General features: G+C 40.4%; 2 protein-coding genes across 4 annotated transcripts; one reads left to right on the forward strand and one right to left on the reverse strand.

Annotated features, from left to right (window-relative positions):
- Positions 1-5189: 5189 nt before the first annotated feature.
- Positions 5190-7493, reverse strand: HTR5A (5-hydroxytryptamine receptor 5A). Its single transcript, XM_031616089.2, has 2 exons — positions 6637-7493; positions 5190-6073 (listed from the first exon to the last, which is right to left on the reverse strand). Exons 1-2 carry the CDS (start codon positions 7372-7374, stop codon positions 5741-5743), a joined length of 1071 nt encoding a protein of 356 aa, XP_031471949.1. The 5' UTR covers positions 7375-7493; the 3' UTR covers positions 5190-5740.
- A 17579-nt stretch (positions 7494-25072) lies between these two features.
- Positions 25073-57646, forward strand: PAXIP1 (PAX interacting protein 1). Of its 3 annotated transcripts, XM_090143142.1 has the most exons (21): positions 25073-25506; positions 28640-28774; positions 30992-31035; positions 35504-35567; positions 36393-36506; positions 39525-40169; positions 42882-43599; positions 44278-44372; positions 45294-45389; positions 45896-46033; positions 46985-47106; positions 47672-47856; positions 47988-48031; positions 49807-49874; positions 50254-50356; positions 52596-52764; positions 54321-54421; positions 55533-55667; positions 55751-55826; positions 56332-56391; positions 56837-57642. In XM_090143142.1, exons 1-21 carry the CDS (start codon positions 25420-25422, stop codon positions 56851-56853), a joined length of 3216 nt encoding a protein of 1071 aa, XP_089999268.1. In that variant the 5' UTR covers positions 25073-25419; the 3' UTR covers positions 56854-57642. The 3 variants fall into 3 exon arrangements, with proteins under 3 accessions (XP_089999268.1, XP_089999267.1, XP_089999270.1); XM_090143141.1 differs by having other exon boundaries at positions 56332-57646; XM_090143144.1 differs by lacking the exons at positions 50254-50356; positions 52596-52764; positions 54321-54421; ... (2 more) ...; positions 56332-56391; positions 56837-57642 and adding an exon at positions 50170-50233.
- Positions 57647-62657: the final 5011 nt, after the last annotated feature.

The raw sequence follows: 62657 nt of genomic DNA on the forward strand, positions 1-62657 counted from the left end.
GCTGGCATAGAGCATGGGGAATCTATAGGGCAGGATAGAAGATTCTGTGATGGCATCATGGGGTGATTATATTAATTTTCATGAAAGTCTATGTGCTGCAAGCTCTTCTGGGGTGGAAATAGCTCTGTTTGTTCCAGACAGTCCATGTGTGAAAGGCTTGCTGATGTCCAGAGCTTCTCTTCTTCCTTTCCCTCTCATCTTTCTGACCAGCAGGTTACTTTGATGATAGAGATTTCCACCTCCCACAGCCAGCTCAGGGACTGGGCAGGATGTATGCTCGAGTGATGCAGTAAACATTCCACGTCCAACAAAGGGGCTGGGGAATTGTTATCCTGCAGTCAGGGGTGCAGCAGCTGGAGATGCATTTCCAGAGCAAACCTCTTGGAGCTGCTCCCAGCCTCACATGGGCATTGCAGAGCTGCATCTCCCAATGCTGGAGGTGCTGGTCAGGCTGAGGAACTACAGTGGTGACTGGGGGATGTGGTTAGGGGAAGCCTTGGATTTGCCCAGCATGGGAAGTTGCACTGAGGCTGCACAGCTGATTCTGGCTGCATGCAAGAGAAGCAGTGAGATCCAATGAACTGAAATTGCAGCCTCCCCTGCAGCGGCCAGCTTAAAATCCATTCCTGGATGCAAACCATGCACAGGCAGTAAATACACCCATATGTTCTGAATAGATCAACCTGTTCAGCTCCTTCCGTACTGCCCCTGACCTACTTTCACCCTCATTTTCCAGTACAAGTGAGGTCATATTTACACCTTTTCCAATCTATGAGCAATTAGCAAATATTGGGCGGTTTGAACCACACATTGATTTCTTCTTCACTTTTTCATGGAAGTATTGAGTGTCACCAAGCCAGGTTCATTACCAAGGGATGAATACTTAATATCACCATTTGCAATGAACCACGTGTTGCAGACCAAGAAAGACATCAACGTGATTTATTTTAATTATATTTATTTCCTGTAATTTTTTATTCATTGAGTCCTTTATCAGCTATTCCACATTTTTGCCAAGGATCAATTTCCAGCTGTAAATCAGTAACAGTATTAGCCTTATGAATACTTGGCTTTCTCCATCTGCCCTTTTAAAGCACCGGCACAACTTCAGCTCTCATCCAGTCCTCTGCACTCAGGTGTTAGTGAGAATAACAACGATTTAAATAGATCTTTGGCCACCTCCTTTAAAGTCAAGGCCTATTCTGGCAGGTTGGTGATGTTCAACATACTGCAGTGGGGACATAGATTTTGCCAGAGGTGTTTTACCCCACTGCTCCACATGGAGCATTTGTGGCACCACGTTATGATCCCTGTGGGTCTGCTACCTGTTCTGTACAGTAAAGGGGAAGACAGTAAAGGGGAAGATGGTGACGTGCCCCCTCATGCACAAAGCAGCCTAAATCACTACTTTACAACAATCACTTTGATACTCTGTCAGCTGCACCTCACCGCAGTGACTGCTGGAACTAATAGCCATTAATTACCTTTGTCAGCTGACATCTCCTTAATTGTCTGCAACTTTACTACCATGAACCCACCAGTTTGAGCTGTCAGCACCAGTTTAAAGGCTGCAGCTCTCAGAAGTAATCTTTAGGAAAAATCAGGTGAGTTAATGGAAAGTGAAGTCACCTGGCTGCATGGGATCAGTGCGCATCCTGATGTCACCTGAGTGCCTGCCTTCACTGAGGAGCGCAGCAGGAAGGTGCTCAGCCAGCTGCCATTTAATTCAATGGAGTTCTTTTATGACCTTTCCCTAAAATACCCAGAAATGGGGCAGCATGCTGCCTGGAGAGCTGCTGCTCCCTGGACCTTGACCAGAGACACGTTGAGCAGGCAGCACACAGCACTGCATGGCTGCTGCATCCAGCAGCTCCATGCAGATGTTTGTCGAGCTGTCAGGGCACCAAGAGGGAAATGAATTAATCAGAGGTGTAGAAGGTTAGTTAAATCTTTTCTGGAAGTATTATACAGCCATTAAAATTGCATAGGGAAGTCAATAATAATGGGTAATAAAGTTCTTCTGAGAAATTAAACAGGAGCCCAATTTTTTAATGCAGCTTGGCATTCAAAGCAGAGTGTTCCACATCCTGGTACATGATAAACATTTGCTAATTAATCCCCACAAACCCTCAGCGAGGTAGATCTCTTCACACCACTGACTCTGTTTAATAAATGGGAACAAGAAGGTACAAGACACATCCTTTGAAGCTGGGGTTATGTATGTCTTTAAACATGGTCTGGGTCCCCGGGAGCCTGCTCGGCACATGTATCTGAATAGCTTTTTGTGAAAAACCTCAGAGCTGGGATCAGAAGTCAAGGCTTCTTTATGCTCCTTCACATGCTCTGATCACAGCCGCATGTTTTGATGTGAATCTTCAGCACAGTTTCTGAAATACTGATATTTTTTTTGTGTTATCACATTACATTGCAGAAATGGTATTTAGAAGAAAAGCCAATGGTCTTAAGCCTCAAGCTGTAGGAATTGGCCCATAATGGAGCCACTAATTACGTGCAGAACTAGAGGAACAAGACTCAGGACCAGCTGGAAGCTGCTATTTGCAGAAGATCAGTAAGGATTGTATGGGATGTGCGTTGTCACATAGATGTGGATGCATTTTGCACCAGGACATTGGACTACCCACAACTATGTCCATAACTATGTGCAGTTTATTCCATGGCCTGTGCAAGAATCCCACTGCAAGAATGACAAAGATTCTGAACTACTCATCCAATAGCAAATTAAAATGGGGACAGACACAGCCATGAGGTTGTGTAAACATGATGGTTTTCGTTAAAACAGTGGGATAACATCCAACTTCCCAAACAGTCCGTGCTTCTCTGCTGAAATTGTTGCCGTGGACTAAAAATTAAAAAGGTGACATAAGCAGGAAGATACCAGAGACATAGACATCTAAGCATTTAGCATCATATATTCGGAGTAATGTTTACCTGACAGTAATAAGCTCAAAGATATTTCTTGTGTTTCAGACCTAAGGAAGATCTGACATGCTTCATTTGGGGTACTGCATCCAGATGTTGGAGTCCTCAGCACAGGAGAGACATGGACCTGTTGGAGCACATCCAGAGGAGGGCTGCAAAAATGAGCCTGGGGATGGAAAACCTCTCCTACAAGGACAGGCTGAGAGAGCTGGGCTGTGCAGCCTGGAGAAAGGAAAGCTCCGAGGAGACCTGAGAGGAGCCTGTCAATATCTAGGGGGGGGCCGTAAGAAAGAAGGGGACAGACTCTTTAGCAGAGTCTATGGTGAGGGGAAGTGGCTTCAAACTAGAGAGGGGACATTTAGTTTGGATGTAAGAAAGCAGTTTTTTATGATAACGGCAGTGAAGCACTGGCACAGGCTGCCCAGAGAGGTGGTGGATGCCCCATCTCTGGAGACACCCAAGGTCAGACGGGGCTCTGAGCATCTGATGGAGCTGTAGGTGTCCCTGTTCACTGCAGGCAGTTGGATTAGATGGCCTTAAGGGTCACTTCCAACTCAAATGGTTCTATGATTTTGTGATAGTTTTAGAAGTGTATGGATTGTATTTTGGAGGAGTGTTGTTCAGACAAAGCAAATATTCATCTTCTGCTTACAGGCTTTGCTGAAAAAGACTGTGTCGTTCCCACTACCTCAGTTGAATATGGTTGGATAAGGAAGTACTTTTCCAGCTCATTTCTGGATGAACAGCCCTTCACACAACAAAAGCACTTAAGTTTCCCAGAAGTGCAACTCTGCATTGGTGATGAGCTGTCCAGAGAAAGCAGTGTAACTTTTATACCTTCACAAGAATAGCAGCTCGAGAGTTTATCACAATTTTTGATACACCAGAGAGATCATTGCCTTACCTCACGTAATAAAGAATTGAAATAGTCTTTTACTAGCTGTGGGGAGGTTGGTCCCTGCCTAGTGCAGAGCAAGGACTGTTTCAGGGAATTAGAAGATTGTTCCCATTCTGCCCATTTTCTTGAATTAATTAACATTAAAGCTATGGTTTTACAAGACAAGACATTGGGTAAACTCCAATTCACTTGAATTCATTGAGAAGTTGTCCACTGCCTTCAGGGAGGGTAAGGTTTTACCTAACATTTTGAACAGACTTTTATAAAGTAGTGTTGAAAAAGATCTCAAGGGCCACCTTATCTCTCTTCTTGCTTGGAGGCAGATCAGCTGCATCTGTGTCACTCCTGATGGATGTTTGGCCCTGAAAGGGCTGCAAGGCTTGGTAGCACCTTGAGCTCTGCTTCCATTTGTACTTGTCTCAAGATATGAAAAGAAAAATGGCTTTTTTTTTAACAATTCTAACAGGATTTTTGACTGGTTTAAAGGACCAGTGACAATTTTAACTTCTGATGTCTCGTGATCCACTAAAGATAAGAACTAATCCTATCCATCACGAGAGAACTTTCCCATGATTTATAGACATTCTTCCCTTTTATCTTTTCTTCTTGAAAGATCTGACACCAAATCATGTCATTCCAATTCCAATCTGATTTCAGTGGCTGCCCCTAAAGAAGTGATGGTTAAAAATAATGCTGTTCTTTATCTGGAGGCCTGTCAGTCTTTCAGCAGCACAGTACAAAAAGTGCATAATTCTAATTCTAGTAATGAAATGTCAACAACAATGTGGGCAACAAGGGAAGGCAGGGAGGCCACAGAGCAACCAGGCAGAATAACCATAGAGGGGTAAAAGAATTACTCAAATCTGGGCCTCACAGCAGAGCACATTTATGGGTTGGTTCTGCTTTCAGAATGAAACTGTGCCCATCATTAACTGCCTTGTGTCTGCAGTCCAGTGCCCATGGAAATTAAATGGGGTCTTTGCTTTGACTCAAGTGAACCTGAATCACACTCATAAATACAAATACACAGCTCCACGTTGATGGGAAATCTGAAATACACACCTTGTATCCCCTGCAATGACAGGAAACCTTCCCCACATCTGCTCAAAATACATCTGTGATTTAGAATGGCAAACACGGACACAGTTTAACATTCACAGCCCAGGAAGGCCTGGGGTTTTGGAAAGTAAAAGTCTGAAGCAGATGCTTATCAGTTAGACAATGAGACAGGTGGATTTCCCATGCATTATTTCTCATTCCAGTATATACCATGCACTAAGCTTTCACAATAAATATATTTTTTATAAACCTGCTACATGGAACAGAATAGCAAATAGCACAATCTGTCGTCGATGTGAAAAAGGGCATTGTAGTTGGGACTCTGCTTTTAACCCTTTAACAAGGACATTACCTCTCAAATACAAACACTTGACAGTCTCTACCAGGGAAAGCTATAACAGTCTGTTCAACCAAGCCAGGAACATCGAGTTTCATCCATAGTCACCAACTGCCCTGACACTGAAGGCTCCCAGCTTTGCACATGGGACAAAGCTGATTAATGCTCCAGGAGACCAGCAGTGGGCCACACCAGAGTTTCAAATAGGAACCTTTACCAGAAGCCATCACTGCCACCTCAATGTCCCAAGAGCATCGCTGTGAAGGGAGGAGGAAAGCAGTGGGGCACTGGAGGCAGAACTCTTTGCTGCTGGCCAGAGAAACCTGCTTTCATGCTGCTTCATGAAAAAATAGCAACTGCATAGGGATGGGGACCATTGCTGGGACGTACCCATGGGGACACATCCTTAGCATCACCGCAGTTGTGGTTCTCAGCTCCCTCAGGAGTTTGTTAGGTTCCACTGAGAGCTGAGAATAGCCTCCTGGGGCAGAGAAAGCTTCTCTTGCTCAGTGCTGTCTAAAGAATAGGTTCCGAAAGGCATTGTTGTAGTTTTTGTTGAAAGCAGTGTAAATGAGGGGATTAAAAAAGGAATTGGAATAACCTAGCCATAGAAAAATACTCTTCCAAATGGGCGGGATGTCGCAGGAGCAGAGTGGGCTGATGAGCTCCGTGATGAAGAAGGGAATCCAGCAGAGCACGAAGACTCCAATGAGGATGCCCACCATGAGGGCAGCTCTCCTCTCCTTCTGCTCTCTCCACGTGTCTCCGTCTGTCTGGAACGTAACTGTGGCGTGCCGGACAGTGAAGACCATCTGTGGCTGCTGGGCAGCTTCCTTTATCTGCCAAAGACAAACACAAGTCACACTGTATGCGTCTCGGCCGGCTGATCCTGCACAGTGGGTATGCAGCCAAGGCACGGGGAAATGCAAGCCATCTACGTCATGCTTAGGTTGGAGCGAGGCTGGGGCTGTGACCCTTTTGTGGGTGACCTGAGCCAATAGGGACATATGTGTGCATAGAATTGCTCACATATCACAAGATTATTTCCCCGCTTATGATCGGATCAGCGAAAGAGGCACACAACCACATGCCATGCACACAAGTCTTGCTTTCTCCAAACACATCAAGAGTTCTTAATAAGGAAAGTGGGACAGTTAAAATACTTCTCCTTCTTTCCCCTCAAGAAACCTTTATAGTGCACAATCACCATTCTCAGGACCAACTGACACAATCCAGGAAGGATTTGCAAACGTGGGTAAATCCAGGCCCTCCTCAAATCCCATTTGCTCAACAGCTGATCCTCCCAGCTGTGTTGGGATCCCATTCCTTCACACCCTGGGTGCAGCTCAGCCCTGTTGCTCCTAAGAACTCCCTAGAGCAAAATGCAAGCCAGGTGACCTACCTCCAGGGCTTCTGGTGAGACGGGGGTGATGGAGTTGTTCTTCCGAGATCCGATGCGAAACTTGGCCGCCCTGTAGATCTTCCAGTAGACAAACAGCACCACACACAGAGGCAGGTAGAAGGCCCCGAAGGTGGAGAAGATGGTGTAGGAAGGCTCCTGGCTTACCTGGCACTCCTCACTGACCTCTGAGTAAGTCTCTCCCCAGCCAAAGAGCAGCGGGGCCAGGGAGATGAAGGCAGAGAGCACCCAGATGAGCGCGATCATGATGTTGGAGATTCGGCGCCGGGTGCGCAGCGTGTACTCCAGGTGCCGGGTGATGGACCAGTAGCGGTCGAGGGCGATGGCAGTGACATTCCAGATGCTGGCAGTGCAGCACAGAACGTCGAAGGAGATCCACACTTGACACAGTGAGCGACCCAGCCGCCACCGCCGCCCCGATAATTCGTGCACCAAGCTCAGGGGCATGACGAGGGCCGCCACCATCACGTCGGAGATGGCCATGGATGCCACCAGGTTGTGGGGCACCCGATGAAACGTGCGCACGCGGAAGATGGTGGCCAGGACCAAGCCGTTCCACAGGAAAGTGGCCACCACCAGCATGGCCAGGAGGGTGAGGACAAGCACGCTGAATACGGAGAGCTGTGCCCTGCCGCCCTCCAGCCCGCTGGATGACCCGCTCCAGTTACTGGCATCCGGCGTCGCACCGCCGAGGCAGCTGATGTTGAGCTGGCGGTCCATGCCACCGCGCTGGGCACCGGGACTCCTCGGTGCTCGGTGCTACCGCGAGCGCGCAGAGCGCCCGGCCGCCCCTCGCCGCTCCGCGCTGCCCTTCGCCGGGGTCTTCATCCCCGGGAGGAACAGCCGTGCGTCAGCAGCCGCAGGCTGACGGCAACCCCCCGGCCCCGCGCCCGCCCCGGCGGCGGAGCGGCGGCGGAGCGGCGGCTCCGCGGGCGCGGCGGCTCCGCGGCTCCCCCCGGCGGAGCGGATCGGGGCGGCGAGGAGCAGCGCGGAGCGGATCGAGGCGGCGCTGCCGACGGGCGCGGAGCGGCGGCGGAGGAGCCGGCAGCGGGCAGGTGAGTGCCCCGGGCCGGGTGCTTAGTCATGGCACGGCGCCGGTCTCGCCTCGCCACCGGAGCCGGGAGGCGCGGGCAGCCGAGCCGGGATGCGCGATGCGGGATGCGGTTTTGTCCCCGCCGGGGCCGCTGGGGGTGGGGGTTCCCCGCGGTGGGGCGTAGGGTGGATAGCAAAGGGAGAAAGTTAGCGTGCGTGTTGCATTGTACCCGGGTCCTTCTGAAAATCTGCTGGGGAATGTCATGGCAATGTTACGGCTTTCATAGAATCTGTATGAAACAAACCAGCTGGTCGTTCTGCTTGTCTGTGTCGAGGGATTATTTCTTTGAGAACTTCTGCTCTGGCGTTTCCTAACTTGTTAGCAATCGGCGAGCCCTTTCTTAGCGGTAATCTCTCTCTTTGCTATTGCTATTGACTAGTGCATGGGCATTTCACCTGCCTGAGATGAGAAACGGGATTCTGGGCCTCGGAGCAGAAAGCAGAATAGGGATGCACCGAACAGGTTTCCTGCTCACCAGCTCCATGCAGGCTCCAGCCTGGGCAGCTCTCGGCAGGGTTGTGCCTGCGCGGGCACACTGCTGCTCCGGACTGCCCCACTGAGGGCTTCGAAGGGCTTCCAGGTAGGAGCTGCTGTCACCGGGCACGGGCACATGGCTGGGACAAGAGCAGGTGCCAACACACAGCACCTGCTGCCTGCATTGGCAGGACAGCTCTGTGGGAAGAGGAAATTTCACCAGTAATAGGAAATGGGAGCAGTGGCACTTGCTGATGAACTGCACTTTCTGAGAGTCGGGAGAGAAAACCCAAATGAAGGTGATGCTGTGAGGTGTACCCTGTGCATGCTGTGCAGTCTGTTTAAAGGCAGCCTCACAGACAGCCCCTAAATGGGGTTGAGAATGCAGCGTGGGGAAAGCCCCGAGTCCAGTGAGAGATCTGAAAGCGGTCACCTTGTTTTGGTGGAAGGGGGATCTGCCCATACAGACTCATGCTGTGCTGTGACATTTGTCCTCGGAGTCAGGAAATAGGAGCTGGTCTGCTTTAGTTGATAAAAGGGATGCAGCCTTAGGGATTGTAACATGATTTCTGAAGTATACTGCCATCTTCTTGGGGGAGAGATTGTTATTTTGTCTTTTGTACACATGAATACTGCCAATTTGGAATGGCTAGTTTCTGTACTTACGATTCAGAGGACAGATGAGGTTTGTGCGCTTTCATAAAAGCCTCCTGATTTAAAATTCCGGGTTTGCAAGGTGCCAGATGTCCTTGACTATCATTCAACTGATCAGAACACTTAGCAACTGCTGGCACTGAGAGGTTTTTGTAGTGTGGGTCCTTCCCGGAGGATCAGATGAAGCCCATAATTCACAGAATTAACCACAAATTATAGAAAATATGTTGTTATTCTTTGCTTCAGGAACAAATACAAAAATTACATTTAAAGGGAAATGGAAATTAAAATGTATTAAATCTGAAGAAGTAAAGCTACATTATGTCCTAATGAAAAAATTATTCCTGTTTTCATGATCTTACTGAACTTTTAAAAATATGTATTAGCAGATTCTGGAGTTGAATGGGTTGGTTGAGTATAATTGAAAATAGAAATTGGAGACAAATACACACATATATATATATGTATGTATAAAATGTATATAGAAATGCAGAATTCTTCACTTGGGTTGGAAGAACCCTATGCAACCCTTTGCAGCAGGACTGGGTAGCTTCCTTGGTGAGAAGTAGCAGCCTGCATCCTGGGCAAAGATGCTATGGAGAAGAGTGTAGCCCACAGGTCAGGGGATGTAATTATTCCTGCTGTCCAACACTTCTTGGAATATCGTGTCCAGTTTGGGTTTCCTCTGTAAACAATGCTGACAATCTGGAAGTAGTCCAATGGAAGGTCATCACAATGGTGACTGGACTGGTTTCTGATGTATAAGGAGGGGGACAGTTGAGTTTTTCCACTCTAAAAAGAGAAGGTAAAGGGAAGAATCTTAGTGCTGTCTCCAGCAGCCTTGCGTGAGGGTGTAGAGAAGGGGGAGGCAAACTTTTCTTGGAGGTACGTAGAGATGGGACGGGATGCACTGGATGTGAGTTGAAATATTAGATATTCCAGTAAGAAATTAGGAAATAAATGTTCACCTGGACAGCAGACAAGATTTGAAATGAGTCCAGAGAGGCAGTGAAATCTCCATTCTTGGTTAAATTCAAAATCCATCTGGGCAAGACTGGGAGGACATCTGCACTTTGAAGAAGGCCATTCTTTAATGGCAGTTGGACTGAGTGCTCCCCAGTGGTCCTTCCCACCCTAGGGCATTCCATAGCTCTGATTCTGTAATCCTTAGGTAACGTGGCTTAATGTCCCAGGTGCTGGAAAGTGACTGAATGTTGTTATTATTAAAGAGCAATTGCTGTTTGCTTTACACACATTAATTTCCTCAGAATAGTTGTTATTTATAATGTGAGTGAGGGTTTGGGATCTGTAGCAATTTGGTAGTGTTTGTGGAATAATCTCATCTATGAAACTTGAGAAAAAGATCTAGGCTGCAAAATCAGGATCGTCTCACAGCTTCATGGATGATGCTGGGGAATTAAAATTGACACTGGTTAATTAGAATTAGTGGTTTCCCTCCAGTAGAGACCATTAAATGCTGTTTGTAACCAGGTGCTATATCATAGAACCACAGAATGGCTTGGGATGGGAGGGACCTGAAAGATCATCTAGTTCCAATCTCCCTGCTTTTGGCAGAGTTGCCAACCACTATGCCCAGGAACCCATCAAACCTGGCCTTGAATGCCTCCAGGGATGGGGCATCCAGAACTTGTCTGGGCAACCTGTGCCAGTTCACTCACAGTGCCAGTGAGTGAAGAATTTGTTTCTAACACCTAACCTAAACCTCCCCTCTTCCAGTTTAAGTCCATTCCCCTTGACCTTATGCTATCTACTTGTGCAAAATTTGGTCCCCCTCGGGCTTGTAAGCTCCTTTCAAGTACTGGAAGATTTGTGCTGCAAAGCCTATTTCTATGTGAATGTCCAACTAGTTCCTTCTTGTGTGGATGGGGTGAGTAGACTTTTATTGTCAACCTGGACACGGATCTCTTGAACCTTTGCACTCAAAACAGGCAGAAAAGTGAAAGGAAATGACCCTGCAGGTGTTTTTTTCCTGAGCAAACCTGATGAATAAAGGAGAACTTCAGGCTATGGGGGAGGTGGTGCTGCTGGGTTGAGCTTTAAAGGAATATGTGTACTCAATTCATGTTTACACCAGCACTGAAAGCTCTGCTCAGTTCCCAGCCGGCTGCTCAGTAAGTGTGCAACCTGTCAGCACAATTTGTAAAACTCAGGTAGTCACCAATTCAATTTCATTTAATGTTCCACATTTCCAGCTTGCTCATTTTACATTCCAACATGCTTTCTGAACACCCTTACACACCACCCACTCCTTTCCTGTAAAGGCAAAACTTTCAAAACGTAAAATACCCCAAATGTGAGGCTGTTCTCACACCCTCACAGCCTATCCACACTTCTGATTATCACTCTAGTCTTTCCAAAACTAAGATCTTCAGGCATGTGTTGTGATAGACTTGTGATGCCCCACTTCTGGCTTGGTTTGGATTTCAGTGCCCTGTAGTGATAGGAAGGCAGTTTTGGGAGTGAGAGGAGGCTGTATTACTATTTTAATTGCCAAGAGTTGTTCTGGATGGCTCTCTGTTTCTGCTGAAGCTGTTTAGGAATGGCATATTTAGGGGGACACAGATTTACCCAAGCATTTGCAGCAGCCAAGTGCCACAGCAACTGAAACATGAAGTCGCTCTTTTTCTTCCAGTAAGCTGAAGTTACATTCTGCAGAGTGGAGCAGTTCCAGGCTGAGAAGCTGGTAGGACGCTGCGGGGTTGTAGAAGTACCCTGAGGTACTTTTCTCAGTGCAGGAAGAAAGAGGACGTGAGTGCTCCAATTCCCAGTGTCCCAGGGCCTGACCCCTTTGCTCAGCTGGGCTCTCCTGCTGCAGATGCTCAGGAAGAACACTGAAAAGTCTGATGCAGAAAGGAAAACAGCCTCTCATGGCAGGTTTAATTCATTTAAGGTCATGCAAGCCTTCCTTTAGGAATTATCACCATTTATATGAGTTCAGTGACATATCTAAAGTTTAATTTTTGTAGTAAGAACAAAGAAGAACAAGAAAAAAGTGTTAAAAGAACAGTCTCTATATGTACCTGTATTACCTTCAGCTAAGTCATCTCATGCAGTCTGCCTGCATGTGTCTTGAGTTTATCCACTATCTATTACATGGACAGCCCGAAGGGAGGATAGATTCAGTATCCAAGATAGCATGTTTTTCTCAGTGAATGTTCTGTCAGGAGTGTTTACTAACCTTCTAATGTGTGTTAACTCCTGTTGGAATTCATAGAGTCAGAGAATCATAGAATGGCCTGGGCCAGAAGGGATCTCAAGGATCACCAAGCTCCAACCCACCTTGCTGCAGGCAGGGCCACCGACCTCCCCATTTAATGCTAGACAGGCTGCCCAGGGCCCCATCCAACCTGGCCTTGAACACCTCCAGGGATGGGGCATCCACAGCTCTCTGTGCAGCCTGTTCCAGCACCTCACCACTCTCTCTGTAAAGAACTTCCCTCTATTTTAATAGACATAATTAATATAATTAATCCTTGGCTTTTGCTTAGGCAAAGAAAATAATCTGTATTCATAGTCAAAGATGGAGCAGAACTTCAGAAATTCTTACAGGTAGCTCCGGCATCATTCACTGCCACTGTTAGGGTTGTACTCTGTGTAAATAAATGAAATATAAATATTTTATCCCTCCTTTCGTACCTTCAGGGACAACATTAATCATCTGTGTAATTTCAGGGGAATCCGTGGAGTTGCTAGGTGTCAGATTGGCTTTAAGTCAAAGGTAGTTTGCAGTGAGCAGTTGTGACAGCGATGCAATAACTTGGGGCCTGCCTCAGGGGCTGCTGCCCTCAGAAGGCATCCACAGATCTCATGTGTTTCTCTGTTGCTAGCAAATACTTAACACGCATATATACCTGCATCTGCAATATTCTGTACCTGTGGTCAGTCCCTGGGAGCTGTGCCTCTCTCCTGTCTCTGATGCAGTTATTCTCTGCAGGTTGCAGATCGCTGTCGAAAATTATCTGTATTTCTGATTATTTTTTTTTAAGTTTAAAAATGTTAAAGTATATTATGCTTCTAGGAGCACATAGTATCCTGTGGGTCTATCAATCTTCTAGAATAGCAGGTCTATAGAAAAATAATAAGAAACTGTGTGTGAAGTCTAGGTAACTCCAACTTATTACATGAGCTCCAGCAATCAAAGCTGCCAATGCAAACTCTCAGGGCTCTGCCAGGCTGACAGATGGCACGATGACAGGGAATGGATGGGTCTCTAGAACTCAATTATCATTGCAGTTCAGGCTTTTTTCCTTATGCCAAGTTGTGGAAGAGATTTGTTTATCCTGAGCGTTATGCATTTTGGCAGATAATTTGCATAGGTGTGAAGCTATAGAAAGGCTGTGATAGTGTTAGCCTGAACATGGCTTTTCCTGTTGTGTGCTGTTTTCCAGGCTACTTTTCTGCTTCCTTGAGAAAGGTGGGTTTCTGAACATTTATATAAGTAAATCCATCCGTAGGCTGGAAATGTTCTTTCAGAACTCCAGAGACAAAATACCTTAAGATTCATTTAAAACAATAAGAACAGAAATCACTCAAATGGTTTTCCAGAACAGCACTTTTTCAACTGTTTTCTTCTAATGCCTCCTTTCTTCCCTATTGTGTTTCAGTTGGCTCCTTGGCAGCATGCAGCCAAGCTCAGATCTTCCTTGATTTGATACCTTATCTCCAAACCATCATTATCCTTAGCATTCACAACTGATTTTGTTACCTTAACAACTTGGCTGCAAAAATGAAACCACAAAAGTCAGCCATCAAATAATATATTCAGTGGGTGATTCTCTTCTCTTTTTCCACCTTATAGCCTAATTTATTTATTTGCCATTGGTTTTTACCTTCTCCCCTTTTCCTCTGAGCAGCCACATCCCTCTCACTGACATGGCATGGAAAGCATTGGTTGTTCAGATTTTCTCAGGATATTGCTGATGGGTGTCTCGGATTCATATTCGGATGCCTCTTCCTTCCAGCTGTGGAATGCTTTCCTCCTCCTGATTTTTCATCACACCTATCACAGGCAAATGACAGCAAACCTTTCCAGCTATTTGAGCAGACCAGAGTTTTTAGAGGACCTCGAACATTATTTTGGTTTCTTCTACTTCAGCAGGCACCTGATGAAGCAGTGTTTTATTGTTACAGCTGTAAAATTCTCTGAACCCACAGGATGGAAGCAATTGTATAAACGTGTCTCTATTTTTTTTCTTTCTTTGCAAGGATTTTTAATAGCAGCATCGTTACTTTTGACAGCCAGTATTCATTGCTTTGACAGCAAAATGCTGTCAGATCCTTCTTAATTGTCTGGCAATGTGTTTTATTACAAAATAGCTGATATTTTTGTTGTGGATGTTTGCTGGCCTGAGTCAGGGCTGCTATCCTGTGCTGCAGAGGTGCTGAGCCCACAGTCTGTGAGCTGCAGCACTTACTCCTCAGCAGGTTTCAACAGTGGGTCTGATCTCAGCTACTAAAGGAGCCAAAAATCTGACTTCCCTACAGAATTTCAAAGCAAATTTAGTCCGAATCTTTCATTCTGATGCCATTAAGTTATTTCAGAGTCTTGTACAATCACACTTCATAGGATGCCTTCATTAAAGGTGTCACCATCTGCACAAAAGATGGTTCACAAATTACTTAAAAAGATGAGCCTTATTTTGGAAACAAATAAGTCTTGCTGTGTTTTGTAAAAGGACTCCTCATCTGCCCTGATACCTCTTCAGAGCCAGTGTCCTTCCTCCTCCACATACTTCTCTGTCTTTGCTTTACTGTACTCTAATGACTCTTCTTTATTTTGCTCCATATTGAGCACGAGAATAGTTAACATGGTCAGCTTTTAAACATCACTACTAGCAACTGACTTGACATGTAGGTTATAAATGACATTTTGTAATCACAACCACTAATTGAACAGAAAAAAAAAAAAAAAAGGGGGGGGGAAAAAAATAAAAACAGTTAAGGTGTTGATGTTTTAGAGCCCTCCACCCAACACTCACATATGACAGCTCCTATCACTCAGCCTTGGCTCCCAGCACTGCCTCAGCCTTGCAGAGCTGCCCACACACACGTGTGCTCCCCATCCCTCCTGCCTGAGCTGACCTCCAGCCACTATAACTCTGTCCTTCTGCCACTGTCTCTTCTGCAACACAGCCAATCTCGGTGGCAGTCTGTAGTGGAGTCATGGCTTGGTACACAGTGGGGAAGAGTCACAAAGACAAATGGTGTCTGCCACAGGTCATGTTCTCCATCTCCATAAGGCTTTCTTGCAGCTTTCCTGTTTTTATGACAGCTGTGATTGTAAGGATCCATAAATCCCAGTGTCCTTGCCCTAGAGAATCTCTGCTGCCCAGTGAGAGGCATGCCCCATTAAACACTGCATTACAGCATCAAATTAATACCAAGTGGTACGAAAGAAGAACCACAAGGAATTAATTAAGATGCTTCTTGCAGACAATGATTGATAAATACCAACTGGACAGGTGAGCGTTAGTGCAAGGGTTTGGCCTGTGTGAATAGAGTTAGCTATGAAGGTGTCTAGCCATCATTCTACAAATTTATGGCAGCTGTTTTCTGTGAGCATCAGCGAAATAGTTGAAGAAATAGATTTCCTTAACCAACCCATACATCCGGCAGTACTTCCTCCATTGATTTTAGGGAGAATTATTATTTTAAAATGAGTTAATAAAACTCAAATGTGTAAATCCCTATCCATCTAAATCCTCTGTACCACTTAGAAAATCTCAAGATCCCTATCCTTCACCCTTTCAGAATCAGGAGAGACATGGGTGAGTTTGTGCTGCACAAAAAGCAAAACCATGAGGCATGTTCCATAAGTTGGCCTATTTAGGAGAAATCACCCTTTGTAAATTGAGATGCAGCAAGTAATGACACATGCTTCTGCTCTTGTCAGCTTAATGTAAAGTGAGTTAGATTTGCTCTCCTGTATTGCTGTCTTCCCTTCTTTGCACTGAAGCAGAACAGAAGAATCCACACAAAACCAGTGGGGGGAATGTAACCCTCTGATATTTACTAACTGGGTTATTTGTGAGCATGACTCCCAAAGCAAGAGAGAGCTCTTCTGAGGAAGGTGTACCTTGTGATGGAGCTCAATGTTTGCATTGATTAGGTCCCAGTTTGGTGATTTTATCATTTGGTCATTGTGAGCATGGTGTGAATCAAAATTATAAGCACATGCATGCAAAGCATAACATATGTGGAGCACTGTTGTAGTTTAACCAGACAGCCGTTCGCTGCTTCCTTTCCAGTGGGATGGAGGAGAAAATTGGAAAAATGATAGAACTCAGAGGTTAGGATACAGACAGTTTAATAGGACAGAAAAAGAAGGGAAAATAATAATAATAATAATAATAGTAAGAATAATAATAAAAGAAGACAGACAACAAGCAATGTACAACACAGTTTCTCATGAGTCGCTGCCTGATGCCCAGCCAGCCTCCAAGCAGCAGCAGCCCCCAGGCCAGCTCTCTCCAGTGTTATTTCTCAGCATGATGCCTCATGGCATGGGACATGCCTTTGGCCACTCTGGGCCAGCTGTCCTGGTTCTGTCCCCTCCAGATGCACTCCCAGCTCCCTTCTGGAAGGGCAGCACAAGAATCAGGAAAGTGTCTGAATTGGTGTAAGTACTGCTCAGCAAGAACTAAAATATGGGTGTGCAATCGAAATTGGTCTCATCCTAAATCCAAAACACAGCACCACACCACACCAGCTGCTAGGAATAAAATTAACTCTGTCCTAGCCAAAGGACAACTCTGTCCTTCCAGGACAAGTGTTAGCCATTGTGACATGCCCCTCTTTATATGGACTTATTTCGGAACTCATGCTATTGAAGATGGTGTTTAATTTCATATGAGCCCTTCAGTCCCACAAAATAAGCAGGATTTAAGGATATACTGAGAGCTAAGAAGGTGATTTCTGAATTTGACTCTGAGACAAAGCTTGGGAAAACTGTCACAAAGTACAGGAGGCAAAAAGATTACACTACAGAGAAATGGAACTATGGAAAAATCCCTTCCCTTTTAGGTAAAAAGAACATAAATCTATCCAAATTCCTCAGTAGGACTGTAAGCAATGCTAAGGAAAAGACTACTACACATTTAGAATAAGTTAAATCAACTGGCAGCTATTCTTCCACAGAGAAAAATAATGTAATTGTAATTGTGAGCAGCAAAATGGTTCAGCCTAATAGTTAAACATCAGTAAGCACCAGTAGTGTGTCTAATAAAATGCAGATCTCATTATCTGTTTGTTATGTGCATCATGAGATAAGTGTTTGCGTTGAAAAGTATAAAAATTTGATTTAATTCACTGACATTTTGGATACAACAGGGTCAGGTTGGTTTTGTAACAAAGAACAGCTTGGGGCGGATGGAAAGGAGTGTAATTGAAGATAAGGCTCTAGCAAGATGAGTGGAAAATGTAATAGAGTTCAAGGATACATTAAACAAATGTTTCCTGGCCTTCGCATTGTAATCACCTACATGTGCTGTAAGGCAAACAGCAAATGTAATTGATACCCCGAGGAAGATCATTTCAGCTTTCGTGCCTTCTGCCTCATGTCACAGTTTCTGCCATTTGCAAGACTGAGAATTCAGACTTGGCAAGTTTTGGGTCCCTGAGGCTGCTCTAATTTATACAGGGAACTCAGCAAGCTCTAAATAAACCCCACAAAGTTTGCAGTGGCTTCTTTAAACATTAAACCTGTGTCTGCTGCAGTGTCATAGACTAAAACCGATCAACACTGATGAGAATATGTCAGGAAGGTCAGAGAAGAGAAAGATGGTCCTTTAGGAATATTTTTTGAGACGTAACAAGTTCAGGCTCTGGTATGGCAAAATCAAAAAGGGCAGATTCTTCTCACATTAGTGTCCTGGGGAGGTTCCCTGTGATCATGTTATCTTGCACGTAGCATGGCAGTTTCTGGGCAGTTTTAACCATATCTGCCTGGGCTGTAAAGGAATTGGGAATATTCCAGAGGTGACAAACATCATTAGGTATGGAAGGAGCCATGCTGTGAACTTAATCCTTGCCAATTCACAGAGGAATTGGGCCTTGAGACATGAATCAATTGGAGGCCTTCTTGGTGCAGAGAACTATTTGCTTGCACTCAGGGAGCTCCAGCATATCATAGAGCATATATTTCAAATAGCCAAAACATTTTGGGATTCAAAGAGCCTTTATTTCCCTGAAAGCCTCCTGGAAGTGAAAAGGAGAGTTAGAGCCAGGGCTGGCCTGGAGTCCAAGCAATATGGCTGGCTGCATTTGCATTTAGCTCAGAGGGGAGAAGTCTTGACAGTGAGACCCATTTCCTCAGATTCTAATTCCCGGCTATTACTGAGTAGCTGAGATTATTAAAATGGACTTATTCTATATATCCAGTCAATATGTCTAATTTTTTTTTTTTTTTTTTTTTTTTTTTTTGCATTGAAGAATGGCAGATAATTAGGGACCTAAGCAGTGCAAGTATTACTTCCTAATGTTCTCCACTTGGCATACTAAAAAGACAGAGAGTCCTAGATATCAATCTCTAATTAATTAAGCTGGCAATGAGGTCATGTTAAAATTATTGATCAGCTAAGAACAGCAGTGTATTCTTAATCTCAGTGCCTTTGTATCAAGATTCTCTTGATACTCTTGGAAAGTTCCACTTTAACTACTCAGGATCCTCAGTTCACACAAAGACTATTTTGGATAAAATTTAAGCATAACATTTAATTAAATTTAATTAATAAGAAGAGCTGATAAGAAGATCTACTGGTCTCTTCTTCCAACCTCAGGGCGATGTGAATGCATAGTTTTGTTTCAACTCTAAATGCTACCAGAAGGCCATCAGAACATTTTTTTCGGAAATGTTGGTGTTGAAAATACGTAAGTAATGAAAATCAAGTTCCCTCCATGGAAAATATTGTACAATCATAGAATCATTAAGGTTGCAAAAGGCCTCTAAGATCATCTAGACCAACCATCAACCCATCCCTGCCATGCCCACTGACTGTGTCTCTCAGTGCCACATCTCCACATGCTGTTTCTTGAACACCTTTCAGAGAGGTGGTGATGCCCCATCCTTGGAAACATTCAAGGTCAGGAATTACTTTCCATTAGTTTTAGCATGGATCCCAGGCGTATGGTGTGAATTTCTCAGGCTTGTGTGACTAGTGCCCTCTGCCTCCCACTCCATGACCCCCGAATAGTGCCCACACCGTGCCAATGCTGAGGCAGTAACTGAATCAGGGAAATGACCATTTCTATGAGGCTGTTCTCAGCAACATCAGTGTGGATCATCCCTGGGCACTGTAACTTTTGTGTGAGCACGATGCAGAAAAAGTGCAGAGGCATAAATAAGTGACTGGGACCAGGGGACATTTTGAAGCAGTTTAATTCAACTTAAGTGATATTGCAGGCTTCAAGCATGCCCCGTGTTGTGTGATGCTGTGTTACAGTGGGAGGAGAGACAAAAATTCCCACAGCTTGTTTTGATCTGAGAGCAGGAGTGACTTTAGACAAGTGTAACTGGTGCAATTACACTGCATACCACCCTGCTAGCAGTGCAGTGCTTTGATAAAGGCATACTCAGCTGCAGCTTAGGGCTATTTTTTTTTTAATCTTTGCAACGTGACATGATACATCTCATTCAACTTTCCCCATGGACTAATATGCCAGATAATTTCCTTGCCAGGCAACAGAAAGGCATGTATATCCTTTAATATTGTCTCACCTCTGATTTAAAAAATGCTCTTACGTGACATGTGTTAACAAGAGCACTCTCCTCCCCTACCCATTCATGCACTGCAATAGCAAAGGTAAACCTTATCACTTGGCATTTGCAAAACATTCTGTAACTATTCCATTAAAAAAAGAAAACTGTCAAGCAAGTGAGAACACATTCTCAGTGCAGCTCTGGAACTTGAGGAGGATCAAAAATGAAATGATCAGATCCAGATAAGCCTTTTAGAATTAGGTGTTGTAGTACAGTTAAAAAAGTTTTTAATTATAAATCCTGTTTGCCTTTACAAGTCATTCCAGTGAAGTAAAGAGGAAACACGCATTTTTCAAGCTTAAGTGGAGTCCTCTGTGTGTTTTGCATATTTTGGTTTAGATATAAAAAACCTGATTCTTATTCACGTTAAGAAATGTGTATGGTGGTAAGGCAGGAAGTCTGCTCTATGTGACGTTTCAAGACCTTTCCAGATACATTGAAACTAACAGCTTTCTGTAAAAAAAATGGGTATTTTGTGGAGATAAATTTTCTTGGAAAAGTAATATCTAAAGAGCCAGCTGGTACCGAGTGAGTATATCTTATTGACGTAGGGCTGGGAAGAGCTTCTGCTCACTGGAGTAAAACAAATATACAATTTAATTTAAGCTCTGAATTTAATTAACTGCAGGAAAAAAATTCAAAACGTAGCTTTTTTTTCACAAGTAATTATGCTTAAATATGATACTGTAGGTGCATATAAATTTTTCATATAATCATTTGTGCACACAAATAATGCACTTATGTAAGCAAAGTCTAATTGCCAGCACAAACCTTGTCATATTGGTAGGCTTTCCCTATGTGCAAACAACAAAGGAAACGTCATTCTACAGCTTTTGTGAAAATATAATCATAAACTTTTCTGCACAGACCTTGCACTGTTAAGGCATTAGGCACCACGCTTGGTGTTTTTAGATCGTTGGTGTTCAGATCATTGCAGACTCTTTGCAATGTGTAAAAAGTCTACCAGTCTGTCCTCAGATATCAGCTTGTATTACTGCATTGTTGGTCCCTGAGAGTGGTTACTCCCATGGAATTACAGTGCTGTGAGACATCAGAAGTCAATCATACTTTAACAAAGAGTCCAATCTTGATGTTTCTTGGGTAGATCAAGGTTTTGCTGTGAGCTAAGTGCCTCTGAAAAGGTTAAATTCCCCTGGATTGGTCTTATCCCTCTGTGCTGTGGTCAGACCTATGTTCATTCAACATTCAGCATGTTCATGCAGTATTCAGCAACAGTTGCTTGGCTTGACACACAAACACACCACCACATGGCTCAGCATCCCATGTTGTGTGATGGGCAGATGTCCAGCAGTGTGACAGGGAGATCCTGCTAACCCTTCTGAATGAGGATGAAATGAATGGGTAGAATGAACACTGTTAGAGAAAAATACATCATTATGGATCCAAGAGAAATGTGAGAGCAGCTCCTGAATGTCCCCAGATCCAACCAGTAGTGAGACTGAAGATTTATTCTCATCAGCTACTTCTATCCCCATGCACCTCTCTACTCTCCCGCTCCTGTTCCTCTCTAAACCTATATCTTGCTACAACTAAGCAGACTAGCCTGTTGATTTGACTTAACTCTCTGTGCTGTCCAGTAAGCAGGACCTAAAGGTTAATTTTGTTAAATACAGGGGATGTTTTCCATGTTAATATCATATGTTGGCTTCTAAACTCGATCACAGATATGAAGCAGAAACATGAGTTATTCATTTTTGTTAGTAGTCAAATTATTAGAAATTAAATAACTTGCTGACAGGTAATTCATTAAATATATAAAGAAGTAAAAAAATGTGTTCATTAATTTTATTTTCCATGGACACATTATAGCCTTCCAGTACTTAAAGGGGGCCTGAAAGAAAGCTGGAAAAGACTCTTTACCAGGGAATACAGTGATAGGACAAAGGGTAATGGCTTTAAGCTAAAAGAGGGGAGATACAGGTTGGATGTTACCCCTTTACTTAGAGGGTGGGGAGGCGCTGGCACAGGCTGCCCAGAAGAGCTGTGGATGCCCCATCCCTGGAGGTGCTCAAGGTCAGGTTGGATGGGGCTCTGGACAGCCTCATCTGGTTAGAGATGTCCCTGACCATGGTGGGGTTGGAACTGCATGATCTTCAAGGTCCCTTCCAACCCAAGCCATTCTATAGTTCTCGGATTTTTAGTTGGGAATTAAAGAGAATAATTTGTACATTTCTACAGTAGTTTTTTCTCTTGTGTGTGATTGTCTTGAAGCCAGCAAAACTGTGCATAAATATATATATATATATATACTTAGGTAGTATCACTGCTTAGATTATATCACTACTTAGATTCGTATCACTGATGATAATACAACACCATACATAACCACACATCTAATACTGAGATTTGCCAAGCTACTTCTCAGCAGCCCCTACAGCTTTTAGGTATCTAAAATAGAACATACAGAGGATGCAGGCATCCAGTGTCCATACCTATGTGTGCCTCAGAGAAAAAGTTCTTTTTAACTCATTCAGGAAGAGAAGGAAAGCCTTGAATGTATGTCTCTCACATCCCAGATAAGGGCTTCACCTTTATCTTTCTTTTCTGGGATCAAATTCATAAAGCAGATTTTTTTTTTAAGCTATTTTAATCAATTCTTAATCTCTATTCCTACAGGTGGAAATATTTTTTGTTGTTGTTGTTATAATTAGTCAAAGTAACAATTCTGTTTAAGCCTGACGCCATCTTAATGGATATCATTTTGCAAAAGAAAAAAAACCCACAAGATTTTGCAGTGAATTTCAGTGTTCTGATGCAGTACTCTGACTTTGCTAATATCATAGAATCATACAATATCCCAAATTCAAAGGGTCCCACAAGGATCATCATCTCCAAGTCGTGGCTCCACACAGGACAAACCAAAACTCAAACTCTATGACTAAGAGTGTAATCTAAACCCTTCTTGAACTTTGACAGCTTGGGAACCTGACCACTGCTCTAGGGAGCCTGTTCCACCCTGACAACCCTCTGGTGAAATCTGATATTTTCTAGAGGATTTTCATATTAGTAGGATTTTAAATGCCACATTTACCTGGTAGTCTTCCCATTTGATTAGTTGAACAAACAGAAGATCTAAAGTGACACAACCTGATTCTTCAATAGCACAGTTTGACCTGAAGTTTTAGGAAAGGACTTTATTCTTATAAATCACATTCATAACGCTGTTTGTTTGCCTTATGCTTCTTTACCAGTATTGTGCAGTGCCTGATTGGAAATGCTTGCAATCTGATTGTATGAAGAGCTAAAAATAATGTGGATATGGTGAATCCAAAGGATAGGAACACCAGGGGAACTCATTATAGTAACAAAGAAAATAGGTTGCGGAGAGAAATCAAGAGGAGGAATCGCTTTGGTTTTCTTTGTGCAGAATGGGTAGGTGCAATGGCATATAAAATTAGATATAAAGAAAGTACTCATGTGAAAAGGGGCAATTTAGCAATCACACTGAGAAAGAAAATGAAGCCAAGTAATGAATGACATCATGAAGAGAAAATAATTCAGAGAAAAATATGAAACAAAAACCTAAAACCAGCTATATTTAAGCAAGAAAAGAGGTGAGAATTAGATGATTAGGGAGGCACTGAAATCCAAATGGAAAGAAAATTCAAGAAGCAATGGTTTTAATGATAGCTGATAGATCAAAAAGAACAAGGAAAAATATTTCTCTCTAGGTGAAAGGATTATTTTCGTCAAAGTGATTCCAATTTAGTGGGAAGAAGTAAAAATGGATCAAAAATGGAGTTAGAAAGAGTGAAAATTACATGAGAAAGAAAGTAAGGTCTGGATTTGAGGGGCCTGGATGGCATCTTTATTTAAAGGCAGAAAGCAGGAAGGTGTTCTTCAAAGGCAGTCCAGGAAATACTTGGGGCATAAGAAAATGAGAATAACAGGAGTCAGTTACTAGGAAGATAAAAAGTGAGATGAGAATATGAATTGTTGCATGGAGGAGACAGACTGAGATGCAAGACCGGATAGTTATTTCTACATTTTTTCTGTACTACAAAAGAAGTGTATTGTATAGAAGTGTAATGACTTTGCACCTTAGTTTGCACTGAAATATTAAATTGTAGTCAGGGAGCTAATACAATAAAACCTACAAGCAAAGGGTAAGATCTCCTTCTTGAACAGGAAAAGAACTGGTTAGAGCAGACTTTAATAGGTTGGGTGTTTCTTCCTTGGCTGGAGTAGAAAGGGACAGATGTCATGGTGAAGAATCTGGGGCACAAGTTTTATGAGGAGGGGCTGGGGGAACTGGGATTGTTGAGTATGGAGAAGAAGAAGCTGACAGCAGACCTTATCACTTTCTACAACTCTGAAAGGAGGTTGTGGCCGGGTGAGGTTGGCCTCATCTCACAGGTAGCAGCAATTGGATGAGAGATAATGGCCTGTAAGTTGTGTTAAGGTTTGGGTTGGATATTAGGAAGAATTTCTTCTCAGAAGGAGGGGTGATGCAGTGGCACAGGCTGCCCAGGGAGGTGGTGTGGTCACCATCCCTGGAGGTGTTCAGAACCATGGAGATGTGGCACTGAGGGACGCGGTCAGTGGGCATGGTGGGATGGGTTGATGGTTGGACTAGATGATCTTAGTGGTCTCTTCCAACCTTAATGATTCTATGATTCTATGTGAAGATTCAGGAGACCAGAAGAAAGGCAAATGAAGTACCTTCCTTGAAAAAGGAGAAGTCAGGAACTCATTTCACTTCAGCCACTAGAAAAGTGATGGATAAATAATAAATTACTTGTAAACAGATGATTAGTTTCTACTCCGTATGTTTCAAGGATAAATCAGGTTAAACAAATCTAATTTCTCCTAAGGCCTTGTAGTTAAGAGACAGCCAATAGATGTCCAGTATTCTTACTTCAGTAAAACTTTTGAGGGAAAAGGTCTCATTTAATTAATAAGTACGTTCATTAATAACTTGGATGTTGGGATACACGCTGTGCCTATCGGGTTTGCAGACTCCCAGCCGGAAGGGCTGACAGGTAAATTCGGCAAAGAACTGAACTGTGGAACGGATTTGACAAGTTGAAACAACGGCCTGGAGCTGGAAAGCGTCGTCATGCGGTGCGTGCAGCGTGGCTGCAGCCAGGACTGCTCCGCCAAGGCGCCCCGAAAACTGCCATCCCGCCCCTGGCAAAGCGACCAGCGGGGAACGGCCGAACTCGTTCTGAGCTGGCGGGTAACAGCTCCAGCCGCTCGGAAAGAAGTGAGGAGCCCGAGCAGCCGCGGAGGTGAGCGGGAGCGGCCCACCCGCCGGGGCGGGGCCGGGCGGCAGGGGGCGGGGCCGGAGAGCGCCGCTCTCCCATCCCCTCCCCCCCTCGCCGCGCCCGCTCGCTAATGGGCGGGGCCGGGTATCCCCGCTGCCCGCCTCTGTCGTTTCGGGAGGAACCATCGCTTTCCGCGTGTGGGGGGGGGAGCCGGGCCAGGCTGCCGGCCCCCACTTCTGTTCGGAGACGGGGCGACGAGCGGAGGTCGCGGCCGCCGAGCGGGAGTAGGGGTCGTTGCGCGACAGCGGAGGTGGCAGTTCGGAGGGGGGAGCCGCTCGGTGCCGGCGGCTCTGCCCACCCCTCTGTGCCACCCCCGCGTCCCGGAGCGGGATGGTGCGTCCCGCAGCGCGCGCCTTGCTCGCGCGGTTCGGCGGCACGGCGGGGGAGGGGACGGGGGGACCCGGGCCCCGCGGTTTTGCTCGGCGGGCAGCGGGCGGATCGAGGCGGCGGAGAGACGCGCCGTGCGGGCGGCCGGCAGCATGTCGGCGGGCGAGGAAGAGCTGAAAGTCCCGGAGGAGATGTTCAAAGACGTCAAGTTCTTCACGGTGGGAGACATCGACCCGAAGGTACCGCCTCGGCCGCCCCTCGGGCTCCTTCCCGCCGCGCGCGTCCCCACAGCCCCGCTGGGGGTTGGAGGGGGGGCAGGGCGGGATCGTCCGCCTCCGCGCAGACGCTGCCCCGCGAGCCTCAGAGCGCGGCGGGCCGGAGGGGGGGAAGGCGGCCGCGTCCTCTCAGGGGCCGCGCGGGGAGCGCCGCGGTACCGCCGCTCCTTCGCCACCCGCCCGCCATGGGAGCCGGGCGGCCGCGGCGCGCAGGCCCCGTGCAGCCTCGCGAGCGGAGGAGGGGCGGGAGAAGGGACTTCCTGTGAGACACGGGGCTGGCGGCTGACCCCGGCTGCGGGGAGCGGGGCTGCCGCTCGTTGAGGCGCTGAGGAGAGGCTGAGGGCCGCGGGGCCCGCGCGCGCGGACGCCCGGCCCAACCCCGCACCGCGTGTGTCCGTGTGTCTGTCTTGGATCCTTTGCCAGGTGCGGGAGTTGAGGCTTTGTTCCCTGTGGGTTGGTGTCCTGGCGTGCACTGAGCCTGAGGGGCAGTTCCAGGAGCACCGCTGACCTGCGAGATGGGTTCTGTAGGTTAAGTGTGAACCGCAGCCTTGATGTGCGACCGCACAGGACCTTAAGGACCTTAACCTTAAACTGTTTGGAAATGGTGCGGGGATAACAACTCAAATCCTGTGGCTGCAACGGCATTGTATGAAGATGAGTGCAAAACACAGCAAGATGCCTGTTACTGTATAAATAACGGCCCCAAAGGCATGCTGTTAGGTTTGTGTTGACATAGCAGTGTTGCCTGATGGGGAGTAAACAAGCAACCACTTGGGCAAGTTTTATTTTCACATAAAGTTCTATCCTTCGTAGCAATGTCATTGTTACAAGGCTTGGTTTGCTCTGGATGAAGTATACAGAATACTCATCTACTTGTGGTTGAGCTTCAGATAGATTCCAAAGCTTAAAAAAGCTTCACACAGAGTTATGCTTTTATGTACCAGTGGATGCTAGGTTGAATTTGAAAAGCAGTTCATTTCTTCATCCTTTGGGCATGAGCACAGTTAGATCAGCTTGTTTCCAAATGTTTTCACTGAAGAGCAGTTACCTTAATAAATATTGAAACAACACAAGTGAGCAACCTAATCAAAACAAATCCAAGAGTTAGAAAGGAAACATCATACAGTCGTGTGAAAGCTGCATACCCACTACCTGTTAAAGCATATGCGGCATAAACTAGAAGGGAAACAAAAGTCTGGAATTGTGCCTGACTGTTCTTTGGCAAATGAGGGAGAATTAGGCTGCTGGCACTCAAATTTGAATCCATTCCATTGGGATGTGCACTTGGCTGTTCTCACCTTGCAGGAGGTGATGACTAGATGTCAGCTATTATTATTTTTTTAGGTGCTTTTATTGCTTTCCTAAATGTGTAAACCCAAACCGTCGAGCTTTGGTAACTTTGGTTAAAATCAGTATTTCAAGCAGAAAGAAGGTGGTGCAATGTAGCATGAGGATTTTAAGCAGAGTATTTGGTTTCTGATTATTTCTTGTTCTATTATAATAGCATTTGTTTGGTATCCATTGCCTTAGTTCAGAGATTTAAACTCTTCTTTTGTTTCTTCTAACACAACTTTTAGTAGGAATGATTTAAATTTTTCATGCCTGGAAAATTGAATTTCATTTAGTGGATTTAAGCTTGCACCTGAAGCACAGGATTTTTACAATAACTGTTTTAGGGCTTTAATAGTTAAAGGTGTGTGTGTGTGTATATCCATCCCCCTATACAGGGAAAAATCTCTGGGTCACTGCTTCACTGTCACTGCTTCAGCTGAAGAAGTCACATGCTCTGGAAGGAGTTTTGAAGCTGACATAGGCTACCCTAGGAAAAGTTTTCTTCATACTCCTTTAATCCTGTGGAATCATCATCCATCACTTCACCATGTTAGACTTACAGCCTGGTACTGGCATAACTTCCTGCACGACCAAACTCTTTGCATTGACTCTTTGGTACAAAACTAAAACAAACAAAAAAGTCTTCTTACTTTATTAGCTGTACCTCATGCTGTCAGATTTGGATGCTTGGCTTTGATTACAGTTTCTCCTCTCTTTAGCTTTCCCGTAAATAGACAGTTGAAGGGAACATGTAACTTGCAGAGCTGTGCAGGACAAGGAGCTTTGTGCGATGGGCTGATCTGTATCTACTGTGGTGCTCATGCCAGTTTGGTTCTGCAAAATCGTTACAGAGTCAAACTATTCATTTCAAATAATAAAATGAAAAAGGAAAGAGTGATCTTCATTGGCGTTTTAAACATTTAAACTTTAGACCTCAGTTTTTTTGAATGCTTTTCTCCTATTCCCCTCCACACCCTCTGCCTCCTGCATTACCTTTATTTATATTGAAGTGAGTCTTATTTCTTGACTCCCATTTTTTTTTTATGAGCAGGGCTAGAGAGAATGGTGAAATCTTAAACAGACACTTTACGTGCTGGCCTTGCAAAAAAGGGGTGAGATGCACTTTGTGAGTTGTGAGGGCTTTTTGTGATCACTGAAGGCAGAGTAATGGAATTAAAAATTTCTGCTTTACCACTTTAAAGGAGTAACTCAGAGGGCATATGTCCTTCTGCTTTGTATCTTCCTTTATGTTTTTCTTTGTTTTATTAAAATCACTTTTAGTCCTTCATCAATTCTCAATACAGCAGCTCTTTGCTAGAACCTCCACTTCTCAGGACAGTGGTTATGACTGACCTTACTTGTAGGGCCTTCTCATATCCAAATAGTGTTGGTTTTTTTTTCCTTTTTCCACCTGCTTTTCTATAGCTTTCATAGCTACACGTTGAGTTAGGTTGCTTTTCTTTGCGCCAAGTGTATTCAGAGGCTTCTGAAGCTAGCATATGGAAAATCAAATGCTGAGGAGAGAGAGTTCCTTAGTCTGCCTGAGAAAAAAAACAGTTTTTGAGAACTGTATGTTTTGGAAGAATGTTGAAACATTCCAAATTTCTGCCCCAGCCTGAAGTATTTTGGAAGTAAAACTTCAACTTGAATCATCAAAATGCAGCAGAGTCGCAAGCCTTGGGAAATCAGGACTTAAATGGGTTGCGTTTGTCAAATGAAAGATGATAATAATTTTTCACTTCTTTCCCTTTTCTTTTGGGTTTAGGTTATTCAACTTCTGAAAGCTGGGAAAGCAAAGGAAGTCTCTTACAATGCCCTGGCCTCACATATTATTTCAGAAGATGGAGACCATCCAGAGGTTGGAGAATCTCGTGAAGTTTTTGATCTCCCTGTGGTAAAGGTGGGTGACTCCTCCATTATACTGTCTGACATAGCTACTGGGTTATGGTAATAGAAAATACCAGTGTTTAGATAATGTCTGAATGAAACTTACCTTTACATTTCTTTTAGTCTCATTTCATGACTTTTTCCCTGAGCTGTAGACTTTTAGAATTCTGTTCTCTCCTTTCCTTTTGTGGTTATTCTGTATCTGGTGATCTGTTGATGGCTTTTCTTTTGTGTGTGTGTCCCTTCCTGAAATTCTTTCTTCATTCATCTATCTGTGGGACGTTGCACTGTTCAGTTTTACTTAAGAACTTTCCCGTTAGGAACATTTCTAAGAAGTTTCTGGCAATGGAAAACCTCAGCATAAAGGTGTTGAGATTGAGATTGGTTTTTTTCCTTGTTTGTTTTCAAACGTACTTGGCAAGGTGCAGAACTGCATATCATTAAGGTTGGAAAAGAGCACTAAGATGATTTAGTGCAACCTTCAAGCCATTCCCCCCCCATACCACCAAACCACATCCCTCAGTGCCACATCTGCCCTTTTCTTGAACACCTCCAGGGACTGTAACTCCACCACCTCTCTGAGCGGCCTGTTCCAGTGCATTATCACTCTTTCTGAGAAGCAATTTTTTATAATATCCAACCTGAACTTCTCTTGACAGTGATTTTGTGGATTCTACATACGTGTACAGTGCTAGTTTTCAACAAAATAAACTTTAGAAAAATAGACTTTTTCCCCATATTAATTTTTTCAAGTCTTTGACTTTTTTCTTTCTTACAATGAAATTGTCAGTATTTTGTTACCCTCTTGCTATACGGGTTTATTTTTCCAGTGAAAGTTTCCAGGCTTCATGTTTGAAAATGTGAGCTTGTTGTTCTGCAGTTCATGAGCAACGAGAAAAAATAATTATTATTTCTCTGCCAGTAGTTTTGGGTGCGTGATTTTGGTTTATTCTTTCTATATAGTTGCAGGCTACAGTACTGAATTTTGAAGCCTTATAGCATGAAGGTTCATCTGGCAGTGGAGAAGTATGAATTGCCAAATTCTAAAAAATAAGGGGTGCTTAGCACAAGGCCTTATGGTTTTAGATGCGAGTGATAATTAATTATAAGCTTAGTTCTTGTTTTTAATCTCTCCCTTTTATGAAGTGTTTAGTGACATTGTTTCAGTCTTGAAAAACAAGAAGACTGCAGCCATTTTCATGGGATGGAAGAGCATCATTGTCCTAGCAGTACTTTCTGCTATTGGCTGCCTTTCAGCGAAATAATTTAATTTTCTTTTTAAGTACTACTGACTAAACTTTCTGTCATTTGCCAAACATGAGGCCTTTCAGTGATGTTGCTTAGTTGGACCTGGAAAACATTGCAGCACGTTCTGTAATCAAGAAGATTAGACTTAGTGTTAAGGGAATGGAACTTGGAGGCAAAGGTAACTTCCTGCAGAAAGAAAAAGGATAGAGAGTAAGGAAGAGAAAAATTTGAGGGGGAGAAATCTCCCAATTTTTCTTTCTTTTTTTTTTTTTTTTTGCAAACTGTAGAACTAAAACAAACAAACAAAAAAACAACAACAACAACAACAAAAACTTGAGAGAGAATAGTATGAATAGGGACACCATACACAGTTACAGTATATGTGTGAGTATTTGTATGCCAGGGGAGAGGAGAGCGTGGGGAGAAAAAAAGTCATATTAAATGGGATGGTACTCCTTCCTTCTTTCTTATACTTTGTATCAGGACCACTGTCCTACATGGCCTCTATTCTTCATTTCCTTCTCTCTCTTTGAGCCATTCTGTTGCTGTGTACCATTAGTTAGGTCTATCACCTGTGTGCTTAGCAGCCAGCATTATGTGTATGCAAACCCCTTTCTGTGTAAGGTTATGGTTCCCAACTCCTTGGTTAAAATGTAAGGTAGGGAATTGATATTTTAGAACTGCGTGCATGAGTAAATACTGTAAATAGCATTCAAACAAGAATGGAATTAAAAGACAAAAGAGTCTTTGGGGGAATATGGGAAAGTTGCTGTATGATCTTTGAGAACTTTCTCTATTAACTTACAAATCAGTCAGAACGTTTTTTTTGTAAAGCCCTAGGTAAAGTGTCTATGAAACACTTAAACTTTAAAGCTGAGAGATGGCTATTGAAACTAGGTGCACTGCAAAGTTGGTCGCTAACTTGCACTTCACTCATGCAGTATGAGTTTGTTTTTTCCATCTCATGATTTTTGTTTTTCAGCCTTCCTGGGTGATCCTGTCTGTTCGCTGTGGAGCTCTCCTTCCGTATCCTTTAAGTTAAAATGTGATGAAATGCTGTAGGAAACATCTTAAATGCATTTCACATGCATTGAGTGAATGAAGATTGTTACATGTATGTACATCCTACATTTTTGAAATAATAGGATATATTTTGCTTGTTAAGCAAAGTGTGCTTAGAGCTTCTTTGTCTTGCTTTACTTTTCCTCTTCCTTTGGCTATTTTGGATAAGCACTTAATAAGCACTTGCAGGAAATTTGTTATCAATAGCTCAAACGTTTGATGTTGATCATTAACTGAGGATCTGGGAGAAATGCTGGAATGCCATAAGGGAATAATTGTTGGGACGGTGGAATAGCCTGTTTTTATGGCCTTTTTAAGAGCCAAAGTTAAGGAAGAAATAAACACAATACTTCATGTCCATACTCTTAGTAATGGTGCTTTGTTAACTCATCATGATAACACTGCTATTATTACTTAGCTTGACTCTGTCTTTTGCAGACTGTTGTGGTTTATGTTGGCTAGATTTCTGTTTCTCAGCTTGTTTGGAGCATGTATTCTTGCATGTGGACAGTGCATTCTGTTTTATTATTTATTACTGTTTCATCTTTATTTGTTTTCCTTAGTTTCTCTTTGGATCCTAAGGATGATGAGAATGACTGTTATTATAGGATGAAATTCATGCATTTTTTTCTCAGCCCATTCATAATAGGGATTATGTTTATGCAAAAGCTGAAGCAGAGCAGTACATTTCAGTACAGATACCAGCAGATGATTGCAATGAACAGCAGGACTAGGGAGGAAGGCTGTCAGGCATGAGATCTCATTTTGGAAGGATAGCAGGTGGTAGTGTTCATAATGGAAAACAAGAGGTGGTAGAAGCCAGAGTCCAGGTGTTCATATTAGAAATTTCAGGTCTTAATGTGCTTTAGTGATACAGAATTCAAATTTTATATCTCGTATTTCAAAATAGATGCCCTTGCATCTATTTGTGTGTCTGGGCTGTTTTGAAGATGCCTTGTATATCTTCTACTAGGAGAATTTAGCTCAGGGAGTGAGCTGTGGAAGGAAAAGAGAATAAAAAAGCATGATCTACTGAGGTACTTAAAGCTGTTTTGATCGTAATAATGAACATGTCAAATAGAATTCATGAATTAGTATGAAACATTTGCTGTAGTCGTGGACTATCTTCTGATCTAAGGAGAATTTTTCTTTAATGATTTCACTTCCAAAGGTAAATGATGCACCAAATGTGACATGGCAAAACCCAAAATACTTCTATACTCAAATCAGTTGCTGTTGTGTGATCTAGGCTGGTCATTTTTTTTGTATTTTGTACTAGAAATAACGTGTTTATCAGCCTGTCGTTATCAGGAAGGGTTGGAAAAAAGAAAGTGTAAAATAACTTGGAATTATTTATATATTTTCAAACTTGTTTAATAGAGCATTATATGCTCTCCCATAGAGAAGTTGCATTTTATTTATTAGGCAATAGGTTTTCTGTCTGAAACTGTATGTTTTCAAAAGGATGCTTTAAGTTCTGATTTTATTACAAACCCAGAAGAGAAATCAACAGATAAAACGGACTGGTGCAGTCTATGACTAAATTGTAGCAAAAAGTGTGGGAATGTAGACCCGAATGGCAATTGCTTAGGAAGTCTTTATTGTGGTTATATAAGAGCAGCCAAATGAAACGACAGGTCTCAGGAGGATCGTATTCTTGAGTTGCATGGAAGAAAGCTTTGTACACCTGTCAGCAATAAATGTGTACTTGGACATTTACTTTTATTTTTTTCTAGCCCTTAGAACCTGGTGGTTTTGGATTTTATTCAGAGCTCACTAAAATAGGTTGTTAAGTCTTAACATTGTTCTGTTTCAGTCTCTTTATGACTTCTACTGCTGTGGCATCCGGCCTTTCATCAGGGTTTTAGGTACTACAATAAGGAAAAAATGTTGTAGTTAATAGTAAACAACTTTTTTTTTTCCCAGTTGATTGGTTTGGAGTTCTTTTTAGTTAAGGCTTTGAGATTCAACTTTTTTTTTGCCTTTATTTATTTGTATTTGTGTTGAAATACTCAATATACTGAATTTACTAAGGAAGCAAGTGCTAGAAATACCTTTTGACAGTTAAATAAACAGATCTAGGAAGAGCCTTAAAGATTTTGTTTACATTCCAATTTTGGTACTTGATAGGCATTTGACTATATAAAAAATTAATGCAGAATAAACACAGTAATTTTTCCTTTTCCTTACAAATACATTTTAACATTCTGCTGTGAAAGTTGTTTCTGCCAGAGGGGACTTCGGAAGGCAAGGTGCTCTGTTCACTGCTAACTGATGTCAACAAAATCTGACTATCCTGCAGTTAAAAGGAAGGAACAGGAAAAGGAATGTGGAAGCAGCCTTCCTGGAGGAGAAGATGAGAGTTTTGTGTGTGAAAAGCTACAGTTACAATACCAGAAAGGGGGTGGTGATTTCTTTCTTATTTCTCTTGATAGCAGCAAATGCAGTAGTGATGAGGAAGGTTGGTTTGGGGTTTTTTTTTTTTTTTTTTTGTGGTCTTGTGTACATATGTATGATGAAAGGGGGTCTGAGCACTTCTGAATGTTTGTTGCTGAGAAAAAGAGATGTGAGTTTTGTCACATCACTCTTGTTTTTTCAGGCCCGCTTAGAGCGTTGTTCTGCTGCTGCTAACTTGTGAGACAATGTATTTCACTCCTGTTCTTTAGAGAGTGCAAGCTGGGGTCAAACTGATGGGCATCTTAGAAGTTACGTATTGAGCTGCTGCTGCTTTGTGTGCTGGAAGCAGATGCCAAAGCAAAGAGTGGACAGTTACACTGTTAAAAAATGCAGTACTGAATCTTTGCATTAGATGAAATACTGAGCGACGCTGTGAAATTTAGGATGCTCCTTGGACTTGTATTTCTTGGAGTACTCTGGATAATGGCAGTAAATCTGTTCTTAAGTTTTAATGTACCCTAGGCTTTGTTCTCAGTTTTCTATGTGGTGTTTCTTCTGTCTCACAATTTTAACTATTGCTGTGCCTCTTGTCAGCAGCATGAGGAAAATAATTTTGTTGGATGACAAAAGTCTTGGTATTTATTTGCTCTGTGGCACACTGTACATTTGTTTTTGTAATCTGTTTTTCCAAAGAATTATATATGTACTTTAAAACCATATAAAAGTGTGGAAAAGACAGGGAGGCCATAAAATCAGTCCATCTATTTTTTCCACCTCGCTTCTGTCAAACCATTATCTCTCCTATTTCATGAGTCCTGACCCTCCCCAGCCCCCATATGGAGACTTAATTCATACATCTTCCCAGTCACCTTACAGCAGTGATGCAATGTATTGCTGGAGTTTAACTTCATTACCTGCTGCTTTATAGCCCCATGTTGATTTATTTGAGCCACTCTGACCAGGGAGAACAAATGACTTCTCTTTTCAGCCTTTTATGGACTTGAAGATGTTGTCTTAACTTCTTAAGTCTATCAGTTCTGGTTCTTTCAGTTTCCTCTCATAAGTCTTATTTACTTGCTCTCTCTGTAAGAAGTTCTTGTTGCTGTTTTGCATACTGTTTCATTTATCCATCTCTCTGATGCATCTGAAAACAAATATACATTGCTGTCAGAGATCTTGGTGAGTGTTGAAAGTATGGTGGAAAACTTTACATTAATTCCAGGCTGTGTTTCTGTTTGTACATACTAATGTGATGTTTTCTCTGTTTGTCAGTCACAGTGGTGCCTGGATATTTTTTTCCCCACAGAATCTGTTGCCTGGCTAATTTTTTGTCCTATTTTGTACCTTGGTATGAATAAAATAGCTGTAGAAAATCTGATACTTGCTTATACTGATCTGTCTGCTTCTTTTTTCAGATCATCTCTGTAGTACTTAGTTTGATTTGTTATTTTCCTTGATATGAGTTTATATGCTTGTTGCTCAGCACCTTTTGTGGACTTGATAACCATGTTGTGTACTAGGAGAACGTGTTTCTACTTTTCCAGTCTTTGAGAATTTGAAAGGGCAGGCTAGGTTCCAAAAGATACCTTCAACCCCCCCAGAAACCAGTTATTTTATGGAATTTATTGTACACCATATTCATCCTGTTTTGTCTTTTGCTGACTGTAACAAAAGTTTCTTTGGATTCTCACTTCTAAGTATGGAAGATAAGCAGTCAGTGATAACAGAAGAAAGCTCTGATAAAGACTCAACTCCTGTATGCTTTTCTTCCTGAGCATCCTAGGATAGAATTGAGGGGGCTGTTCTGGGAACGTTTGTGATACTACCGTAATTGGTCATAATGTTAAAGATGTCCTTATCTGTTTTATGCCTTTCTTTCCTTTTTTTCTTCTTTCTGTTATACGCAACTTGAATTGTAAACAAATCACACGCTTTTAAAAGTAAAGCTTGAGAGTACTATCCACATTGCTTTATTTCCTTCTAATGTTCTTCAGGAAACTCTCATTTATTTACATCCTTGACACCCGCTGTCCAGTGTTAATGGCTTCTCTCCAGAATCGTGTCAGACCTTTTTTGGAGTTACTGCCTGTCTCTCTCAGGTAAGAGGTGAACCATGTTTCAGTGTACAGAGTGTGTGTGATGCCTCACTTTTCAATGGAGATATCAGTATTTCTGTTGTAATGTGACTTCTTGTGTGCAAGTGTGAATTAGCACCTTAAAGTTTTTTCACTTGGAAATAGTTTTCCACTGAAAATGAAGTCTTGATCATTTGAAACTGAACATTCAGTCAGTAATTTATCTTGTATTCAGCACTGTGATGATTCTAAAATGAAGAGTACAGTATAAAATCTTTGTTCCTATTTTTCTGTTTAGGCATTAGCACAAAATATTCAGACAACCTGATATACGTGCTTTGCACTGGAAGCTTAATAAGGATGCCAGTGAATAAATTAAGTGGAAGTGGCTTCAGTAGCCTGTGTTCATACCCAGCTCTGTGGCTTAAACACACATGGCTTTCTTGTCAGAGCTGATCATTAGTGTTAGAAATAAACCTTTGTTTATGTAGGCTGTTAATTTGGGGTCTACTTGTTAATAAGCTTAAAAAATTCTCCTAAGATAAGAAATAAATCCTGTTTGCTTGATCTCTAATGTTTACTTACTGTGAAAGGTGATATACTAGAGTTCTGTGTTAAAGAACTTCCTCCCCTATACAGGCTACAATGGTTGTTTAATGTCTTTTCCTATTGAGTCTTTTTCTATCACCTCTTTTCCTCTGTGATTTTCATGATACTTTGGTATTTAAAAGAGATAGGTGGGGGTATACTAGCCAGATTTGTAAATGAGGATGGCAAGAATTGTACTGAAGTTCCTTAAATAGAGGGCAGCTAGTTACACAGAGCTAAAAGGCTTCTTTACCTTCTTAGGTTTCATCTGAAGACCGAAATACGCTGTGGGCTTTGATTACTTTTTATGGTGGGAATTGCCAGCTGAACCTGAATAAGAAGTGTACGCACTTGATTGTGCCTGAGCCAAAGGGGGTAAGAGTTTATTACGTGTACATTTCTTCCTTTTGTCACTCTCATTTGCTTTTGAATAATGACAAATTTTACTTCTCCCTGAAGTTAAGATCCTTCAGCTTGTTTGTCACACTTAAGTGGCTAAATTCACTGGTTATGCACTGCTGTTAATCAGTTGGTCTTTATTTTCTGCATGGTTTTAAGCCTCATTAATCTGAAATATGTCCAGTTTCATACTGTCGTTTCTATCTCTGGTTTAATAAATCGTGTTATTCTTTATTTTGTTTGTCCTAATCTAATTTGACATATAATCATTAGTGATGATGACTTGTATATCTGTAGCTAAAATCAGTGGAGAAAAAAAAAAAGAAAGAAACAAGTTGGAAAATTGAGTAAAATACCCTTAGATTTTATGCCTTGAAAGGAATACAGTGTGAAAGGAGGAACAGATTTCTTACTTTTTTGAAATACAACTCTCAAAGACCCACAACACTTTCCTCTTAAAAAGGACTAAGCAGTACGCAGCATTCTTGCACAAGTTCTGATCGACAAAGTACTTATGCTTCCTATCACTCCCTTGTAGGAAATGAAATGTTTTTATGCAGCTGGAGAAACTGAATCACAAAGGTTAGGTAACTGTCTAAAGGCAGGACTGAACCCATCAGAATAGCCTTCAGTACTGTGATGGCTTTGGTTATAATAGTTCCACTGAAACTTTCTGAAGTGTTCAGATAATCATCTCCCTGAAGAGGAAGGAACACTTGTAATTGATTTAGTGCATTAGTTCAGAGACTAAAAATACTTAGAAGAAATTGAGGCTCACTTAACAAAAATGCGTGTGTAGATTTTTCTGGTTAATGTAGTGGATAAAGGGAGTTTTTACTGCAATTTTCTGCGTTATATTTTTTATCCTTTAGTAATATGAGAACGTTTCTTCATCACTTTTAAAATTCTATTCTGATCAGAGAGAGGCTACGTGGGTTAATTATTTGTGAGTAACTCTAAGGTCTATATATCTCCTTACATTAATATATAATACTTTTTCAAGTTAAATTTTATACAAATTTAATATATTATTGTTCCACCAATAACTTTTTTAGTATTTCCAAGTTAATATAAACTATCTGAAGAGGAAAAACATATAGCTATTGAGATGGCTTGAAACCTCTACATGCAACATGTAGGAAAGTGCTTTAGAAAAATCATGGGGTGACACTGGGAGAAGGGAAAATTGCTTGCACAGTATGGGTAATGCTTGCTTTTTTTCTCCCTGTTTCATTTAAAACTTTAAAAGAGCTTTTAGGGTTTATTTTCATAGAATCATAGAATGGCCTGGGTTGCAAAGGACCACAGTGATCATCTAGTTTCAACCCCCTGCTGTGTGCAGGGTCGTCAACCACCAGACCAGGCTGCCAGAGCCACATCCAGCCTGGGCTTGAACACCTCCAGGGATGGGGCATCCGCAGCCTCCTTGGGCAACCTGTTCCAGTGCGTCACCACTCTCTGTGTGAAAAACTTCCTCCTAATATCTAACCTAAACCTCCCCTGTCTCAGTTTAAAACCATTCCCCTTTGTCCTATCACTATTCCCCCCCATGTAAACAGTTGTTTACATTATTTTGGTCAAGTCAGTGATTTTTTTTTTTCTTCTGTGGATGCTAAAAGGATATATTGAATACCATCTTAGTTGTCTTTTCCATCGCAGTAATATGGAATAATGACTTGATTGAAGAGCATCAGTAACTAAAATTGAATGGGCAATGGTATGCATTTAAGTGTCACCTTAAATCATAAACTTTTTAGGATAAGGGCACTGTCTTAAATTTACCACTTGAACAGAAGAAAACATGCTAGCATTTCATATCTTTAGGACAAAATAATTACCTTGCTTTGCTTCTGCAATGAATAAATAGAGGCAAACGTATGGGATGATTATTTAAAACACATCTAGGCCTGCTGCTCTGACATGCACTGCAAGGGTAACTGCAGTAGCTTGTAATGAATAGTTTTGACGGCAGTGAAAGCTTGAATGATTGATTTTGTCTAGACATGAGATGATAAAACAAGGTTCTTAATAATTCTCACCACAAAAAAAAAAATAGAACAAAAACTTTCTATCTGCAAATAAACTGTTTCATCTGCAATCTCTTTATTGGGTATGAATGACAGTTTCATTGTAGGAAATAACTCTAGAGAATCATTAGATGAAATTAATTTCCTCTGTACCCACTGATTGTTAATTTATATTGTCTGACATATGAAGAAAATCCCAGTTTAATCATTTTTAAATATTAGATTCTGAAATTGGTTTCAGATCTCATCCTAAAAGTTTTTTTTCACTATTTTGATATTTGTGAGGAGTTTCTATCAGAGAGGACATTTGAAGACATAGAAAATTCATTCTGTATGTACATCTGCTTGCTTAGGAAAATAATGGTGAAATCATGGGGAGGAATAAAACATTCTACTTTGTCAATATCATAAACCTCCCCTGAAATTTATTTAGCTAATACATGGACAGAAAAATAACTTTCCAGATGAGGACCATATTACAGTTTGCAACTTCTGACAAGGTGTATGGAAAGTAGCCTTCCTTTTACTGATCTGTATTCATGTTAAAATTCATCCTTTCAAAGATTTGTGTCTACTTTATTGTGCCTTATCTCTCATTCTGAGAAGAAATTTTTCCTAATATCCAACCTGCACCTCCCCTCGTGCAGCTTAAGGCAGTTACCTCTTCTCCTACTTAATGATGTTCTGCAGGTAAAGACTTGATCATCTGCATATTTGCATTCCTAGTCAATTATATTTTAAATGTGGGGTTGTTTTTTTTTTTGAGTTGGAAACTGTGGTTCCACAACACTGTAGTTCTATTGGTTCTGGGAGAGAGCAATTTCTGTGATTGCTGTCTCTTGCAATCTGCCTTTCTGTACTCTATCTCAGCCCCACCAAAAGTAACTTGGTTTTTTTGGTCGTGGGTTTTTTTGTCTTTCAATGAAATGTTTTCATCCTTTTATTTTTTCCTTTTTGTTTTTCCTAGGAGAAATATGAATGTGCTTGTAAGCATGACAGCATTAAAATTGTGACACCAGAGTGGGTATTGGATTCTATAGCTGATAAAGCTAAAAAAGAAGAGACTCCGTATCATCCTCGTTTAATTATATACGAGGAAGAAGAGGAGGAGGAAGAGGAAGAAGAGGAAGAAGCAGAAAATGAAGAGCAAGATTCTCAAAATGAAGCTAGTACTGATGAAAAGTTATCAAGCCCAGCATCTTCTCGAGAAGGATCACCTTTGGGTGATCAAGGTTTTTCACCAAAATCTACTACTGCTGATAAGGCAAAAGGGGAACTGATGTTTGATGATTCTTCAGATTCTTCTCCAGAAAAGCAAGAGAGGAATTTGAATTGGACACCAGCTGAAGTTCCACAGGCATCCACAGCAAAGCGTAGGTTGCCTCAAGGGAAAGACTCTGGGTTAATTAATTTGTGTGCCAATGTCCCACCAGTGCCAGGTAATATCTTGCCTCCAGATATGAGAGGCAATTTAATGGCTTCAGTACAAGGTGCCCAAAGTTCTGACCGACAGGAAATGATGGCTGCGTGGAGTCCAGCAGTGCGGACGTTGAGGAATATTACTAATAGTGCTGATATTCAGCAGATTAATAGACCATCAAATGTAGCACATGTAAGTGTTGGATTTTTTGTTTGTAAGATATATGACTTGTTATTAGGAACTAACATTTCCAAGAACTTAAGTTTCCTTTTATTGTTTTCTAATAGTACAGAGAATTAAATTTGTTACTTAGAATTGTTGCCAAATCAGTAACCTCCCCATAATAATTATCTTCATTCCTAGCAGATTCACAGAAGTAAGAACGCATGTGGAATTAAGTGTAAAGCTGTGTTTAACTATGGCTTGGTTTAGAGTTTCCCAGTATTTCAGTATTGGGGAAGATAAAAGGTTCATTAATTTCAAATTATTTGTTTAGTTCAAAAAACCTGATTTCAAACCTTTCAAGCTTCTTATTCAGTGCAAGGAATTATTAGTGGTATAAACACATAGAAGTGTAAAATAGATTGTTCTTACAGTAGGTTCAGTTCTGCACTGTTCTGCTGGACATCATTAAGTTGTTATTCAGCATAGTCAGGATAGGATTATGATGCAGAAGTCCTAATTTACAACTTCTTTTGACACTCAGTTGAAATAATTGTAGCTTTTGTGTTGAACTTATTTTTAGAAGAGAATAAAAAATGAGTGAGCACGCACTGAAATAACTTGCAGCATCGAAATCCTGTTTATGGGAAGGGGATGTGGAAAAAGCAGGTGCTGCTAAATGTTAGGTGTAACTTTAATTATGCTGATGAATTAATATTGAGGTGTTCATCTGAAAGTCAAACTTTCAAAGCTGCCTGAATAATATACGACCTTATAGGTGGTACCCAAAAGAAACACAGAAAGTGGAGGCACTCAGAAACATTGGTTCTTTGTTGCCTATATGAGAAAGAAGTGCTAGCTTCCTTGTAAGACTTAAATTCCTCCTCTGAGTGCCTTGAACTGTTGAAGGACTGAGATTTCAGGGTGAAGAATGAGCACAGTTGCCAGAATTCTGGTAGGGTGGCCAGTGCTTTCATGTTTACATATTGTCTACAACATGGTCATTATACTGTATAAAGTACTGTTTAGTGGCCTGATATCAGAGTGTTTTTGCATAACTAGTACTTATGCAGATACAAGGCAGTTGGTGGTATTGTGATTCAGTTAGCCCTTGTTCTGTGCAACTCTGTTAGCTTAGAGATGTGCTGTGGTGTACAAGGACTGTTTTCAGGTACTACGCATGGCTGCTGTATGAATTAAGGTGCTAGCTGGAGTACTTGGAGGAAGTCTTTGCTTTTGAGAATTGTGAAACTGCCTCGTAGAGGACAGACCCCTCTGGTATCTCAGAATATTAATTCTGCAGTTTTTCATAGACCTTCCCTTTGGCTAGGTTAAGTTATCCTCCATTTAGGTTAAGTCTCCCTCCAGAGCTTCTTTATTTTGGGGATGGCAGAGTGCAGGAACAAGCTACCTCCTTCTCTGGAGATACTCAGATTCTACCTGAATGCTTTCCAATGCATTCTACTGTAGGGAACCTACGTTAGCAGGGGGTTGGACTAGATCATCTCCAGAGGTTCCTTCTAGCCCCTACAATTCTGTGGTTCTGAGATATTCTGGGTCTTGGGTGGGTTTGGTATTATGGTGCACAGCCTTTGGAAGTTGAACCAAAGATTTCTAGTGAATGGCAAGATCCATAGCTACAAAACACCTTACTAATAAGAAGTTATGTGAATCTAGCCCACGGGTTTTCTCCCTTCATTTTGACATATCTGTCCCAAAACTCCTGTATTTTTGACTTTTGGTACTTCTTGTGGAGTTTCCTAATGCTAAACCACAGATAAATTCTGTCTGTCTGTTGATTTTTCCTTATTGAATACTTAAAATGTAGTGCTGTCCAGAGCTTCATATGATGGGTGGTGTGCTGGTAATAATAATTATAATGTGTGCCATACCAACAATGTACCATTGCACGTGTGAAGCCTGAGGTGTTTTGAAGTGCAGTGTAAAAGCACTTGAGTCACCTCTACTAAAGAGTTGATATCTAGAGGGATAGGAGACCGTAGGAGACTGTAGTTTCCTATTGCTCTGATTTTTAATAGCAGACTTTAGTAGGAATTTGCCCAATTTTCTCATTGCTAACATTTCCTCTTGCTAACTTGGTTCCACTCTGTTAATTACAGATCTAAAAATGAAATTCCAATTTACTTCAGCGCTTTGTATCAATTGAAAACCTTTTTTTCTCAAAAACTATGAGTGCTGAGAAAATCCATGTTTCTCTTTGTATTTTGGGACACATTTTTTAAAACGTAGCTGAATATATCCGCTTTGAATCAAGAGAACAAAGGCTTGCATTAAACTCCCATGTTTCAAACAGCACTAATTAATGGCAGCTTTATTAATGATTTTGAAGTAAAAGAAAATCTATGGAGCTAAACTTTGAACTTAATGGGCCAACGGGATTGTAAATTGTGTATTACAGTTGGTTGAGTTGATGAGTATAATTACTGAAACCTAATTAACCGTCATAATGCATATTATCAAGATTATGGGGATGGGTTTCAATCTTCAATTTTGCTGAAATATGTTCCGTGTTTTATTAGGGGCAGAGCACAGATCCACAGTTCTGTGTGTTAGTCCTGTCTTTTCACTTTGAGAGAACTATTAGCAGTTAAGGATTTTTGTTGAGCTTAGTATGTATTTAAGATTATTTCCTTTTAAGAGAGCTTTTTCCCAGTAGTTGTTTAAATATTTTAAAAATTGAATGACAATAAGAAGATCACAAAACTAATCTTTGTTTTCTAGATATTGCAATCACTTTCAGCACCTACAAAAAGTTTAGAACAACAAGTAAATCATAGCCAACAGGGACATCCAAACGCAGTGCTGTTTAGTCAAGTGAAACTAACACCAGAGACACATTTATTGCAGCAGACACATCAAGCACAGCAGCAACAACAGCACCATCCTCTTTTACATCTTCAACCTCAGCAACTTATGCAGTTGCAGCAGCAGCAGCAACCCCAGATTTCCCAGCAGCCTTTCCAGCAGCAACAGACTCATCAGTTCTCGCAACAGCAGCAAGTTCATCAGCAGCACCAGTTTGCACAACAGCAGCTTCAATTTCCTCAGCAGCAGTTACATGCTCAACAACAGCTACACCGTCCTCAGCAGCAACTTCAGTTCCAACAGCAGCATGCTTTGCAACAGCAACTTCATCAGTTGCAGCAGCAGCAGCTACAGCAGCAACAGTTGCAGCAGCTTCAGCAGCAGAACCTTCAGCAACAGCAGCTACAGCATCAGCAGCAACAAATTCAGCAGCAGCAATTACAACAGCAGCACTTACAGAGATTACACCAACAGCATCAGCAACAGCAAATGCAGAATCAGGCAACACAGCACTTAACTCAGACGTCCCAAGCACTACAGCACCAAGCTGTAACCCAGCAGCAGCAGCACCATCAGCAGCAACAGACACAACTGCAGCAGCAACCGCTTTTTGGGCATGATCCATCAGTAGAGAGTTAGTAACATTACCTTCTGGTTCCGGAAAGAAATGGCTTAATGGCATGATGGAATTTGGCTTAGAATATTAAAAAAAAAAAAGTAGCTCTGTGTTTGCAATATGGGATTGTAAGACTTAAACTGTGTTCATGGCTCAGGACCTGTTTTAATAATTTTCATGCTAACATTTAAATTGTAACTAAGGATGTCCAGAAACCTGAAAAGCATGAGAGTCCTGAAAACTTATTATTTTCAAATCTATGCTAGAGTAATGAAGTACATAGATTATGCTGTGAGAAGAACATTGGCCTGCGCATATTGTTCTTTCATTTGAAAGAGGGGGGTGAGGAGGCTTTCAGAGAGGGTAACAACTAGAAACATAGCTTGAATTTTGGAAATGCTAGCTCCAAACTAATGAAGAGTCAGTATCAGATAAAATTGTTACAGCTGGCTTTGAATTCTGCTTATGCCAATGGAACTGAAATATTTTTAATTGTTTTAGTTGATCATGGATCTGTGTATTCCTCTCAGCATCGATTTTTTTGCATTCTGCTTTTTACAACACTTTCCTTCAGAGTTGAATGTAGTTTCTAACTTGGTAATAGTGAAGATTAGTGCAGTGAATGTGTTCTGAGATGAACTCTGCAGACCTTTAAGTATTTAATTTTCTGTTCTTTTATGTGCCAAACTATTCCAGTTCCAGAAGATTATTTCCTACTGGGTTGTGTCTTTGCAATTGCTGATTACCCAGAACAGATGTCTGATAAACAGCTGTTAGCAACCTGGAAACGGGTAAGATTCTACTGTATTTCCAAAGAACTATTATAACCTTGCTCTCATAGTAACTGAATCCTAGAAGGAATAATTAGAAATATTTTGGCACTGTGCACTTTTATTTGAGTATCATTTGGTTTAATGTTTATGTTATAACTTAAATGAATATCAGTCTATTGCAGCAAACCCAAAAAAAAGTAAATGCTTTACACGTGGTGTCTGACTGAATTGGGTTTTTACTCACAGCATTAGCTAAGTTAAAAGCATTAACTGTTTCCCAACTGTTTATACTTTTAATTAGACAGCTGTAGTGCAGCAAATGTAATATAGTATTGCACTCTAACTAATTGAATAAATTTTTTTTGCATATAATTTTGGCACTTAGTAGGCTGTGAGGTATCCACTTGGGTGAATAAGATGAAGGAATAGTGTTTCTATTTTTTGCCAACTTCTATTTTTCAGAAAAATCTGATTGTATCCTTTCCTAAATGAGAGGACTTTGATGTTCTTCAGAAACTTCTGATGGATTTTATAGTTGAATTTTCCCAACAATTTTACGTAATCAAGTAAGCTGTTGACATTTTTAACAGCACTTGTGTTTATTGCTGAGATAGAATTGAATGGTTCGTGAAAAATCGTTTAGTAGTTATATTGCAAAAATAAAAAATGAGGTTATTTTTGTTAATATATAATAATTTTTTTTTCATCTTAAAAAGTTAAATTTTTTATAGTTCGTTGAAAAGGTATATATTTAATTTTGTTTTCTCCTTTTTTTTCCACCCGAAATTCTGAAACTAGTCAGTAGACTTTTTGGGGGGGAGGGGTGACTCTTCAGTGAAATAGTTCAGTCCCCTAAACACTAGACTTCATTTCAGACTGTTTGTTTCTTAGGGTATCTTTAAAATTGTTAGGTAACTTCTTGTTTTGTTATTTTCCCAGATCATTCAGGCACATGGTGGGACTGTGGACCCTACACTTACAAGCAGATGTACACATCTTCTGTGCGAAAGCCAAGTCAGTAACATGTATGCTCAGGTAAGCAAATTAGTAACATGTATTACTGAGTCAAAGCATGGCATGGGTTGGAAGGGACTTTAATTTAATTCCAGCCCACGTGCTGTGGGCTGGGTTGCCACCTACTAGATTAGGCTGCCCAGAATCCCATCCAACCTGGCCTTGGGTGCCTCTAGGGATGGAGTCATCCATAACCTCTCTGGACAACCTGAAATGCCTGCTTTTATTCCTTTAATGAAAAGGTAGGGGGTTTTTAGTATGTACTTCACACTTCAAGTGTAAAATAAAAGTTTCCCATGGTACACTTTCTTTTTTTTTTTTCAGTCATTTGCTGTTTGTAATGTGACAGATTTTAATAATGCATATGGTAGTTTATTTCAGAGAACACTGAGTAAGATCCTGTGAGAAACAGGGTCACGAAAATGCTCAGAAAAACAGTCACTGAGATTGAAGATTTCTGTTGTAGGAAAAGTCTAAAATAAAGATGTATTTCAGTTTTTAAAAGTTGTTCGTTCATGTCTTCATAGGCTTTAAGAGAAAGGAAGAGATGTATTACAGCACACTGGCTGAACTCAATTTTAAAGAAGAAGAAAATGGTGCCACCTCATCGAGCCCTTCATTTTCCAGTGGCATTTCCACCAGGAGGAAAGCCATGCTCTCAGCATGTAAGAAGAAAAAGCTTTCCTCTAAAGAATGCTTGCTTCATTACATGAGCTTTATTAAATTGTAGCTAGAAAGTGCTTAGTCAAAGCAAAATGCACGTTTCTTGTGTCAGACAAGGAAAAACTTACCATAATCTTAGTCTTATGTTAATATGGAACATACTGTTGTGTGATTCAGAGTGCTTTGCACATCTTGCTGAACTCTGAGAGGTACATATTTAACAGCTATGTTAGAAGGAGGAAAAGTGCAAAGATAACATGAGTTATTCATAATAACACGACAGGAATCCAAACCTCTTATGTCTTCAGTGACAGTGCATCCAACACTTTATGCTTATTTACAACAAAATTGGAATTTTTCCTTTTTAAATAAAAGGAAAGAATGGCAAAAATGAAAACCTGGCAAGGCTAAGGGTAAGAAAAGTGGGTAAAAAAGTATATTAGGGTATTACCTAATGATAACAAAGGTAAGAGAGAGAATTAAAATTTGCTTCATATGATCAGCTGATACTGTTTATTCAGTTTCATGGCAGAGCAGAGCTGAGAGTTGAGGAGAATTTTATTCAAAGGGAAAGTAGGGTAAATAAGTTTAAAAAAAATATATCAACAGCAGCAGGAGAAGGAGGTAAAATGTGTGAGGAGAAATCTGGACGTGAGCTTTTTTTGTAGTAAAGCTGTAAGAAAAATGTGGTAAATGACAGAAAGCTGACCAGCGTTGTGAAAATAATATTCCTTGAGTTGAAGCTAGTGCTAGAAGCATGTAATTTTTATGTATAAGCAGACTGGTTTTTAACTGTATGCTACAAGCTGTATTTTAAGTGCCTACATACCATAGCTAAGATGTATGTTTCATTAAAATGTTTAAAAAGTTACTAAAATAAAAATATTTTCAACAGGAATATTTCATAAGTACCTTCCACTTTCAGTTATTTCTGTCTTTCTATCTGTGTGTAGATAATCTCTGTGACAGGATTTGTTGATAGTGACAGAGATGACCTCAAACTAATGGCGTACCTAGCAGGTGCCAAATACACAGGCTATCTATGTCGCAGCAACACAGTTCTCATCTGTAAAGAGTAAGTGGTTTATCTCCAAAGTGCTCGCATCCTCAGTTGCTTCTTACCACTTAATGTGTTTCTAGATGTGAAAAACTCATTACATCTCACTAGGAATGTTTAATCATTTTCGTGATTTGAAAGCATTAAACTTTGTGATGTTGCTTCTCGAAGGAAGTTACTGCATGCTTCTATCTTAAATTTGGCCTAAAAACTGGCAGAAGAAAAGTCATTTCTTGTTGTGCTGTTTTAGATTATTTTTGCAAGTGATCTAAACTGTTGTATTGTCAGTAAGCAAAATATGTTGGGGCTGAGGGGGATGGAATAATTGTTTTTAAAGTGCTGGAGGAAGGAAAGCTGAGTTAAATCCAGTTTTATCCTGATGGCATTTGGGGCAGAAATTCTTCTCTAATTGACATTGCTTGTTCTAGCATGTAGAGCAAAAGTATTTTTTTGAGATTGCCTACTCTATTACAATTAAAATGGATAATAGGCAGAGAAAGAAATACTGATATGTAAGTTTATTAGTGTAAATGCTATTTATCTGTTTTATTAAAACCTTTTTTCCTCATCTCTGAACAACAAGACCCAGTGGCTTGAAGTATGAGAAAGCCAAAGAATGGAGAATACCATGTGTAAATGCACAGTGGCTATGTGACATACTGCTGGGAAATTTTGAAGCTTTACGGCAGATACAGCACAGTCGATATACATTGTTCAGTCTTCAAGATCCACTTTCTCCCAGTCAACATTTAGTTCTAAACCTGCTGGGTAAGTTTCCCAAAATTCTATAATCTGTAGCATTTGTTGATGTAAACCTGTTTAATCAAGAGAAGCATCTTTATTCTTACCATAAATAATTTTGTAGTGGTTTCACTTCTGTGGTGTTCTTCATTTCGTAGATGCTTGGAGAGTCCCATTAAAGGTATCACCAGAACTTCTAATGGTACGTTGAGTTATACAGCTGTTTTTGTTAAATTGCTGCATAGTTTTAACATCTTACCGTACGTGCATATGGTGTGAGGAAACATGCCAGAAGAACCCACACAAACTATCCTGGTGGCACTTGCTTTTAGTTGTCTGCATAAATCTTAAAAATAATCCTTTGCAGAACTAAGAAACTGCAGTGTCTTATATAAAATTGTTACTTTAGAAATATTGTGGCCTAGTTCTTAGTTTTTTGTTTTTACATAAGGCCTTTAGAAGAGGCTTTGTATTTTGGAGTCAGTACCTAACGCAATCTGAAAGCAGGCCACATGGATTTTTAAAGCAGAGCACCTGAAATCTGTAAGAATTTTCTTATAATCATTACTAAATTTTAAAGGCTTAGATAATGCAAATTATGGGTTTGAAGTACTTTGTACCCTGTCTAAAAACTAAAGCTGTGGGCACATGTACCAAATACTCAATTCCAAAAAATGCATTGTGATTTAAAAAAGCAAAAGTGTAAGAAACATTAAGGAAGCTAAGAATGCACCATTTAAAAAGTTTTTTTCATGGAGTGGACCCTATGATATACGTAAAATATGACAGGTATAAATTGCTTCCACACCACAGCTCTTCTAAACTGTTTAATTGCTCTGAACGTGTGGAATGCTGCTTCAGTTTTAGCCTTCTGAAAATTTTGGTGCTGTAAATTCTTTCCATTTCAGATTTATGCTTGATAACTCTTTTCACTGTGCCTGTCTTGACATAGGTAATTCCTAATTTGAGCTAATGAGCTTTCAGTTCATTTGTACAATAAATGACTGTCAGGTAACATTTTATATTACACAAAAATACTTTGTCTTAGCCTTTGTATTCTGGATTGTGTACCTCAGTCTGTTTGTGTAGTCTTCTAAAGACAGGTGCTTAATGATTGTAATAACTTAATTAGTACCCAGACCCAATTTAAAATATTAGTACAATTTGTTGACTTAGTACATTTCACCTTTAGAGGTAGCCACTACTTCTGTATCTCTTACTGTGACCCTAACTTCAAAACAGTCTTATACTTGCAGTCCCCTGTGAAATGGAGTTGTAATCCATTAGAATCTAATTTTTTTAAAAAAGTTTGTGAATTTAATGCTTTCTCCTTGAAGAGATTAAATTTCAGATGTAGATTTGAAAGTTAAATATATGTCACACTTTCTGTCAGTGAGAACTTTCAAGTTAGTTGTGCCAGGGAGAGTCTGAAAGCTGTGTTTCTCTTCTTCTGGGCAAATTCTCTAGTGGCTAATTTAGTCTAGAGAAGGCTGAAGTTTTTGTGAAATGACTGCCCACGCTTCCACTGGAGCTTCTGTTTCTCTAATCAGAGAACTTGAGTTTCTACAATGCAGGTGCCACTATTTTCTGTTGACACGTAAATTACTGGAAGGCTACTGTAGTCTTCACCTACTTTACAAATGAACAGTTTTTTTGGTCTCCCTCATTTAATTCTTTGAGTTTTCCAGTAATAATCATCCTCATTATTTAAATGGAACAACAAAAAAAATTTTTTTCTTTTGATTTCACTTAAGTGGTTGCATAACTTTGTGGAGAAGCTTTAGTTAATGCTCAGCTGTGCTCTTGGGTCAGCTGTGTAAGTAGTCAGTGCTTCACTACACACTTGATAGCCTGTCCTTCTCATCTCTGTGTTTGAAGTATAGTCTCAGAATACTGTTGTACAATTCTCCTGTTTCAGAATAGAAGTTGAGTTCCCTGCTCAGTTCAGATGTAAACATGTAGATGGTCTAATTTCAGGGTGTGAGGTTGCCTTTGAAACCAAAGCAAAATGAATCCAGTCTTCAGCCATCTTCCAAAAGAGCCAGGTAAGAACAATCAGTGCCAATAGTCCTGAATTTATTTTACCATGTAACTGCGAACTGCTCATCATTCTGGTTCAATCTCATGCCCTGCTAATTGAAATAACTAGTAGCATTTTTTGCATATTGCCAGCTATTCAAAAGGCAGAAATAGAATAGTAGCTGGAGAGCAGAGTTGTAAGAAAGCTGGAAGAGAACAGAATTAGGAGAGAAAATTCTTTTCTCAGCATTGTAATTTTTTTTATCTAGGAGATTGATCCTGCCTAACTTTCATTCATCTTTGTATTTTCATTCCTAAAAGTTGCAGGAGTGTGCTTGTCTGTTTTTAAAATAATACGACGTTGCACCCAGACTTGTATTCTGCTGTATTTCATGTATTCTGTAGGATTGAAGACCTACCACCACCTACTAAAAAGCTTACACCAGAGTTGACACCAATGGTGCTCTTCACAGGATTTGAACCTATGCAAGTTCAACAATACATTAAGGTGACTTTTGCACTTACCTCTTGTAAACTGTGTGGAAGCATTTGTGTTCTTCTTTTGTAAGACTTGATCAGCCTATATTTAGTGTGTAAAAATTGATACTTGCTGCAGGTGAGATTAGAATGTAGATTTATGTGAAATTGGTTCTGTTTGTCTCTGCTACCTTTTTGTTTTTTATGGTTATTTTAAAAGACAAGATCCTTTCATGTTTTGTGGTGGGTTTTTTTATTTGTTTTGTTTATTTCTTTTAAATGAGCAAACTTTACAACCAAACTAGGTGAGTGATTACTGTACTGGATAGGACCAGACTACTTCTCATATAATGCCACATGCTTCAGAGGAAGTTGATGGCAGAGCTGATGGCACACTTAAGATCATATGTTCTCATGTTTTGTTCTGTTCTCTCATAAATTGCTCCCAAAGCTTAATGATGTAAAAATCTAATCACTCCTTGAACTTTAACGATCACTAAGCATTAGTTCAAAAATAGTTTTTCATTTGTAATTTGTCACGTGTTGGCTGAAATCTGAGACACAGAGGTGGTGGTTTTTGGTTTTTTTTTTAACTGCTGATCCCAGTAGGGCATGAAATATCTTGCTGCTTTTACCTGCTCCAGATAATCAGAAGCAAATGAGGACTGGTTTGATTCTATGTTTCTTAGAAATACATGTCATTTAAGCACACCCCAAATATCCTAGTTTCTTCTTGACTGTACCTAAAGTGTTTTTCAGGTCACTGGAATTTTGAGGTTTTTCCCATTATGGTGTTTTCATTTGAAGCTTGATAGAACATACTTTGGAATATAAAAGATTTTTCAGTTTTATCTATCTCAATAAAGTGTCAACTCCCTATTCTGTCATGTTGATACCAAGTTGACTATATGAAGAAATATCATTAGAGCTATGGCTCACAAATACATTATAAATTTTTGGCCTCAAGGCTTGTGATGTTGAAGCCAAATGTTGCAGTGATAATACCATTAAAAGTGGCAGTGTCTGAATACCTTCCTGAGGCTAGATATCTCCCATCTTCTTGAACTGGAGAGTTAATCTTTTTTTTTCCTGTGCACCCAAATGGTTCCTTGAAGATCAAAATGCAAATCTTGTAAGGTACTCGGAGGCATACAGTGTTTGAGGTGAGCATATATTATGAATGAAAACAACAGCTTTTACATTTCAGAGTGTACAAGTTTAGTATTCACAGTGTGTTTTTGCATATCTCAAAGGAGTTTAGCAGTATAGAGATGCAGTGTATTGGATAATACTTTTGTGTATCATCTTGATGCAAGCTGTCAAAATAAGCGCAGTAAAGAAAAGCTTAAAACATTGTCCCTGTCTAACTTGTTTGTTACTATCAGAGCAGTACAGAGGGATGCCAGACAACTTTCAGGGCTTCTAATGCATGCAGTAAGCCTTCTTGCCTTGTTAATGTCTGATGACTGATGTAATATAAACACTCCGTATGTTAAATTTTAATGCCTAAAAATACTGTGGTTTTGTTTATTCTTTTTAAATTTGTACACAGTACTTGTGCTGTAAAAATCAAAAATCTGTGGTGCGTAGATAGTGAAGCTGTCCAAATACTTTCAAATGTTGTAATTGTTTAAATTCTTGTCAGAGGAAGCAATCTTTATAAATAATTCTTCTTATAGTTTGATATGTTGAATGGTTGTTAGTGGTGTCATTGGTTAGCTGAGATGTCAACTCTGAGGTATTTTGGGTTTGGTAGTTCAAACTTAGAAAAAAAAATGATAGCTGCTCAGCATCATCTCAAATAGATATGGAACTGATGTATGTAAAGTATATGTAGTTTTCATGCAAAGAGATTTTGTCCTCTATGAATAAGAGAGTAGCAAAATTAGGTTTACTGAAACTATGATGGATGGTCATACGTTTTGTAGATGAAAAGAGCAAAATTGTTACATTTTCTGCCTATTAAAAAGCCCCACAAAATTAGCTTTATATAGAGAAATAATCAACAGATACAAAAGTAAAGTTGCAGCACATATCTCTCATTCTAGCTAGATGTAATTAATGTCTGGAAATAGCTGGATCTTCCATGGCCATTAATTCTGTTCATTAATCGCCTTAGTAAATGAATTCCTGTAATACAGAAATATCTTATGTTTACTATTTCCTGAAGAGTTTAGTTTTGTTTGATGGCAATGTTATGATTCCACATTCTGTTCTTTCCAATTTCTAAGGACTGTTCCATTCTGATTTCTATTTCTTACAACTTTCAGAAACTGTATATTCTTGGAGGTGAAGTAGCAGAATCTGCCCAGAAATGCACCCACCTAATTGCCAGTAAAGTGACCCGCACTGTCAAGTTCCTGACTGCAATTTCTGTAGTCAAGCACATAGTAACTCCAGAGTGGTTAGAGGAGTGTTTCAAATGCCAGAAGTTTGTTGGTAAGCTAAGCTGCTATCAGTTTTTTATTATAAACTTAAGGTTGTTTGATTTCAGCGTATGAAGATGGCCTTCATATTTAAACACCTTTCTTTGTGAGAATTTGAATTGTAATGTCTCTTGAAGATTCTCTGTAGGCTTCCATTTTGAATGCAGAGGTTTTTAAGTTCATAGCAAATCTGACCATCATAGTTCATAACTCACAGAGAATTACATGCTAACAGTTACACTAGCAAATTGTTCATATTTCACTTACAGTAGACGGCTATGTTGGTATAGTTAAAGCTGTCCCAGGACTGTTTTTATTAAGTTCACTTTCAATAGAACATTTTGTTACTCTTCATTTTCATTTGATTTAATCCAATCTTTCCACTAAGTGAAATAAAAGAGAAGTTTGCATTAGTGTGGTTAAAATAGTTGGATGTTGGCAAATGGTCTGTGATGCAGCTATTTATAATTCTCACCTTTGAGTAGTTTTTGTGTCTTGGGTGATTTTAGTTTCATTAATTCCAAAATAAAAGTTGTAAAGAAGTAAGCAATTGTTGGCACTGTGTACAAGAATTCATTTAAATAATTAAAATTATTTTAGTACTGTAACAGTGTTGTAACATATCAACTTTCTTTTTACACTTTTCTGTTGACAGCTGAAAAGAACAAAATAGTTTATTTGAAAAGGATGCTGGATCTGAAGAAAATCTTAAAGGCTGATTATTTGTTTTATTATCATTTTATGCTTTTCATGTAATTTGTTTGGAGGGAGCAAGCACATAGCATTGCTGCCTCACAATCACAAACATTTAAGTCTGTGGATAATTAACCAATAAACCAGGAAAGATTTTATTAATCTGAAGATGGCAACTTTCTTGATTCAACATCAGTGAACTGAGAAAGCAGTCCATTTGAAAGCTATTAGAAGATAAATAAGGTCTGGGAGTTTAAAAGGATGGCTGTTTTGATGTAGTACTTAAAGTACTTGTCTACTGAAATTTAGTAGATTTGTGGAAGATGAGTTGCCTTTGCTTTTGTACCTAATATAACAATGGAAAATGTGGCAACTCTTTAGAAAAATTGCAGATTGTCCCTGAAAAGACATTTTTTTTCTTAATGTAAAATTGTTTTTGCTCTTTGAACTAGATTGTTTTGAATTAAATCTGATTTTGAAATATGATTAACATAACTTTTTGTGAAATGGTGAAGGTAAGATTGAAATCCCATCCCAAACTTAAAGAGACAATTAGAAACAATCAGCTGAATAACAGGAAAAAGGGAAATAGATGGAAAGTTTTTTTCTTTTAAGGCTGCATGAGAGCTTGAAGACAGTTTTTGGACAAGTAGAAAAGGAGACTGTATAACAGTGTATGTTGCTAGATAAACAAGTGTAAAACTTTTTATTCTCCAAGTGATCGTTGGTCATCCTAATGAAGGGGTACTATAATCACATTAAAACTACTGTTTTAGCATTTAGAGTCATTCAGACACTAACATTTTCTAATTGGCTTAGATGTTAAGTTATGATGAGGTTACAGTCTTTCCTGTATTGTATTTATTACTCTTTCAGATGAGCAGAACTTTGTGCTGAGGGATGCTGAAGCTGAGGTGCTTTTCTGCTTCAGTTTGGAAGAGTCCCTGAAGAGAGCACAAGTAGCTCCTCTGTTCAAGGTAGGCAGTTTTAAGAACAGCATTTAAATGTTTGGAGCTTTTCAACTGAATTCTTTCAGCACTGAGACCACAGCTTTTGTAGTTCAGAACAGTAGAACAGACAAGCACGTAACATACACATTATATATATATTTATAGAAATATAACAAATTATTTATATATAGAGAGGGTTGACTTTATGCATATTTCCTGCTTAAGTATTGATGGATGGATCTGAGCCTTCTGAGTGACTGAATCCTCTGGATGGGGAAAAAAAAGTCTGTTGAGGTTATAAAACAGTATTTGTTCCTCTACAAAATGCTACTTATGGAAGGGACGATTTTTTTTCCCCCAAATGCTCTAGTGGTTAAAGCACATCTCCAGAAAAATGAGTCATAGTGGATGTGCACTTCAGCCTGATTCTCCTTGAAGACTGTACTTAGCACCAGGCCCTTTGCTGGCACGGTGCAAGATGGTTTTCCTGCCTCTGATTGAAATTATGCTGCTGTGCAGAGAGGGTTCTGAAGATTCAAGTTGCTAGTGATTCTTTAGCCTAGCAGAATTTGAGTCTTTTTCTTGAGACAAACCACCTAAAAACTGTGTTTTCACAACCTGTAATGAATAAGCATCTGTTTTCTGTTAAATCTGAATAGCACATTTCAATCAGTTTTGCAGTCCTAGCTGATAAACAAAGTTGATCTACTCGGTGATCTGTTCATCTGTATCACTCCCAATCAAGTTGCAGGATGATTTTTGTCAGGGAGTAATGTATGTAATTAATATATTGTGATATTTATTTAAAAGATGAAAGCTTTAATTAGAATAACTCAGGTTTTTGGAACCCCTTAGGCATACCTGTGCTTGAAGAAGCAAGGAGCATTGTTCTTAAATTGCAGTTATTTTTTTTCTTTGTTTAAGAAGTGGTCATTTCAGGTTTACCCCTTTAGGGAAAGCAGATGAGCAATAATTAATGACAACCCATCAGCTGTTGGATTTGTTGCTGTAGGCCACTGTAAGCTGTTTACAGGCAGCCAGTGATTGCATCAGAGTTCATCTATAAACAAACACAGATACATTACAGACATAAGCTAACAAAATAACATTTCTTGCTATTCTTTTTTTCTCTTCTTAGGGAAAGTATTTTTATATTACACCTGGAATTTGTCCCAGTCTTTCTACTATGAAAGCTATTGTGGAATGCGCAGGAGGAAAAGTGCTATCTAAACAACCTTCATTTCGAAAACTCATGGAGCATAAGCAGAATAAAGTGTGTACAGTGTTCCCTTCTAAAACTTACTGGTAATATCTTATTGTGTTACTCTGAGCTTACAGTTGCTTTCTTTGATTTAGAGTTTGCCGGAGATAATCTTGATTTCCTGTGAAAATGACCTTCACCTATGTCGAGAATATTTTGCTAGAGGCATAGGTATGTATGAACTGTCAATGTGATTTGAACAGTATAGATGTAAAAACAATAAAAATCAGTACAAGTACAGATACCTGTTGAAGCTGTCAGATACTAGTAGAGGGGTACGTGGACGATCCTGCAGGTCATGGAGAAGTCTGAGCCAGCCGATTCCTAGTTGTTTCTAATAAGCATTTTTCTAGCCAGGTCTCCACAAATCTCTGTAAGAGTAGTCTTGAACTTGGGGCTGCAATTGCATGATGTACAATTATCAAGTTAAAGATCTGAGGTTTTTCTCTTTAGCTGTTTTTCAGTGTAGAGCCTAAAGACTTGCCATACATTCTGAAGCCTGATATCCATAGCATGAAGTGTGTGACTAAAAGTAGGGCACTGGTAGTGATGGGGCCATATTTCCTTATTCCTTTGCATGAAGAGCAGAAAGGTACTGAATGGCTCCTCCTGATGTGCCTGCTGAAGAAGTGTCATCGTAAGGGTGTAACTATATACATGTTTTTGATATTTCCAGATGTCCACAATGCTGAATTTGTCCTTACTGGAGTACTTACTCAAACACTGGATTATGAGTCATATCCTTTTTGTGTGAAAGCTATCAGCTGCTTACGGAAAACACTTAAAAGTTTTTCTTAATTAGGAACTAACTACTTAAAGTTTTTATAGGATGTGTAATGTTTACTTGATAAGAGCACAGCTTAACATGTAGAAACCTAGTTTAAATTCTAACTGGGGTTACTTTTTGATAGAAAATAGTGGAGGTGGGATGCAGGGTTGTCAGAAAGTATCAATAGTAGAATATTAAGCAGCAAGGGAAGATAAGTGTCAGTAAGGAAAGTATCTGCACAGGTGAATTGGAGTAGACAGAAATAGCTTTTACTAAGGAAGATTATAAATGTTATTTGATAAATGCATTGTAGGGCTGGGAAGGGTACTATATCTTTATGGATGTGCTTCATACTTGTAAAAGTTCTGTTTTACAGTCATTTCTTAAAAGTTGTTCTTTCTTAACAAACGTACATATAAATTTACTTGAAGGAATAGTAAAATGCCTTAGTGCTTCGGAGTCCTTGGAGCATTAAATCTAGCTATTCAGCCATTGTACAAAGTAACTAAAACTTCCTGTGGATACTGTTTTCCAGCTGTTTGCCTAGGGATGAAGAGCAGTTTAAAGCAGGGAAGCAAAAATAAACTGCATCATTTTTAGGATGTGTAATTTTATTATGAGGAAACATAATTTACTATGTTTTGTATTATACTCCCATTTTAAAAGATCCCACTTTAGGTATCACAATTAGCCAGTTTTTAAACATTTTAAAGTTAATGATGGTACTTCAGCCAAAAGTGTAATTTGGGTGTAAAAATAAAAGGGCTTGCTGTCTATTAAATTATGGATGTTGAAGATGAAAATGTTTTGTACTTTATTTTTATTTCTTATACTCTATTTTCTTTTATATTGATATTTTGCCCACATTTTAAATAAATGTACTTTTAAATGTTTTACTCTATATTTTAGTGGTGGTTCATTTTTTTGAATACTGTGCAACAGTGGCACTCTGGTAAGAGTAAATTACTCAAATCTTTTTCCAAACAATGTAAAATTATTTTGAACTTATTTTTATTAGGTATGTTTTAATATATAAAAATCCCAGTGCTTTAAAGGGGAAATTGTTAAAAATTTATAGATGTGTTTTTACTGAAAAAAAGAAAAAGCTTGAAGGAAGGAGAAACTCTAACCCTACATAGTATGCTGTTGTGATAAGTTTTGTTTGTATAGTGAGTTTTACTAAATAAATATTAAAAACCAGTCTTCAAAATCTATATTCAGTTGTTCTTCCTGACTCACACACAGTTTTAATAAATGTTTTTTAGCTCAGATTCTGGTAGATGGAAATAGTCCTAAAAACATTTATTTGATTAGCAAGCCATTAAATTCTTGTGGGAGAGTGCAGATATTCACTTGTCTGCATAGTGTTGGGTGCATCATAGCAGCTTGTGAGCCATTCAAAAAACAATTCAAGATGGAAGACAAAGCCTACTTAAAACAATTGCTTATCATGCTGTTTTTTCTAGTGTTTTTCTAGTATTTCTATGCAGAACTGTTTGACAGGGAAGGTTTTTCAGTCATGTTAAAGGGAGGTAAGCACCTATTTTTAGCTTATGCAAAGCTGTCTGCAGAGAAGTTATTAATTTCAAATCTCCTTTGTGCTGTGGCTTAGAGTGTAAATCCACCTGATATTTGACCACTATTTCTGTTGCTTTTTTTTCCCATGCCTCAGTTCAACAAGATGCTTAAGCAAATGACAAATTCAAGCTGTAAGAACACAGTAAATTTCAAGACAAGTGAAGTCCCATAGAGGTCAGTACTGTGCTTGTTGCCTGTTAGTGCTGACTCTGGGTTCCTCACCTATTGTGATTTATTCTTGCAAAAACAAATGGTTTATTAAGTAATAAGGAGTTAAATGATGTTAAGAGGAATTTCTGCCAGCCTGACCTTTGGTAAGGTGACAAAATGTAGTAAATAGATGAAGGTGTTTTTAAATCACAGAATCATAAAATACCTCAAGTTGCAAGGGACCCACAAGGATCACTGATTCCAGCCTGTGGTTCCACATAGGACCACCCAAAATCCAAGCCCTATTTCTGAGTGTGTTGTCCAAGCATCCTTTGAACTCTGGCTGCTTGGAGCAGTGACCACTGCCCTGGGCAGCCTGTTGCAGAGCCTGACCACCCTCCGGTGAAGAACCTTTTCCTAATCCCCACCTGACCTTCCTCTGTTGCAGCTCTGTGTTGTTCTCTCAAGTTCTGTCACTGTCAGCAGAGAGCTGAGATCTGCACCTGCCCCTCCACCTTATGGCAGTGCTGTAGGCTGCCTTGAGGCCTTCCTCTCAGCCTCCTTCTCTCTGGGCTGAACAAAATAAGCAACTTGGGAGGCTAAAAAAGTATGGTATGGGGTGGGAGAAAGTAGTACTTTTCCCCAAATGTAATTCATTGCTTAGAATGGAGCTATGTGCTTTTTTTTTTGTTGTTGTTTGTGAGTGCTGTTCAGTTGTCCATAATAAACTTCGTTATGAGATTAAGAAAAAGAAATTCCTTAATGTGGAGATCTGGAAGTTGATAACATGTTTTTACACTTCTAAAAACAGTTAGAAAAAATAAATAAAAGGAGTTATTTTCTGGCGAATGGGTTTTCTTAATGGCTTAAATTGTTCAGGTGCACAGACTTACCTGGTGTGCCCTCCCTTTACTATCAGTGGAGGGAGAGCATAGCTCTAAAACCTGACTTAAAGATCTCTGCTCAGAGCACATCTCTTAAGAATTTAGCAAGTTGGTTTAGTTATCTACGCTTTCTAAAGAGCACTAAAAATAGATAAGGTGAATCCTGCCATAAAGAACTTAACTACTGTACTGCATACTTTTTTAATGGAAAAAAAGGTACGCTTTTTTTCTTCAAATACATTTCAGAATGTGCAACATTGAACTAACCCAAATTGTGCTACTCTGTATGGCTCAAGGCTTTCTTCATTATACTAGTTACCAGCACGCAGAAAGTATCTTGGTGCCTTTTCCTTTAAAAAAACAGCTGTTGTAGCTTTTGAACTTTTCAAAATACTGTGATACATGAAAGCTTCTTACCTTGAATAAATACTTTTTACTTATCAGGGATTCAGTCTATCTTTTGTATATCTTGCAATTGATGTATTGCTTTATGATGTGTAGAGCCTGATTTCAAAAAGCAACACGTGTATAGAGTAGGTGTCACTGTTTAACTGTGCATAGAATCAAACACAAGACAGGAATTCGTACCACCAAGGTCTAGAAGCTAACAAGACCTACTAAGATGAGTCTTGGCAGAATAAAGCTTTTTGTGGGGAGGAGAGACAGAAGGAAACCAGATTTGAGTATGTTAGCAGTTTCTGTCCTGGCTGCTAGATTCAGTTATTCATTTAGCTCTTGGTAATGGTTCTCACCTTTTTCAGGATTAACCTTCACATTTTCTATAACCAAGCAGTGCAGAGGGTACATAGCACCTTTGCCAAAGACTATTCTAGTTAAGAGATATGTGAGTGCAATAGCATCTGAAAGGTAAATTTCCTTTGTATGAGAACTATCCAAAATGCTGTCAGATATTGGATAGAGAAGCTTGAAGAAAAGCAAATGCAATCATGGAACAAATGAACCCTGTGGGAAACATGAGTGGTAACGCATCTGTTTCATCATCAATGGAGAAAGTGTGTTTATTTAGCCAACATACAAGTATGACTGATTTGATTAACCTTTCAATTAGAGTAGAAAACAGAACCTGCCAAGAAATAGTCTTTCAAGAACCACAGGAGCTGTCCAGAGCCAACTGGTTTGCACAGATGTTACTGTGTGTGTGTGATTAGTGGTAGAGAAAGGGTTTGATGAATTTTTCTGATACTAGATTGTTGTTACAAGCTTGCTTTCCTGTAGTGGAAGATTATAATGCTTAAGTGTCCTATTTGATCCTGGCTGCTCTACTTCTCAGGACAATAAAAAAGCTTTCACTTTGTTAATTAGTTGTCTGGAGGAATGTTATGTTCACACTATAAATTTTGTGGTAGAAAACCTGTCTTGATGTTTTAATTATTTGAAGGTAAATAAATGTGAAGTGTGGTCTTGATAGCAGAGCTATTTCACTAGTAAAAGACTTAGAGGATGTTAGGAGGACTTGGTCTCCATTCATAACTTTGCAACTTTCATGGCTGTTTGTTAGTTGTAAAGAACTGTAGAACAGAGTAGTGAAATTGAGGTTGGGAGACACCTCTGGGGGTGCAGTCAGGGTTTCAGTATCTCGAAGGATGGAGATTCCATGATTTCTGTGGGCACCCTATTTCTGTGTTTTGCCACCATCCATTTGATAAATAGTCACCTGTATTGGCCTTAAGGTTGATCCCTGGAAAGGATGCTCATTGCTGGCTGCTGCCTCCTATTGCTTGTTGCAGCACTTTGAGTCCAGTAATCCAACGAATTATCTACTTTATCTGCCTGCTTCTCACACTTTGTCTATACTGATATATGGGAAAGAGTATTGAAAACTGAACCTGAAACAGATGGCAGCCTGTGCTCATCCTGTGCAGATTCAACTGAGAAAAAAGGTTTGGGTGCCTTGGCCTTCTTTGTGTCTTTCATCTCTAGGTCCCTTGCCATGTTAAGCTGCACACTTTCTTCTTTTTCCTTTCCTTTTTTACCACTGATGCTTTTACAGAAGCATTTCATGCCACCTTTCACATCTCTTGATAGTTTCAACCCAGGATGAGCTACTCTTGAATAAAATATTAGCTGCACAGCTCAAGATGTGTAAAACATCTGAGCGGAATAGACGAGCACTGGGATGGATTGTTTAGCAAGGTTGCAGAACTTTAATCTTTATGCAGCTGTACTATTAAAAATGCATCAAATATCTTCTAAGAGCAATTTAGTTAGTTTATCCTACCTCAAGGCAAAAGAGTAGACAAGAAGACAGGTCTGTTGATGTTTACTTATTTTATGTTCAGAAATCATGTTGCTTTACAGGGTGCTATGAGGTGAAGCTAATGTATGTTTGGTAAGTTATCCTTTTTATGGATTAAGTTCAGAGAGAAGTATGCTGTGGGTGTGGTGAGGCAGGAACTAAAGCACGGTTTTGCTAAATTCAAAGTTCACATCTTGACAGCTAGTCAAAGCCCATTCCCATTGACTTTTTTCTTCCTGTCCTGTGCTGCCTGCAGGAAAAGTTACATAAACATCAAAGCAACAGAACTGAGGAATGGCTGTAGAAGAAACAAGGAAAGATATCAACTTACAGGATGACTGCACAGAGAGCAAACTTTTACAAGTGACTCTAGTGTTTGAGAGGAGTACATTTTTGTAGAATTGTTAATGGAATAGCAGTAGTGAATGCAAATGTGTTAATAATGATGTTGCACATGCTGTCTCTATCTGCGGGGCTGTGAGATCAAGTGAGACTATCATCTCCAAAATGATTGTACTTGCTAGAATGCATTCTGCAGGAGCAGTGTAGGATATAGGCACTTCTTGTTTCTTAGTCTTCAGAATCTGATTTCATTGAAGAAAAAAAATACATTCTAGCTGTCTGAGCCTTAGTGGTACTGCGATGACATTTACAGATTGTGGAGCAACAGTTCTAACACAAAAACTGTCTACACAACCCCTTGTGTTCTGATGGTCATGGTACATCTGATGACAGCATCCTTAGCTTGCTGTCTATGCAGTCTCTTGGAAGTCACATCTTTGGAATGTGATCTCTGTCCCTGTGGTTTGATGAGGAGCAGGTTACGCTATCTCTAGGCAAACAGATTAAGAAAGTACCACTTCCTATTCCTTATAAGACTGTTCCAGTATCTCCTGGAAATGCAGTGGGTCTATCTCTAGGAAAAGGCACGCTTGAGAGGCTTCTCAGTGGGATGTAGGAGCCTTCCCTGGAGAAAACCAGGGAGAGAGAGACTGTCTGAGCCCTTGGGAGACTCTCAGAGCTCTGCCAAGGGAATTCTAACTTACGCTTGTGAAGAGTGAGCAAAGCTGGGGAAAACATTCCTATCCTTAGCAGTATGGTAAATGTTATTGGTCCTTAGGCAGTGCTTTGTCAGAAGGCTACACAGCTGTGTCTGCTAGGGATAAAGCATGATAGTCAGGGCACCCATGAGCAGACACAGCTTTCTGTAAGTCTGCAAAGGATATTTCCTCACAGCAAGGAGCTGGTGGAGTGAATCTGGAGGAAGCCACGAAGATGGCTGGAACGCCTCTTCTATGAAGAAAGGTTGAGGGAGATGGGCTTCTTCAGTCTGAGGAGAGAAAGCTCCAGGGAGGCTTCATTAT

Source organism: Phasianus colchicus, chromosome 6 (assembly GCF_987193195.1).
Source record: "Phasianus colchicus chromosome 6, bPhaCol1.hap1.1, whole genome shotgun sequence".
In the NCBI taxonomy this organism is placed as follows: domain Eukaryota; kingdom Metazoa; phylum Chordata; class Aves; order Galliformes; family Phasianidae; genus Phasianus; species Phasianus colchicus.

Excerpts from the sequence above, each read along its gene's own strand:
- HTR5A (XM_031616089.2), bottom strand. The coding sequence starts at position 7,374 with ATGGACCGCCAGCTCAACATCAGCTGCCTCGGCGGTGCGACGCCGGAT. Across the intron at positions 6,074-6,636 it reads TCTCACCAGAAGCCCTGGAG|ATAAAGGAAGCTGCCCAGCA; the intron begins GTAGGTCACCTG and ends TGTCTTTGGCAG.
- PAXIP1 (XM_090143141.1), top strand. The coding sequence starts at position 25,420 with ATGTCGGCGGGCGAGGAAGAGCTGAAAGTCCCGGAGGAGATGTTCAAA. Across the intron at positions 45,390-45,895 it reads TCAGTAACATGTATGCTCAG|GCTTTAAGAGAAAGGAAGAG; the intron begins GTAAGCAAATTA and ends ATGTCTTCATAG. Across the intron at positions 55,827-56,331 it reads ATATTTTGCTAGAGGCATAG|ATGTCCACAATGCTGAATTT; the intron begins GTATGTATGAAC and ends TGATATTTCCAG.